The sequence below is a fragment of the Lycium barbarum genome, chromosome 11 (assembly GCF_019175385.1).
Source record: "Lycium barbarum isolate Lr01 chromosome 11, ASM1917538v2, whole genome shotgun sequence".
Lineage (NCBI taxonomy): Eukaryota > Viridiplantae > Streptophyta > Magnoliopsida > Solanales > Solanaceae > Lycium > Lycium barbarum.
In genome coordinates, this window is record NC_083347.1 from 79,560,467 (window position 1) to 79,632,555 (window position 72,089).

Consider the following 72,089-nt stretch of genomic DNA (forward strand, 5'->3'; position numbering starts at 1 on the left):
TGGATTATTGCAAGCTATAGAAATCCCAACTTGGAAGTGGGAAGTGATTAATATGGATTTCATTACAGGGTTACCCCGTTCTCGACGTAAGTATGATTCCATATGGGTGATTGTGGATAGACTCACAAAGTCAGCTCATTTCTTACCGGTCAGGACGACCTATGTGGCAGAAGATTATGCGAGGCTTTATCTTAAAGAGATAGTGAGACTCCATGGCGTTCCGGTATCTATTATCTCCGATAGAAGGACTCAGTTCACAGCTAAGTTTTGGGAGTCTTTCCAAGAGGGTTTAGGGACCCAAGTGCGCCTTAGCACGGCGTTTCACCCACAGACCGATGGGCAGGCCGAACGTACCATTCAGACTCTTGAAAATATGTTGCGAGCATGTATCATAGATTTTGGAGGAAATTGGGATGATCATTTGCCACTCATTGAATTTGCTTACAATAATAGTTATCATTCCAGCATTCAAATGGCACCGTATGAAGCTCTATATGGGCGAAAGTGTAGATCCCCAATTGGGTGGTTTAAAACCGGAGAAACTAAGTTGATAGGGCCAGACTTGGTCCAGCAAGCAATAGAGAAAGTTAAGCTCATACAAGATCGGTTGCTAGCGGCTCAAAGTCATCAGAAGTCCTATGCGGATAATCGTCGAAAAGACTTAGAGTTCGAAGTGAAAGATTGGGTATTCTTGAAAGTATCGCCGATGAAGGGCATGATGAGATTTGGCAAAAAGGGGAAGCTCAGTCCCCGGTATATTGGGCCATACGAAATTGTACGCAAGATAGGCAAAGTGGCCTATGAGTTAATTCTACCTCCAGACTTGGAGTCAGTTCATCCAGTATTTCATGTTTCGATGCTTTGGAAATGTGTTGGAGATCCTACTAGGATCGTCCCAGTGAAAGATGTGCAAGTAACAGAGAAATTGACTTATGAAGAGATGCCCATTGCCATACTAGATAGGCAAGTACGGAGACTTAGAAACAAGGAAGTGGCCTCAGTTAAGGTCTTATGGAGGAACAACAATCGAGAGGAAATGACGTGGGAAGCAGAAGAGAGTATGCAATCCAAATACCCACATCTATTTCAGCCCTTGGAAGAAGTACAAAATGAGACGTCGAGATCATAAGGTATGCATGTTTTCCTTTTATGCTTTTGGGTCGTGTGTGGCCAATTTTTATGTTGTTATGTAGTGGCCCTGTGTGGCATCGATATTATGGGCTGTTGTGGCAGGATGGCAGTGCCATAATGTAGGGGAAACTATGGCGAAATTTTTATAGAATCCCCGAAGACTTTAACATTCGAGGACGAATGTTCTTAAGTGGGGGAGAATGTTACACCTCGGAAAATTTTCCGTTGGTACGCAAGAGAATGAACTAGTGATGAATATGAGTGCATGATGTCCATGAGCAAGAAACGACGTTTGATGACCTTAGGCGAGATTTCGAAAGTATCCGATGTGAGACGAGGAAGTTGGCTAAGTTAAAGATGAGATACAAGGTGAGCAATGCATGTGCATGGACGTGGGTGATTCAAATGAGAAGTCTAAGAAATATGGGAAGTTGCAGAATTGCAATTTCCCAGTGGTCGTAAATTGCAAAATATGGACCGTAAAGTGCAATACGGTCCGTAAACTGGCAGTCGTAAACTGCCATGCAAGGCTTCAACTTTCTGCCAGCCGAGGAAATGGTTAAATACGACCTGGTGGACGGACCGTAAAGTGATTTACGGCCCGTAAACCATGGTCGTAAACCACCATGAAGGCAGCCCAGCTTCTGGTTTTGGAAATGGTAAAATACGCCCATGGAGGACGAGCCGTATAGTGGAATACGGGCCGTAAACCACGATGGACGACCACTGTTCATCTCAGCACAGATTTCACAAGTCATTAAATAAAGGGACCAACACTTGTTTTATTTCATTACAACATTACACCACTTCTCTCTAAAACTTCTCTCTACATTTATTATATGAGTTTTCTAGGATTATAAGCCATCAATAACATTAAGACAAGTGAATCAAGGATAAGGGAATCATCAAGGATCATCCAAGTCAAGAAATCCAAATGGAGAAAAACTAGGGTTTTTCTCAAAGAGGAGTATTATCAACCAAAGCTTGTTCCTATAACTTCTAAGGTAAGATTCATGATTTTTACATGATGTTTAAGGTATTGGAGAATTAAAATACATGGATTGTAGAAAATGTGGTCAACTAGGTCATGAATGGTGAATAGTGACATTTTGAGGAATAGTTTGAATTGAATTATGAATGTTTTTGTGTTACGATATGAATGTATTATAAATGGTACTAAGATCATGAACTCGACACTTTAGACGAATGGACGAAGTTAGAGGTCATGACCATAAATATGGGAGAATTAGAAGCAAATTGAGAAATCTAGATAATGTGGATGATGTGAATGACTAATGGTCATTGTTATGATATTAATGAAGGTATAGATGCTAGCATTGAAAGGGAACGTGCAAGTGTAGAATAGTCCGACGAAAAGGTATGTAAGGCTAACCCTTCTTTCATAAGGCATGGTTCTTGGCCAAATTTCTAATTCCTCTATATGAGTATGTTGTATTCAAGTGATTGACACTCCAAGCTCATAAGCTCACGATCCTTAACATGTACTACGATTGTACTACACCCCTCATGTGACGAGTAAGCCTAAGATATGGATGTAGCAATAATGACGAAGATAGTGATGACGATAATAATAATAATGATGCCAAAGGTGCCTACGGGCTATTATACGTATATGTGCCTATGAAGGGCTATAATGATACCCCGAGCTTATAACGCCGGGTAGGATATATGTATATGATTATGTATAAAGTATGTATACGATTACATAACGCGCGCACACCTCTGCAGATGGTACGGATAACCCTGAAGCCTTGGTAGGGCCAGGTAGAAATAACATTGAGCCTTGGTTGGCTAAGTACGTATGAAACACCGAACCTTATGGTCGGGCACGCTATGTATGTATATAAGTGTATGGCTATGTATATAATATGAATATGAATGTGAAAAGACTATGTATACGAATAAGGACATGTATGTGAATATGAGCCCAAGTAGGGTACGAGTACTATTATGAAATACGCATGAGAAATGGAAAGTTCCTATGAAAGGCTAGTAAGTGCCATGATGATGATATTATTGTCTTCCCTCCTGTGCCACTTCATATATTGTCTATGATGCTTCTATATTGATGTTAATCACGCTTTACATAATCAGTACATTCTTCGTACTGACGTCCTTTTGTTTGTGGACACTGCGTCATGCCCGCAGGTGCACAGGGAGACAGACTTGATCCATAGCTGCCTATTTGGAGATTACATAGAGAGCTCCATTTCCTTCGGAGCCATATCTTTTGGGTACTCATTCTTTTGTGTATATAATTATGGGCATAGCGGGGTCCTGTCCCGCTAATGTGATATGTTATACTCTTAGAGGCTCGTAGATATGTGTGTGTGTGGGTAGATGTGTTTGGACTTGTTGGCCTATGTTTTGTATATCATTTTGTCGGCCACATGGGCCCATGTACATTGATGTGGCATAAATGCCTACGATGATATAAAGGGGTTGTTGTCCAAATGGGACTAGTTGACGAATGAATGGAAATGCATATATAATTATGTGTCTCACCTAGATGTAAGTATAGGAGTAAGCTAAGAGGGTGCTCGGGTGGGTTAGCACCGGGTGCTCGTCGCGGCCCCGAGTCGGGTCGTGACATTCATCCACCGAGTCCCATAATGGGCCGGGTACGGTATAAGATAATGATATGCATGATTTTGTTTCATAACGCACAGGTACATCGAATTCTTTGTTATCATACTTGTCCCCTGGAATCTCTATTTTAGTTATGATTTTTTTTTTCTAATTGCATTTCATGCCTTACATGCTCAGTACATATTCCGTACTGACCCCCTTTTCTTTGGGGGCTGCGCTTCATGCCCGCAGGTACAGACGCTCACGTGGGTGACCCGCCAGCTTAGGACATCTATCCTGCTACTTTGGAGTGCTCCCTTGTTCCTGAGCCCGTACTTTTGGTACAGATCCTTCTATTGTACATACATATATATATATATGACTATTTCAGGGTACGGCGGGGCCCTGTCCCGTCATATGATGTTGTAGTTACTCTTAGAGGCCTGTAGACATATATGTGGGTCATGGGTCGTTATTGTCCGGTTATATTAATATGGTTTACGTTTGGCATTTCCTTACACTACGATAACCTAACCGGTTTGTGTGTGATACTATAAGTAACGATTTAAACGATATATCGCCTTGCACGTATGAAAGTCCTTAATGCGCTACACGCAAGTAGATTTGGTTAGTAAATATGTACGAGTGTCCATCTCGGGCACTAGTCACGGCCTACGGGGTTGGGTCGTGACAGTGACACTTTTGCAAATTTTACTCCAGCTAACCATCATGTAATGTTTGCTAATCATTATATGACGATTGGATCCATCATATTCTCCATTTAATATTTGCTTTAGATTCATAGTTTTTGCTTCAACTTTCATCTCCAATGTACCTACCAAGTAAAATATAATACTAAACACAACACGTTATAATTAATACTAAAAAGATGATTAAAAGTACTAAAACATGAGACAAATAATGCTAATTACATGTGTTTTTTTCCTAACATCAACTATATCATTTGCTGAAACTGAAGATTTCTTACATTGCTTAAATTTATGCCTGTTATCAGATCTAGGATTCACTAGTAGGATGTGCACCTGGTGGAATGGTAAATCATATGAAGCTTGCATTTTTTTAAAATTAGATAAATGCTTGAGTAAGAAGCTTTTATGAACATGTTCCCTGATCTGGAAGTTGAGCATTTGATTAAATAAGGATTTGACCAGGCCTCTCTACAAATAATTTATAAGGTGGATATCAGAATCATTAAGAAATCTTTCATATTTCTTTACTTTTGGGTGGAGCTGGATACATTCTTGGAGGTAGTCAGACAAAACTAGGTAGGAAACTTTGGTCCAAATCCTCTTTTCAGTGTTCACAACAAAATGAAAAAGGTCAGTATGACATTGTTCAAAATGGAGTAGAGATGCCTATGGTGACATATTCAAGAAGATTGCAACTTTGGTAAAGGTGGTTAATGTCCATGAGATGGAATTTGAACAGAATCCTACTAATGTAAATAGGGAGAGATTGGAGAAGGTACATACAGAACTTATCAAATTATATGCAGTGGAGGAGAAATTTTGGAAACAGAAAGCTAGGATACAGTAATGTAAAGATGGAGGAATACCAAATTCTTTCATGGCTCACTTAAATGTAAGAGAAAGAGTTGACAAATCAAGAAAATACAAGATACAAATGTGATTTGGATAGATAAGGAGGTGGATATTATTAGGTCATTAGGTTTTATACTGATCAGTTCTCTGAAGAACACTTTCGAACCAATTTTGAGACACTGAATGACATACCTCAGATGATAAATGAAGAGCAGCATGACCAACTAATTTTGTTAGGAAAGTAGGAAAGGTATTTATGAAAACCTTACATAGTACCAAAGAATGGGCAAGAGTTCTGGTGATCACCGAAAAAAAAGTGTTAGGCACTTCGGGAGATCCGTAAAATGCGGTTGACCACCTGATTCTATAGTTTTGTGGCTAAAAGAGTATAACTTGCTTGAAAATGAGTTAAAAGGATGCTCTAGATTTTAAAATCATTTTTAGCACATTAATTACGTCATTAACTTAATGAGTGAATTAACTCATAATTCGACTAATTGTGAAGGTATTAATCTGTCCAAATGTGCACGGCTTATTGAGTTTTTGAATTATATATATAATCCAACTTCTTAATATGTTAATGAATTCACTTGTTAATAACAAAAAAGAAATAGAAGATCTTAAAGTTAATTAGCAACAAGTCTTTTGACCTGTAAAATTTCATCAAGATCCTTTGGCATTGTTTGACTTTTACCATGAAATAAAAAATGAACCATTTTGTAAAGAGTATTTCCGTCAAGTTAGTTATCTCAACCATTTTCAAAATACTTGATTTGAAGATGAAAATCATTCAGGGCTCTTCTAAACGTTTGCCATGAAATAATTTGAGAAATGACTTAAAGTTGTAAAAGAATCATCGTTTTGGACCGAAGCCCACTTAGTTTGAAATTCTTTTTGAAAGCCCAACTGTTTTACCTTTAAAGAAGAGATACATGATCTTTTTGCAACTTGGGCAAGGGCTTGAGGAATTCGATAAATTACCCCTTTGCAAAATCTTTTTATTAACCTTTTTAGAGAAAGAGCCGATTCAACCAATTTTATAAAGAAAAATGTTTTAAAAACCAGTAAGTCAGTTTTGAGAACAAGGGTGATATTGATTTGAAACATACTATTCCAATGACTCTGTCATCGTTTGCCTACTCAGGATTCATCTAGTACAGAAAGGTTTTTTAAAAGTTGGTTTTTAAATAGCAAACAAATACATGATGCATAAAAATAAAATAATTTAAACATAGTCAAAGCATCGAATCTTTGGCCTGCTGCTGCGCTTCTGCTTCTTACTGACATTACTGAGCTAATGAGGTTGACTCGAGATAATGTTATGTTGGTCCTCGGGACCAACCAACACATAACGCAAAGGTCTTGGGTCCATTTGGACTCATTCATGCACATCAAAAGAAAGAGAAATGGATTACGAACCCGATTAATGCAGGGCAGGTACTAAACCAATACTTCAAATTAACACATACAGATATTACTTAATCCTTAGGCAAATAAGCTTAAATCATAGATTTACTTTTACCCCAAAGTTAAAACAATTTACTTAAATCACTTGAGGGAGAAGGTAATTAAGATTTCCTTACATTTTGCTTAGATAATGATTCATGAAATAAAAAGGAAAATTGTGATTCTTGCCTCTTATTCCATAATTGGACCCAAACAAACGTGACTTTTATTTTGGACTAATATAACAAAGAAAGCTAAAACCAAACTCACAAAATAAATTTATTCCTAAATTAGGCTCATGACATGTTGCTCATATTAAGGTCATACCTTAAAGAACGACAATACTAGAACGTAGAATATTACTGATTACTGAACATGAAAATTGTATACGGGCAAAACCAAGGATAGGGGTATCCCCGGTTTCCCGACATGGAAGTTAAGCTCATCATTGCTGGGTCAGACGAGCCCTAATTGGGGTCAAAGTCAAACGTTGAATCGCAGCTAGACCGAGTGCACTTGGTCCTGGGTCGTTGAAGTCCGGTTGGAACTAGATACCGAGATATGACGAGAAGGCGGTTAACCACGATACGGAAGGGTCCAAAATATCCGTCATCAGCCGGATATGGCGGCGTCGATCTCGCTCAGTAGTTATTGAATATTGAGTACCTTATTTAGACTTGTACTAGGGCTAGGACTCCTCTACTATATAAAGAGGAGTACCCCTTTTATTTTTGGCCAGTTCTGGACACGCATAACATACAGAGCAATACGATTTGATTCTAAGTGTTCATCCATTTTTCTAAAGTATTCTATCATTGTTTATTACTCAATCACTGTAGCACGAGCTCGGTTCTCCAGACCCGAGCCTTTGTATCGAACACTTCAAAGAACTATCGTTGTTTTGCTGTGGTTTACTTACTTTTTACTCACATTTGCTTTATTATTTATTGTTTAACAGTCATTCGTATTAAATCAAACCGCATATCCTTCGCACCGCGTACAAATTTAATTGTTATCCATTTTAAAGGTAAATAGTTTGGCGCCCACCATGGGGCCTAGGATAATAGTGGTAGTTTTATACGGATTTCGATGACACACGTTATTCTCTTTGAAGTTTGATTTCAGGACTGTTAAACATATCAGACTCTCACTCCGTTAACTTTCATGTTAAATCAAGCCACCACGAGGAAAATGACAACAGGGCATCTAACAACAACATACTCCCAGTCGATCTAACGAATCTGATCCTCACTCTCAAAACACTGTGAATTTCGACCGGACATTGGTAGGTGACGTGCATGCAGGTGGAGACAACGGAACCACATTGCAACAACTCAGGAATCAACTAGAGGTGGCTATGGCACAATCGCAGGCCAACAAGCGGTCGTAGCTCAATTACAAAACCGAAAACGAGCGCCCAATGCAGTTCAGCCCGAAAAGACCGTGCTGAGAACCCCAATGAAGTGAAATTGGACTCGAATTAGGAAGGACCGTATCGAGCCACCGGCATCACCGGGAAATGCTCCTATCGGCTCGAGGTTAAAAACGAAAAACTACTTCCGAACAACAGGAACGTGGCGCACCTAAAACGATACCTCTGCTAAGGTACGAACAATCTTTAACCTTCCATTATTTTAGGCCTAACCATGCAGGCATACGTCGAGGTAGACATCAGAAACAGCGCAATGGAAGTCGAGATATCATAGACTTGGGATTGAAAGCACGTACTGTGCTCTTTTTCCTTCAACCGGTTCTATCCAAAGTTGGGTTTTTCGGTAAGATCTTTAATGAGACAGTACCATACAGCGTGTGGCTAAGACTAAGAAGACCGGTCAATAACCAGGGACTGGGGACTGCCCACGACGGATCAATTAGTACTCAAGCCCTCATACTTCGGACTCCAGTACAAGGGGACTATCCTGCCCAGGGCAAAGCGACAACTATGCAAAGCCAAGGCTTACATGATAAGATTCCTTTTGTAAGGGCCAAACTATCGATTGAATCATGCCCGATTGATTCGTTCTCGCCGCGGCTATCATCATAATCTTGTTCACATTTCAATCAATAAACTTGGAAATTTCTCAAAGTACCATTTTATCCGTTACTACTCCCTTTACATTAATATTACATTTTATGTTATTTTTCGGACCCTCAAATATCAAAAATGTGCGAACAAAAGGCTAAAAGCTTAAATTGTTAAAAGACTACGGTTTGAAATATAAAGGACTACAATTTAAATTGTTAAAAGACAACGGTCTGAAATATGAAGGACTACGGTCTAAATTGTTAAAGATTGCGGTCTGAAAACCTAAAACTTCGACTGTTTAGCAGACTACGGTCATAACGAGGTCCTAAGTCATCTGAGCTTTGATCCGATTACATAATGGGACTCGGAAACGTCTGAGTTCGCAAACAGAAAATTAAGGCCTTTTCATTAACTCATTAACGGTTAACAACCAACCTTGGTGTCGTCTCTGAAATTCGGTACTAAGGCAATGTCATATGTCGGTGAAACTTGAAACCTAGTTACCGTCACTTTAAGTTTTGTTTTTCGCCAAAACAAAAATGCATGCTAAGGCAATAGCACGTACCGGACGAGTTCGAAACCAAGTCCACGATTATCCTAATCCTTAAGCACGAAAGATAAAAGACTATTATGCGATGAAAAACGGTGAATTAACTCGGATAAAAGCTTTCTTGTATACATATGGGTCAATATTTACAAAGGCTCCGGGAACGGCCTTGAGATTCAAAAACATAAAAAACTACATAGAAAATCGCAAAAAGTGAAAAGAAATCTAAGGCTCCTAAGCCTGATCTTTATATGAGCCTTCGGCATCATCCTCGTTTGACTCGAGCTCACTCTCCGACCCCTCAGGATCATACATGGCCTTCGCCTCTGCCTCGATCCTCTTGGCCTCTTCGATTTGGTCCGATATGTCCAGCCCGAGGCATAAATATCCTCTAAAGTCTTCCTTCGGGATAGGCACCGCATATACTCGGCCCGAGTGTCACTCTTTCTCTCAGCCGCAGTTACATCAGCTTTATACTGAGCCAACATCCCATTGTAACTCGAGATTTGACCTAGGGCTTCATTATATTTAGCCTGCAGATCAATGTTATCACGGACAAGATTGTCCGTTCCAACTCAGCCAAGGCAAGTTTCGATCGAAGCTCAGCAATTAGCTCCAACCTCTCATTTTCCTTCTCAATCGCCACACGGAGCTGATCCTTGGCCGATGCCAAGTCTTCCTTGAGAGCGTCCCCCTCGGAGACAACACCATCCATCTTACCCTTGAAGGCCTCGAGCTCGGGCTTAATCTCGTTAAGCTCCAACCGAAGCTGGTCAATCTGGGTCACATACTCCCGGGCCTGGGAAGGGATAGTGTTAGCATCAGCTATTAACCGCCTATTATAAACTTCAAAAGCCCTTACCTTCTCTTCTAGGAGGTCATGTTCTCGTCTGGCCTCGATGGCCTCATTCCGAGCCATCTCCAAATTGGACTGAAGAGTGGAGGGGTCGGGTAAGCTCGAGATAAACTCTTGACTTTGCTCGTAGAGGTTCTGGAGCGATTCCGTCTCCCGAGTTCGCTGCTCGAGCTGATCCTTAAGATGGTCTATTTCTATCTTCAGTCGGTGAAAGCTTTCATGGTGAAGCACCGAGGCCTGAAACAAAGGGGAAGCAATTGTTAGAATAAGAAAGGGAAATAAAGCTAGGTATAAAACAGAGGAAGGGGATGTACCCGGTTTAAGGCCTATTGAGCCTCATTAAAAAGGTAGGGGCTGTCAACCTCACTCATCTTCCTTCGATCCTCCGTGGTCACTAGAGGATACAGATAACTAGTCACCCCGACCGGCCCAAACAGCATGTTCATATCTGCCGGTGCCAAAAATGAGACCCGCCTTTTTCTGTTCGGATCTATACTCGGAGCGGGAAAAACGTTCTCCAATCGTGAATCAGAGTTAACCACAAATTAATCAGCTACAGGGACGGGTAGATGGTCGAACCTTGAATGGCTCTCGGCCCTGATAGTGTCTTTATCAGGCAGATGACTAACAACATCTTTCGACACTACAAGTTCCTCGGCCATTTTTCCTGTAGCTTTTGGGCTCTCGGGTCGGGCGAACGTTGATCGAGGCGGTGAGTCCTGTATGCAAATGATGGTCTCAGCCGAAGCCACAACCTATACGGGAAGGACGGAACCTATGCCATATAAAGGTGGAATATAAGGTACCTTCGAGCCCGAGGCGGCGAAAGTTTCCCTCGAACCAGTTGCTGTAGTCATCTCCTTGCCCATTCTTTTAGTGGAAAAAGCCATGGTAGTGGCATCCTCGGGGACTCCCGCCCCTGACCCGGTGGTCTCCAAACCCATCAGTGTCGGGACATTACATTTTTAGCTTGACAGCTCTTGGTTGGTGTTTTCCACCAACTGTGGAATGGTTTCTTCCGAGCTTTTCATCTCTTGGTTAGTGTTTTCCTTAGAGGGCTGGTGCTTTACTAACAGGAGGTCCTTGTCATCAGATTGATTCTTAAGTTGGTTGATGGCTCCAGGGTCCAGAACCCGGGCCCTGGTTTCTTCTTTAGAAACCTCCCTGATGGTAAGCCTCAGCCTCTTTCTACCCTCGGAAGGAGCACTGAAGAGTTCGGACGACCGTCTTTTCTTCTTCTCACCCTTCTCTTGATCGGTGGTCTCGACCTCGGATTGTGAGAGGATAGGAAGCTTAGAGGACTGTTCCTCACTGGTGGCCTCAACATCGGCTCTATCTTCTGAAGTTTCATCTTCATCTTGCCCTCGAATCTTGGTGGCCTTTGAAAGGCCTGCAAAGAAGAAAGAACAAAATAATTAAACGAATTATGGCATAGTATAGGAGGAGGTAGAACAACATTTCAATTGGAGACTCACCATGATTCTCGGCCTCCCATCTGCCCTTGGATAGTAAACGCCAATTACATTCGGCATATGTAAGCTGAGAGCAAATTTTCCCGATCCACTTCTCCAAATTGGCAACCGCGTTGAGGGTTCGGCGAATTGCTGCAAACATATAAACAAAGTTAAAAATTGTCACAAATAAAGCATCAGAGGTGCCACTTAGCTGTTTGAAAATATAATTCACTTACGGTTCGGGTTTCACTTCTCGGGGAACGGTATCTTATCGGCAGGAATTAAATGCTCGGTCCTCACCCGAACGAATCTTCCCTGCCAGCCTCGGTCCCTATCCTTATCAAGACTACAGAAGGGAGCTTTCCTTGCTTGTCGTGTGAGCTTAATCATGCCGCCCCGAAATACTCGGGCACTATACAATCGTAGGAGGTGGTTGATCGTAAAAGATTCATTCATGTTAGTCACAAAGTAACGGAGGAGTATTACGATCCTCCAAAACGAGGGGTGGATCTGACTGAGGCAGATCGCGTACCTCCTACAAAAATCCATGGCCACCGGGTCGAGTGCACCCAATGTGAAGGGGTATGTGTAAACACTCAGGTACCCCTCCACATGAGTCATGATGGCTTTGACATGCTCGGGAATAACAACCTCTTTATCTTCCCAGCCACAGTGCTTCTTGAGCTGCTCAAGTTTATTCGAGGGAATTGTGTATATGTAGTCTGATATTTCCGCACCTCGATCCCCTTGCTCAGAAGGCCTCTTGACCTTAAAACCCTTGGTCGTAACGTAATTAGATGGGACATAATCTGACATTGTCAGTTCCAATTTTGGAACCAAGGAAGACTTACCGGTTTTGGCTCTTAAACATTTAGTCATTGTTCTAAAAATAGCAAGATTTGGAGGTTTGATATGAAGGTTTGAAGTCTGGGAAGATTAGCTGAAAATACGAAGTTTGGAGGTATGAATGTATGAATTTATGAATGTATTAAGGTTTGCGTATTCAAAGGCGCGAAGGTAATTTTGGGAGAGCGAAAATTCTGAAGATGAAAAATGAAAGGGAAGGTCTCACTTTTATAGGGGGCCGGAAAGGTTGCCATTCCATAACTGTCGGCTAGCGTCAGAACGACGTGGCTGGTGGGACTTTTGAATCTATCAGCTTATATAAACCTTACAAGAGAAGGAACCGGAGCTACTTCCACTTCCCATCGTTTCGAACTATTCACTGAGTACGGGCGAAATTAAGGTCAAATTTGCCCTCAAGTCCGCGATATGTTACAATTTGGACCAATATAGGTGGTCGAGACCTCGACATTATTGAGGGCCAATATCAATATTGATTCAACCAAGTATCGGTCATGACCGAGCATAGCCTAAACTAACTTTGAATATCGAGATAGAACGAGAAGCAGATAAATATGGGGGTCGTTTAAAAGACGTTTTGACTTTTCCCACGTTGCTTCAAAACTTACAGGATAAGACAACCTTGAATTCAACATAGAGGAAAGCTTAAACGAAAGACAAAGGACGACTACACATAATAAAAATTGGTAAAGGGCCAGTCCACAAGTTGTACTAATTTTCTTCATATAACGGATTTCCAATTTCCTCGATTACATCAGATCCACAAAATCAAAGGGCCTAACTTATGGTCTTAAGCCAGAACAGAAGGGAATCCCAAGCCGGTATAATGAACCGAAGGTTGAGAACTTCGGCCTATACCCTATGGAACTAATACAATGTTAAGCATCAACTAAACGAGCCCGAGATTATCCTCAGGAGCAGCAGAACTAGGGTTGTTTGGGTCCAGTAAATCCTCCTCATCAAGAACAATTACCGAGGGCGGTCCATCATGAGGTATTTCTCGTCGAATCTCCATGATATGGCCCGTTCTGACACGAGATCCTATCCCCAAGGAAACGGTCGAGGCGCTTGTAGAGATTCGTCGACTGGACGTTCTCACCTATGCAGACGTAGTCTTTCTTCCCCCAACGGCATCCTCGGCACCCTCATCAATAATGTTTTTCCTTTTGAAGACTTTTTCGTTGGGAGCCCTGAAAGCCAAAGAGTCGAGGTTAGAATATAAAAAAAAAATTAAAGAGCTCCACAAATGGATAGGGAATTACCATAGTTCTTGCCTTTCCACCCTTCGGGTGCATTGCTCTTCCAAGAATGGCCCACGTCATGGGAGGCGCCTAAAAGTGCAACTACCCATCTAAAGATGGTGATTACAAGCTCAGGTTTGACCGGATTCGGGATGGGGTTCCACCTCTCCGGGAAGTCTGCAGATAAGGAATGATGGAGTTGGTCCGTACGGATCATTACGAACCGATGTAGCCATCCCCTGTCATAGTCATCTTCCGGATCTATAAGACCTCGAGTTTCACGAGAAAGGAGATGAACTATGCCCCCTCGGATTACCCGAGGTACATATATATGTATCAGATGGTCAAGGGTAAAAGGAACTCCAGCTATGTTGGCTAAAATTTCGAGGCAGTACACGAGCTTCTAAATCTGTGGAGTAATTTGGGCGATACAAACGTGATATCGACGACAGAAGTCCTCAATCACTTGAGGAATGGGAAGATAAAACCCGATGGCAAAGAGATATGTACAGATCATCGAGTAACCAATGACATGATAGTTGATCCTCGCTCCACTTTCAACAGGGCAGACGTCGATATCTGCACCGAGGCTGCAATTATTCTGAACTACAGGGATGGTAGCATCATCGATAAATGACTCGAATTTTTCCACAGGATCGAGATGAGAGGATATTTTGCAATCGTTAACATATTTGAAACCGGAAAGAAGAATGTCCGCAGCGAGGAATTCTAACTCCTCCTCAGGGTTGGACGCCCTCGTCGCTGACAAGGGCGGTGAATGTGGCGGTGACGAAGAATGGTCCACACTTTGGGTTAACAACGGTAGAGAAGTCATGACCAAGATTAATGCGTAGCGTCAAGCGGAGGAAGATAATGGTCTAAAAAAGGTTCAAAACTCATAAAAGAATATAGAACTAGGCAGTGGCAAGCAAAGGTTTGTTAAAAAGATAAGGGTTTAAGGTTTAGGTTCAAAGTGCATGGAAAGAAAGAAATGTATGGGCTTTATATAGTGGGGAGCACAAGAGGGTTTTTGAAGGATTTAAGAGTTCTGACAAGGGCGGATTCCCAAGATTGATTAGGCAGCTGAGGTAATTATGTACTGACATCGGGCAGAGTGCAGGGATTTGATGGGAACGTCTTTTCCTATGCGGCTAGGTACGGCCTGCTCGGCTTTATCCGAATCCATTTCCCGAAGTTAATACTTCCCTTCGGAAAATGGGGGGACTATCTGTATACGGGCAAAACCGAGGATAGGGGTATCCTTGGTTTCCTGACATGGAAGTTAAGCGCATCATTGCTGGGTCAGACGAGCCCCAATTGGGGTCAAAGTCAAATGTTGAATCGCAGCTAGACCGAGTGCACTTGATCTCGGGTCATTGAAGTCCGGTTGGAACTAGATACCGAGATATGACGAGAAGGCGGTTAACCACGGTAAGGAAGGGTCCAAAGTATCCGCCAGCAGCCGGATATGGCGGTGCTGATCTCGCTCAGCAGTTATTGAATATTTTGTACCTTATTTAGACTTGTACTAGGGTTAGGACTCTTCGACTATATAAAGAGGATGACATTTTTTATTTTTGGCCAGTTCTAGACACGCATAATATACAGAGCAATACGATCTGATTCTAAGTGTTCATCTATTTTTCTAAAGTATTCTATCATTGTTTATTACTCAATCACTGTAGCACGAGCTCGGTTCTCCGGACCCGTGCCTTTGGATCGAACGCTTCAAAGATCCATCGTTGTTTTGTTGTGGTTTGCTTACTTTTTACTCACATTTGCTTTATTATTTATTGTTTAACAGTCATTCGTATTAAATCAAACCGAATATCCTTCGCACCGCGTACAAATTTAATTGTTATCCATTTTAAGGGTAAACAAAAATAACTGGGAAAAGATCAACTAATCTCCTAAAGTAAACTATTTGAGTATTTTGTTCAGCTTTAACAAGTTTGGAAACAAATGGTTTTTGAAAAAAGACAAGAGATTTTAGTATCACATGATATAATAGCTCAGGATTAATCTACTAAAACTAATTTAAACAGATAAAGAGTGCTAAAAGCCGTAAATGATTCATGCTTTTCCATTCACACAAAACATAAATAATGCTAAAACAACTATGAAAGACAATTAACTTATGCTCATACTCAAATAAATTGGCAGAAAACAAAACTAACAAAATAATCAAACACCACAACATAACTAATTAAACAGAACTGTAAGAAATGAAGAGAAAAAAAAGGAAAAATTACGTTCGGTTGAGCAGCGAACTGAGGCTTGAACGAGTCGAGTATGCTTTGAGCGAGCTTTCACCAACGAGGATAGAATATGATCGAGGAAAAAATTGAACTATAAGATTATGAAGAATCAAAATTTCTGAATAACCAAGAATTTAATCAAGCTTCACAAAAAACTCCTTTTGAACTCATTTTTTCTCAGTATCCCAACTCTCAACCCATCAAAAAATTTCCTGAATCGAAAGATTGGAGTTCTATTTATAGAACCCCAAATATCTAGGGCTCGAAGGTCGAATCCGACTAGGGATAGATTTGAACTTCAAATTCGTTGAATATTGTTTGAAATGCGAATTTGAAATTTGAATATCTGAGAAAACATAAAGAGAAAAGTACCTTACCGTTCGAATTGGCTGGAAGGGAAGAAACCGACAAGCTTCATTAACTCCATCGCCCAGGTAAAGGCTGGGAGAAATGAAAGGTTACTGAGTTTTACCATAAATGGCCGGAGACAGCTCGGGTTTGCGTGGAGTGAAGGCGTTACTTATATAAGAAGTAGCTAGGGATTTGAGAGGAAATTTGAGGGGGGGACTTCGGTATTAAAATCTAGTGTGGGTCGGGTATTGGGCTGGATTGATGAGGTTATGGGCTTATTTTAATTAAAAGAAGCTATTTTTTGAAAGGTGTTATTCGCAGTATGCGCAGGAGAAGAGGGATCGGCCTGATGAGATCCCGATGGAATTTTGGAAGAGCGCAAGCAGGGCAGGTTTGGAGTGGTTGACTGGGTTGTTTAATATCATTTTTAAGACAGGCGAAAATGCCCGAAGAATGGAGGTGGAGTACAATGATTCCTTTCTACAACAATAAAGGTGACATTTAGAGTTGCAATATCTAAATGAGTATCAAGCTGCTAAGCCTGTTATATCCCGTATTTTGTGCATTCGGATAATTCGAGATAATTGCGAGAAGTTAAAGGCAAGACTATTTTCCAAATTATTTTAATGTACAAGTTATTCATTAGTATGGAAATATTGAGAAAGGCTAAGGGTAAAAAGGGAAATTCACAAAGTGGTTTATGGTAATATTGTGGAAGGCTAGGGGCAAAATGGGAATTTCACAAAATATCCAAGAAGGTTCTTGAAGGGGGCCATGTTGGTCGTGTGGTGTATGTCCATATTTTATTAAAGGGGGCTAATTATAAATATATATGGACCAACCTTATGTAACAAGCCAAGTGGTCATATTTGTTTATTTTTAAGAAACTTCAAGAAAAAGGGAGAAGGGGCATGTGTCCATATGCTATTTGATGAGGCTAAATATATATATGGACAATTACTCATAAAGCAAGACAATTATTCATGAAAAACTCCAAGAAGAAAACTTGGAGAAAGGAAACAAAGGCCATTCGGCCATGGCTAGAAGAAATGAGGTCCTAGAAATTGATCAAGAAAAATAATTTTCTTCTAGTATTTCCACCAAATGGAAGGTCCTCATTAACATGAAGGAGTTGTTGGAGCAAGCCAAGCACTCATTTGGGTGATTTATAAACCCTAGCCAAGTAAGAAGACAAGTGGAGGAAGGTAAGGTTCAACCTTCTTTTATATATGTTATGGATAGTTTATGCATGTTGTTGTATGTAGAAATAGATGGAATTCATGAAATATGTATGTGTATGGTTGTGGCCGTGTGAGTGGTTGTTGTGTAGAAATGATGAATTAATTTTATTTAGTATTTTGATTGTTGTAGTTGTGGATTCTATGATGAAAATGAAGGTTTGATGAATTGAAGTGAATTTGGAATCATTGTGGGGGTTGTTGAAGAAGTTAGTGTGACATTGGTATGGTTTCTTATAATTGAGGGAATGATATTGCTAATGTGTAGGTTGTAAATATAATTCATGAATTTGGAAGTGAAACATGTGTTTGGAAGATTGTAAGTTGGGTTGTTGTGATTGAATTTGAAAGAAGGAAATAGGTTATTATTGTTCTTGTTAAATTTGGAAGGTGTCGGGTGAAGTAGTATGTTGATTGAGTCGTTTTAAATGTTATGTGAATTGTATGACAAATGTTGTTAATGTTAGAATGCGTCTTGAATTGATTGTTGATGTTGTTGGTATGATTGTTGGTATTGTTGTGATAATTTGGCCGAGTTGAATTCTCGGATTGTTATTGATAAATTGGCCGAGTTAGATTCTCGGGGATGGTGTATTTACAGGGGAGATGCTGCCGAAATTTCGGCAGATTACAAATGAATTCATTTGAAGGATTAAGACAAGTATATGATGATGAGTCTAATGATTGTGTCAATCTTCTTGAATGTAGGCTAGCGATAACGAGCTTGGACAATTAAGTGTAGCTAATAGGACGTGGAGCAGGTATGTTAAGGCTCGTCCCTTTTCTTTCAAGGCATGATTCCGATGTTATGATTTCATAATTGCTTCCATATCTTCCTTGTTTTCAAAAGTTAGATGTTTATGATTTCAAGGCATGATTCTCTTCCCGATAACTCGTAAATATTTTTCCAAAGTGTCCGTATTCTACCAAAACAGAAGTTTATGATTTTGTAAGATCTTATGACAATAACGATGGATATGTTTTACAATGACACTGATGATGTCAAGGATGAGAATATTTCTATGATGACTATGATAAGAATGATTTCATGTTTAAAGGTACTTGGTATGATTATTGCTTTGATTTTCCAAAAATGGCTTCTGAAACGCTCGTAGAAGGTTCTGTACTTCAAACGCTCATAACTTTCTTATACTAAGTCGGATTGACCCGAAACTTGTTTCTGAGCCTTCAGGTGTCGATTTATGTACGTACCCATCGAGTCTTGGAAATTTTTTCTATGTGCATATATATACGAAGCGACGCCTTATGAGATTTATGATCTTATTTCATGTTCTCTTAACGCTGTTATTCGTTGCTAGTCTCATCTTATAATAATTGTTCCTTCAAGGTGAGACAGAGTCAGGATGATCATTCCATAATATATTCGGAGGTTACCGACCTTACGTCACTCCGATAGATACATGAATTTCTTTGGGCTCTCCTGCATGTTGTTATATGATATATGTATATGTATATGTATGTATATGGGGTAAGGGGAAAGGTGAGAGCGTTATATACGCGTAGCCACCTGATCAGTTGGTATAACATGATATCGTCCCGGACGCGGGATATATGGATATATGGATCGGGTTGCACGTTCCGCAGCAATATATATATGGATCGGGTTGCACGTTCCGCAACAATATATGTTTATGGATCGGGTAGCACGTTCCGCAGCAATATAAAATATAATGTGTATATATGGATCGGGCTGCACGTTCCACAGCACTAAGCATGCATGGTATCCGCCTAAAAGGCACTCAGATGTACAGGTTACTCTTTTACCCCATGATATACCCTATATTTCTATTCTGTTATTATTCATAATTACATCCTTTACCATGTTACTATTCATGCCTTACATACTCAGTACATTGCTCGTACTGACGTCCTTTCTTGTGGACGCTGCGTTTCATGCCACGCAGGTACACCCAAATGAGTAGAAGTCATTATAGAAGATGTTCCAGCGAAGTTGGCAAGCTCCATATGGCCCTGGAGTGTTGCCGGGTCAGAGTATTATGCTATGATGTCTTGGTTGAAGTTAGAGACTTTGCAGACAGAGTCGTGGGTATAGAATGTCAGTCTTGTGAGCGGCTCCGTCAGCCGATGTGTCCTTTTGCCTTATGTTATAAATTCCATATGATTACAGATGTTACTTGATTTGAGATTGACAGAAGAAAAAAAATGTTCTGAGGGCCCTTTGTATGTATTTCACTTTTGTGTAATTCAAGGAGTCCAAAAGATTATGTATGTAATAAGAGTCAGCGGGTTCGCTCGGCTCCGAATATGGGGTCGGGTGCCCATCACACCCTAGTAAGATCGGGGTGTGACAAAGCCACACTATGAAAGTTTGGGAGAGTGTGGTGAAGATGAGATTGAGGAGAGCCGTGTAACCCATTCTAATTCATGTCTGGGCGCTCGACTACAGAAGCCATTTATCTTGTCAGGGACTGGAGAAGCCATACAGGGAGATGAAGAGGGATCTACATATGGTATTCATCGACTTACAAAAAAGCATATGAAAAGTCCCAATGGAGGTTCTATGGAGATGCTTGGAGGCTAGAGGTGTAGTTGTGGCATACATTAGGGCGATCAAGGATATGTATGATGGAGTCAAGACTAGGATAAGGACAATGGAGGAGATTCGGAGCACTTCTGAGTGATGATGGGGTTGCACTTTGGTGATGGATTGACACAAAAAATCCAAGGTAAGGTACCATGGTGTATGTTATTCGCAGATGACATAGTTTAGATTGACGAGACTCGCAACGGAGTCACTACTAAGCTAGAGGTTTGGAGACAAACTTTGTAGTCTAAAGGGTTCAGGTTGAGTAGGACCAAGATATAATACTTGGAGTGCAAGTTCAGTGACATAGCGCATGTGGCTGGCGTGAAATGAGTGTTGGTACTTAGGTCATTCAAAAGAAAGGTAATCTCAAGTACCTTGGGTCTATTATCCAAGGAGATGGAGAGCTTGATGATGATGTCACCCATCGTGTTAGTGTAAGGTGGATAAAATGGAGGCTCGCATCCGGATTCTTGTGAGATAAGAGGTGCCGCCAAAATTTAAAAGCAATTTCTACCGAGTGGTGGTTAGACCAACTACGTTATATGGGGCAGAGTGTTAACCAGTCAATAACTCTTACGTCCAAAAGATAAAAGTTGCGGAAATGAGGATGCTATGATGGATGTGTGGGTATACTAGAGAGATATAATTAGAAATGAAGATATTTGGAATATGGTGGAAGTGCCCTCGGTAGCGGATAAGATGCGGGAAACGACATTGAGATTATTCGAGCATGTGCTGAGAAGATGCACGGACGCTCCAGTTCGGAGGTGTGAGAAGTTGGCTGTGGAAAATTTGATGAGAGATAGAGGTAGGCCGAACAAGTATTCGGGAGAGGTGATTAACAGAACATGGTGCGGGTCCAGCTTACCGAGGATGTGACCTTAGATAGTATGTTATAGAGGACACAGATTAGGGTAGAAGGTTAGTAGGTAGTTGAGCGTTGTCCTACTTACCCTTTCACATTAGTAGTCATAGTATTACTCTTGTAGTTTCTTGTTCTTCGATTTCTGCTACTATATGTTGTTTATTGTACTTCGATTCTCGTATTAATTTGTGGTAATGGCTATTTTTTTTTTCCAAACAGTTTTATCATGCTTTTTTTTTTTTGGCTGTGATTTTATATACTGTTTTGAATTACTTGTCCTTGTGCCGAGGGTCTACCGGAAATAATCTCTATATATCCCGGGTAGAGTTAAGGTCTGCATATACTCTACCCTCCCCAGACCCCATTTTGTGAGATTTCACTGAATATGTTGTTGTGTTTGGTTTTTTTTTTTTTTTTTTTTTTTTTTTTTTTTTAAGTAAAACATGGTAAAAAATTGACTTTAAGTACCAGCCACTTCCTCCTTAAAGTGTAGCCAAAAATATTTCAATCACAACCTTTCTTTAAACGAATAGCCATAATTGATTGAATTTTTTAAAATCACACTACTCTTTTCATTAATAAAGCTTTTTGATATTAACAAATTAAAAGATTTATTGACGAAAATGAACTAATGACCTTAATCTGATTACTTAATATACGTACTTAACTAAAACACTTATTTTAGCCATAATTAATATTTAAAATTATATATATAATATAGTAGGATTTTTTACCTAATGAAATGGCAAAAGTACCAAAATGGTTTAGAAAATACTTTTAACACACTGTTTGAAATTTAAAAAACTTGATGCATTAATTAAAATATGGATGGCCAAAATTGAGTATCAACAATGATTAATTGTTTGGAAAACATTGGTGTTAATTTTGTATGGTGAAAAAAATGGGAAAGAAAAGTAGAGAGAGAGAGGGTGGGAGAAGAAGACACTTGGCGCAAAAGTAAGTCCCTTATCCACCTACATGTTGAACTTAGAGAAAGAAAAAAGAAAGTGGGGCGGGGAACAGTGTCTGGTGCTGCTACACTGCCATTTTGCCAAAAAAAGTTAGCATCATATTTTTAATATTATGTGGCCAAGGAGTGAACCTCCAAGAAAGGATATTGAAGATTGGAGGAGCTTCAAGGATGTTGGATTCCTAGACGACGCTGCAATGGAAGCACGTCACCACCAAGCCCTGCTCCAAAACATTGCCAACCTTGAAAAACAGGTACTAAAATTTAATTTTACAAGATACTTTGGAGTGTCAATACGTATTTTTCCTTATTTCTTAACTCTACTGGTGGATTGTGATTTAATAACAACAAAATACCTCGTGTAATGAGTGGCAGAACTAGAATTTATACTAAGGGCTGTAAAAATATAAAAAAGTAAATATATGACGAAATTAAGGGGTTCAAACACATAGTATATATATATATATATATATATATATATATATATATATATATATATATATATATATATAAATTCTTTTTACGTATATACATATTGTAATTTTTCGGCCAAGGGGCGTCCGACACCCCTTGGATGCATGTGGCCCGTCACTGAGTGTAATCTCACAAGTGGGCCTGGGGAGGATGGAGTGTACGCACCTCTACCTAGGCTGTTTCTGATACACCCCCGATATCTGTGTCCCTTTCTTCATCCAAGAGCTTATGGAACATCTGCCATCTCCATCTAATGTGTACCACTTCTATCAACACTTCTCCATTCTCGTCCTTGATGCACTTCACTTGGTCCAGGTTGCCAGACTTCCTCTCTCTCGTCTCAGCGAGCCTATACAAATTCCTATCCCCACCTTTGCACTCGAGCTCTTCATACAAGTGCTCTGCTGTGGATTCTATTTTAATAATTACTATATATTCCTGTTGTTCATGGACAGCTTAATAATTAATTGTTGTTTTACGGGCAGCTTTTTGATTATCAGTATAATATCGGGCTTGTATTGATTGAGAAAAATGAATGGACATCCAAGTATGATGAACTTAGACAAGAACTTGCACAACTACATGAATCTCTCAACCGTCAGCAGTCTGCTCATTTGATTTCCATCGCCCAAGTTGAAAAGAGAGCAAAATTTGAGAAATGCTTTGGCTTCTAAAAAGCAATGTGTGCTTCATGTAAGATCTTCTACTATTCTTCTGTGCAGTATTTATATTCTCAAATATTTTTAACTGCCGAATATTATTTGACTGTAACTCTAAATTATGCGATGTTCCTTTCTGTTAAGTCCTGTTTGTTTGATAGAGTGTATGAATGCTGCGTTTGAGTTTGTGTATGCTCTTAGGAACCAAGACACTTGCTTTCGGTGAAACTGGTGTTACTTTGTCTGCCATTTGTGATATAGAAATAGGGAAACAGTGGCTGCAATCAAATTTCCCTATTTATGAAACTTAATTCATATGTAGTTGGAGCTGGCAGAAGTTTCCTCAGCATAGCAGCTAGTTTTTGTCCAAAATGTTATCTTTGTACTTTTGTCTATAAAATCATACTATTCTCAAAATGTTTTCCCCCCAAATTGATCTTTTGCAGTCATAACTTGCAGCAATTATTAATTTGCATGGATGTGCAGTAGAATTCAAATGTTATTTTAATGGTACGTTAGCATGTTACAATCATGACCTAACAATGTTGCTAGCCTCTCATATCTTCCTTTGGCTACATATAATTCTTTTTTCTAGTTCCATGAACTAAGAGTTTCTTTTTTTTTTTTTAAAAAAAAAAAAAGGGTAACAAGTTTGTATTGATTCGCAAAAAGAGCTGTTAAACCATAGATACAGAGGGAAAGAAGCATGAAGACTAGTAAGCTAGAAAAAACTGTCTACTACTCTATAGAGACTCTGTGTCTTCTATGTACTCTTGTTTACACCAAAAATGAAAAAGCACAGTGCAACTGAGTTTCACCTTTTGGATTGGATTGCTTTTGTTTTCAAAACTAAGTAGCATTTGGCCATAGAAATCAAAAACTTTTTCACTTTTTTTGGAATTTTGGAGTTGGAGTTGTGTTTGGCCATAGTTTTTGCAAATAGTATTTTTTTGTTAAAATGTACTTGTTTTGGTTGTGAAAAAGGTGAAAAACTTGAAAAACAAGATTTTCTTGTTTTTCAAATTCCAAATGCAACTTCAAGTTGTATTTGGAATTTTCATAGCCAAACACTAATTTTTGAAAAAAGTGAAAAACAATTCCGGAAAAAAGTGAATAATTCTTATGGCCAAACGGGTCCTTAGAGTTTCTTTTAAATATTACCAGTTAAAAAAAAAAAAAAAAAAAACTAGTTCTTTTAGGGATACCATAGATATCATTTTTTTGAGAAAAATCATGAAAACTTTATTACCATTAACACACGAGGAAAGTAAAATAGTTTGTGTTAAGCTAGCCAACAGGATTCACTAAAATGGGTTAGTACCAGGTTTGCTAGCCAAAAATTAACAAAACAATTACAAATGTTTTTGGTTTGAATGAATTTTTTTTTTTGAAACTGGTAACTGGATTGTATTCGATATGAACAAAACAGTACATAGGTTGTACTGAATTTGGTTTGAATGAATTTGCTTCTTCTATTTTACATCTACCAACAATCTACCTTGGCTATCATTCAAAATTTGTGCTACAGATCAATTCTGCATCCGTAACTCAAAACATCCTTGCTTCAACACATTTGAGAAGCAATTTTAGTAGCCTTCTGAAGGGAACATATCATTCCTTGCATTATCCTGCTCTTACTTTTTTTCTTTGTGGATAAGTCTTCATTATTTACTCGAGACATCTCCAACCAAATTATATAGAAGGGTACCAGGAGTAACAAAGGAAAGCCATAAGTAGATCCTTAGTCCATGGGATGATGAAGACTTGGTAGGACTTGCCATTGCGTTATCATTGACAACTTTTGTACTTCCGGCATATAGACAATTGTCATAACTTGAGTAATTGTTTGTTCTAATGCCTACTCCAAATATTCAAGAAATGTCAGTGGCTCCATTTTGCTAGTAGTAGTTGTTGAATGTATAAGATGCAAGGTTACCGAGCTCAAAACAGGGTTGGCTAGGATGTATAGCAGAATAAAGAAGCGTTCCTCTCATTTTCTCTTCCGATTCACAAGGATAGTATGGAATAAATATAGGGGTGGCCTTTCTCTTTGAAGTCTGGATGGATATATAGCTTTGTTCCAAAATAGATAACAAGAACAGTATAACAATAAAATTTGATATGGAGAAACAAACACCTTATAAGGTAGACTGTGTTCATGGCTAGTAGCCAAAGAGGCTTGCTTGATCCAACAGTCTACAAAAGAGGTAGTAAAAAGTACTCATTCATAAATTGCAAAATCATAAGCCGGATTAGTACATGCCTTTTAATTTTCTTGAAGTTAACTGGTGTTACTAGAACCTACCTGCTGCATTATTAGAATATAAGAGGACTACAGAAAGATGACTAGAAGTTGTGGAACACTATACTAATGACTGTATGGTTGGTTGTGTGGAAGGAAAAAAAATCAAAGATACTTTAAATGCAAAAAGAAAATTATTTGTAACTTAAAGCACACATGTTCAGCTCTCTGATCCTTTTTCTGTAAAAAGACTAAAAATGAAATTTTACAGGAAATTGATAAAACGGTTAATTTTCTGAGTTCCTTTCACACGGAACTAGAACGCTAACATGCATATTGCAGATTGTTGTACTACTCAACGATTGCGTCTCTTGGTGCTTTCCTTTAGTAAATATTCATTAGATTTTTTTTCGAAAAGATCTCTTATTTCCGCCTGAAGTACCTTGGAGTTTTCCCGCTTTAGAGAAGTTTTCTCTCCTCATAGAACATCTAAACTTAGTCCAAGATATTTTTCCTGTTGATTTTTGTGATACAAGTTTCCTCAAAATGATTGCTGTGCTGACTAGGTGGTCAATACACTACCCTTGGGGCTGGGACCATAGATGAAGCTTTTATTTACTATTTATTTATTTCTCTAATCAACACATTTAATGTCCAGAAATGGAAAAAGAAGAAACTGATACAATTATGACGAGTGGACTGTTTTAAGATTACGTAGATGTGTTCATTTTGTATGCGTGTAACTATTTGCATTTATGCATTTACTAAGTGCTTGGTACATGCTATCTTGAGGTTTTTGTTTGTCTCCATTTTACTTTCCCTTGTTGATTCACTCATTGCTGATGCAGCTTGAGAAGGCTCTGCGTCAAACACATGCAGAACATGAACAGATTAAGCTTGCTTCTGAAACTGAGTTGGCTGATGCTAGAACTGTGGCTGTTAGTTATCAGGACAAGTCTTTGGAACAGCAAGGAAAGTCTCATGCTGCAAATGCCAAGCTTGCTGAGGCAAACAAAATGAATTTTGAGTTTGAGAGGAAATTGCGTGAACTTGAAATTCGGGAAAGCGTGCTTAGAAGGGAGCGTGCCTCCTTGACTGCAGAGTATTAGATATACAAGGACTATAGTTGCCTTTTTCTCCATTTTTTGGAGATATCTTGATTGATTTTACTTGACTCCCTTTCTACTGTTTCATCAGGAAAGAAGTGCATGAAGCGAGATTTTCCAAGCACAAGGAGGATTTTAGGGAGTGGGAAAGGAAGCTGCAAGAAAAGGAAGAGAAACTATGTCAAGGACGGAGGAGCCTCAATGAAAGAGAAGAAAAGGTGAATGATTTGGATGTGGCTCACAAGCATAAGGAAAAGAGGCTTGAAGAAGAACAGAAAAGGATTTATCCATCTAATATAGCTCTGAAGAAAAGAGATGATGATATAAGCAAGAAGGTTGCAGATGTGACTAAAAAGGAACAAGTGCGTGTCAGAATAATTCGACGCTTTCTTTTCTTTTTCTGTTGTCCTGTTCAAATGTGTTACTTGATACAGTTAGTTATTTTTAGTACGGTTGCAGGAGTTAGAGTGTTACAGAGCTGAATTGGAGATGAAGGAGAAGGAATTGAATTTTCTCGCTGAGAAGCTGAACACTAGAGAAAGGGTGAGTTGGACTCCTTATATTATCCTGCTGGCAATGTTACTAATTGCATAATTGCATCTCTGTTCCCACTACCCCTCCCTAAGTACTAAAGTTGCTTGTCGAATATAATATTTCTCTATGCTTGTTGTGACTTCTAAGCTTAGAGAGTTATGGATGCCAAAGTACATGCTTAAATGCAATCTACATTATAGCAGCCAAAACTTAGAGAGGAATTTTGAGTATTTTGTTTGGTTTGGAACTTGTAAGCCATTTCTAGGAAGCTCTTAGCTTGAAGATTGGGGGGTGGGGGTTGGGGGGGGGGGGGGGGGGGGGGAGGTAACAGGGCAAGGTTAAATTGAAAATAGTTTCTTTTTGTAAGGACTGAATTTTTCTAGGACAACCTCTAACTATAGGTGAGTGAATAGTCCAGTCCAATCTGATAGCATCACAATCTGTAAGAAGTACTTCAAAAAACTTGTACACAATGTAGGTTTACATATTGGAAGCTTGTTGCTTTTGAGAAACCAAGGAACAATGCATGAGAAAGATGTGGAGATGTAAACGTCATATAGTATACAGTTCCAGCTCGTAGGTGGAGATATGTCGAGATGTAATCTGTTAAGGAATTACTTTGCTGCTGTTCATAAAATAATCTACGGAAGGATGTAAACGTCATATAGTATACAGTTCCAGCTCGTATTTTGTTGGTTTTCTGGGAGGAAAGAAAGTGAAGATATTTTGAAGGGATAGCTCAACTTATACATACTTTAAAGTATAAAGCTCACAGCAGTTACCTCTTTGGTAAACCGAAGAATGTATTGGTAGATATTCTTATAATTCTAAGGTCTCCAAGCTTAGCGTGCTATTGTACATAACTTTTGTATACCTCACTCTCTGGGTACTCTTCATTGTAGTAATAAAAAGTATTCACTTAGGTGTCACGACCCAAACTAGGGGGTCGCGACCGGCATCTGGTAGAGCTTCCCTGCTCAACGAATCCCTAGCCTGTATTTGTCACATCTGATGTGTCCTTCATGGACCATCACATTAACAGCATTCCCATATTCTAACAATAATATAAATTTGATGAGGAAATAAGTAAATAAACTATCCCCATCGATTTGCTATTTTTCTTCATCAAAAAAGTAAGTAAACTATCCCAAACTGCTAACATTGTACTGTCAGACCTCTCTATAACAGCATCCGCGTATAACACCACCTCTCTATAACAGCTAAGTTTTTCCAGAACCGTATTTCTTATGTTATATTTTACTTTGCTTTTTACCTATAAAAGCAACAACCATCTGCATAACAGTACGCTCTTTGTAAAATTATCCCCCCTCCCCCCATAACAGCTATCTTTTTTTTTTTTTTTTTTGGTAATATAATAAATAACCATATTTATAAAAATAGAATATCTATGATTACCAACAAGAAGTGTAAAGATTTTGACCAAATATTTTTGTACTTTGATACACTATTTATGATAAAGAATATTAGTATATGAATATATATTTTCATCATTAAAAGATTTTCCTTTGTTACACAAAGTGTGATTAAGCTTAGGATTTGGCAATGAAAAATGAAAAATTAGATTTTATGGATCTTTTTTACCTATAATAGCGATACAACAACAACAACAACAACCCAATGAAATCCCACAACGTGGGGTCTGGGGAGGGTAGAGTGTACGCAAACCTTACTCCTACCAAGGTAGGACGACTGTTTCCGAAAGACCCTCGGCTCAATAAAAAGCATAAAAGAGGTCAGATAAGGCTAAGAAATTCAAAGCGATATGGAAATGCAAATAACGAAAGCGACACAGATAAAATAGGATAATCAAAGTACAGGAAATAACAGCTAATAGCAGAAATCAGAGCATAAGAAATTATACTGCGATAATGCGCCTACTAATAAGGAAGGATAACGAGATTATCTACTAGCCTATTACCCTAATCTGGATCGTCCAAATCCTCCTATTTAAGGTCATGTCCTCGGTAAGCTGTAACTGCGCCATGTCCTGTCTAATCACCTCTCCCCAATACTTCTTCGGCCTACCTCTACCTCTTCTGAAACCATCCATGGCCAACCTCTCACACCTCCGCACTGGGACATCTGTCTCTCCTCTTCACATGCCCAAACCATCTCAGTCTCGCTTCCCGCATCTTATCTTCCACCGAGGTCACTCCCACCTTGTCCCGAATAGCCTCATTTCTAATCATGTCACTCATGGTGTGCCCACACATCCATCTCAACATTCTCATCTCGGCAACTTTCATCTTTTGAACGTGAGAGATCTTAACTGGCCAACACTCCGCCCTATACAACATAGTCGGTCTAACCACCACTTTGTAGAACTTGCCCTTAAGTTGTGGTGGCACCTTCTTGTCATATAGCACTCCGGAAGCGAGCCTTCATTTCATCCACCCTGCCCCAATACGATGTGTGAAATCATCGTCAATCTCCCCGCTGCCTTGCATGATAGACCCAAGATACTTGAAACTACTTTTCTTTTGGATGGCCTGGGTACCAAGCCTCACTTCCACGCCAACCTCCTGAGGTGTTTCACTGAACTTACACTCCAAGTACTCTGTCTTGGTCCTACTCAGCTTAAACCCTTTAGATTCCAAGGTATGTCTCCAACCCTCCAGCTTAGCGTTAACTCCACTACGAGTCTCGTCGATCAGGACTATGTCATCCGCGAAAAGCATACACCATGGCACCTCACCTTAAATTTGCCACGTCAATCCATCCATCACCAAGACAAATAAAAACGGACTAAGAGCTGATCCTTGATGCAACCCCATCACAACTGGGAAGTGCTCTGAGTCTCCTCTTACTGTCCTTACCCTGGTTTTGGATCCCTCATAGATATCCTTGATCAACCTAATGTACGCCACAGGTACACCTTTAGCCTCCAAGCATCTCCATAGGATATCTTTTGGAACTTTGTCGTAAGCCTTTTCTAGGTCGATGAATACCATGTGTAAGTCTCTCTTCCTCTCCCTATACTGCTCCACCAGTCTCCTCACGAGATGGATGGCTTTTATAGTTGAGCGTCCCGGCATGAATCCGAACTGGTTCTCTGAAATAGACACGCCTCTCCTCACCCTCATCTCCACCACCCTTTCCCACACTTTCATAGTATGGCTTAGCAGCTTGATACCTCCATAGTTGTTGTAACTCTGGATATCCCCCTTCTTCTTGTATAGAGGGATCATTACACTCGACCTCCATTCTTCGGGCATCCTTGCCGTCTTAAAGATGACATTAAACAACCTAGTCAGCCACTCCAAACCTACCGAGCCCGCGCTCTTCCAAAATTCCCCAGGAATCTCATCAGGTCCGGTCGCTCTTCCCCTGCGCATCCTACGAACAGCACCCTTAACCTTCTCAACCTTAATACTCCTGCAATACCCAAAATCGTGACGCCTCCCTTTATGCTCCAAATCTCCCAACACAATGTCTCTGTCCCCTTCTTCATTCAAGAGTTTGTGGAAGTATGACTGCCATCTCCGTCTTATGAGAGTCTCCTCTACTAATACTTTGTCATGCTCGTCCTTGATGCACTTCACTTGATCCACATCACATGCCCTTCTCTCCCTCGCCTTGGCTAGCCTGAACAATTTCTGATCCCCGCCTTTACCTATAATAGCGATATATTATTTAAATGCCAATGCCGTTATAGGTGTATAACATCCATTCGCTATAGCAACCAAAACATTTCGGACCCAACGATGCTGTTATATAGAGGTTTGACTCTATTACATATGATTTTGAATAAATGAACATATATCTAGACAGGTTTGGAGCCTCTAAAATATTCAAGTACATAATGAAATATTCAGGTCGTGAACCGGATAAGAAATGGGTAAATGAAAGGAAACAACATAAATGCCTCCACGGAAATGCAAGTGGCGCTCACTACTGGAATCTGGTAGAGATACTCAATTTACGTCGATTTGGGGACCCTTGTATACATGAGGTGATGGTGGGAGGACATGTATACATGAGGGGTAATTGTGTGTGTGTGGTTGGGGGGGGGGGGTTGTTACATAGGTACTCAATAAGACTCATCAGCCTCCCTTTAAAAGGTGGGACAAGTATTTTAGAAGACATGCATCATAGTTTAAACACAATCTCTTCTAATTACTTCATAATTGAATGAAAAGATTGCTCCCTATGTGGCCATTAAAATCACCTCCCTCAAATATCGTTTCGGTGTGCGGGATACCTCTCACAACATCGTCCAGCTCCTCCCAGAAGCGCTTCTTGACCTCCTCGTCCAAACTCACTTGTGGTGCGTAAGCACTAACTATGTGAAAAGTCATCCCTCCTATCATCATCCTATCATTCACCCTCTTAACCTCCACAACATGCTCCCTGAGTTCCGTATCCACTAAAATGCCTACTCCATTCCTATCTCTCGAGCCTCCTGCGTACCACAACTTAAACCTGTCTACATCCTTCACCTTGGCTCCTACCCATCTGGTTTCCTGAACACATGCTACGTTGATATTCCTATTCTTAATAATCTTCACCAACTCTATCGACTTTCCCGTCAATGTCCCTATGTTCCAAGACCCAACTCTCAACCTAGAAGCTCTGTTGGTACCTATTAGCAGAAAAAGAATCTGAGTTGAGAAACATATATTAATGAGACTGTAGTTTTATGCAAGAGATACAATTATAAAATTCACCTTAGCGTCCATTATGCGTTTTGGATGCTAATAAAACCTTATAGTTAGTTTCTCCTTAGATTTACTACACATCCACTGTGGTTTTTTTTTTTTTTTTTTTGGGTGACTACACCTCCGCTGTTTAGCCTATTAATTTAATTTCTTTTATTAATTTGTTTGATAAAATTCTTTTGATATTCATTTTCTGAATTTAAAATGAACACTTAGTATTTGTTCAAACAATGTAGGATGCTGTGGTTTCTGGTGGCTAACCTATTTTGCTTGCTGGCTAACCTGCTAAGCTTTTCTGTAATTGTTTGCTATGTTTGTCTATTAATGTGACTTGCCAATTTTCCTATTTGTTGTTATTCCGAGGCTGTATACGTTATTCTTTTGCTGAAGCTTCATAGTGATGCCGAAATATGGAGGATGAAACAGTTGATACATTTACCTTGCTGTTAAAAGATTTACACATGTCAATCTAAAATATCATTGTTAGTTCACTGGTCCAGGAGTTTAATGTGCAATTTTTTAGTTCTAGGACTTGAGCTGATGCTAAATATTGTTTTCAGGAAGAGATTCAGAAGCTTCTTGATGAACTTAGAGGTGATTTTGATGCTGAACAACAGGAACATAAGTTGGATTTGAATAAAAGGAGAAATTTGTTTGACAAAGAGCTGAGAGAGAAGTTTGATGGTTTGACACAAAGGGAAATGGATCTCAACCATTCAGAGGGAAAACTCATAGAAAGGGAGCAACCACTGGAAACTGAGTTAGAAAGGTTTAAAGAGAGAGAAAAGGACATTGAGAGGAAGTTGAAAGCAGTAGAAGAGAGAGAAAAGTTTCTCAAAGCCTAGGAGAAAACGCTGGAGTTGGTGAGAAAGGGAACAGTTTCTGATAAACAAAGTGAGCTAAATCTCAAAGATGAGCTGCATAAGATAAGAGCTGAATTTAGTCAGAAGGAACTCGATGTTTCTGAAGCAACTGAAAAACTTAAAGTTAGTGAAGTAGAAAGGGCTGAGCTTCTCCGGTTGCAAATAGAGTTGAAAAGGGAGATTCATAGGTACAAACATCAGCAAGAGTTGATTTTGAAGGAGGGTGAAGATCTGAAAGAAGACAAAATGGTGTTCGAAAAACAGTGGGAAGCACTGGATGAGAAGAGAACTGTTGTAACTAAAGAGTTGCAACAACTCCAAGAAGAGAAAAAGAGGCTTGATGACTTGCGACATACTGAAGACGGACAATTGAGGAAAAATAAGCTTTCCACTGAGGATTGTCAGGCGAGATTGTGAAGCTCTTAAGTTGGAGAAAGAATCATTTGCTGCAACAATGAAGTACGAACAGTTATTGTTAACTAAGAAAGCTGAAAATGAACATAACATATTGCTTTGTGATTTTGAGGCTCGGAGAAGAGATCTTGAGACTGATCTGCAGAATAAACAGGAAGAAATGCACAAAAGTTTTGAATGGAAGGAAAAATCACTTCATGACCAGAGAGAGAAAGCACTTGATGAAATTAGTTCTTTGAAACAAGTTACTCAGAAGGAAATGGACGACATAAGAGCTGAAAGGTTTAGGTTAGAGAAAGAAAAACAAGACATGGAATTGAATAAGAAGCAGTTGGAAAATCACCAATATGAACTGCACAAGGACATGGATGCTCTAGGTGTTCTTAACAAGAAGCTCAAGGAGCAGCGCCTACAGTTTGTGAAGGAGAGACGCCATTTTCTTGCATCTGTTGAAAAGATTAAGGACTGTGAAGATTGTGGGGGAATTGCTAGAGAGTATGCCTCTTCTAACTTTCCATTGGGCGAAACAGGTGATAATGAAGAATCTCTTCTTTCTCTGCCGGGAGACGAACTTATGGAAAAAGTTGCTTCTTTCGGAGAAAATTTTGAGAGATCTCCTGCTGAGATTGAACGAAAATATTCTGATTCTGGGATTTCTTGGTTCCGCAAATGCACTGCAAAGATTCTTAGCTTGTCCCCAAATAGAAAAGCTCTGGTCATGGATTCATCTTGGCAACCTTCCGAGCCGTGTAAGATATTTGGTATAGAAATAAGAGACCAAAATATAGCTGAAGGTCCAAGTGTGAAGCATCTACCACCTGACAACAGTATCGGAGGTACGAGGCGTACAACTGTTGATTATCAAAGTGACATGGATAGTAGAATACAAGAGGTTCCAGAGGAATCCGAGCAATCTGAGTCTAGAAAAAGATCTGGAAAGGGAATTCGTCGAACACGCACTGTGAAGGCAGTGATTGAAGAAGCTGCGGTTTTCCTTGGAAAGCATGCTGAACTATTGCCAAATGACGGACGTCCTAAAGATATTAGTCAGAGCAGGGGTGATTTTAGAGTTGCTGGAACAGCAGCCATTACCATCCCAAAGAAGCGGACTCGCGGACAAATTTCTCAAACAACAGTGACTGATATTGATGCTAATGATAGTGAGGGTCATTCTGAAAGTGTCACGACGGTTGAACGGAGGAAGAGGTGTGAACCATCCACTTCAACTGTGCAAAATCCTGGGGAGAGGCATTATAATCTCAGAAGACACAAGATGGAAGTTGCAGTTTTTGAATGTGCATAAAGTAATTAAGGTGGGAGTTGCTCCCACTGCTGTATATATAAGAAATCTGGAGGAATTTGGCTGTGCATGCTTAATTGAGAAGCTTGTGTTTAGTCTAAAGCCTAATTATGTTTATTCCCCCTTTGATTTGCTTATCTGCCATGAGCCCATGCGTAATTGTTAGGTTACATTAGTTGTTTGACTTGTCACATTATTTGCTTGAGCCAGAAAGTTTGGCATATTAAACCCATGAAAACCTTTGAATGAGAAGCAACAACCTTTCTGCATTAAAAGCAAAACTACCTTTTAAACCAACGAGAGCATTTTATGCAACAACCATTGTTTGGAAACTATACTTACTGTTGATTTCGTTAGAACTGCAGTTTGTTAAAATACCTCGTTAACATTAAGTCAAGACACTTTACATTATAGGACTTAACCAAATAATAATAGTAATAGTCTGTACAACCTTTCAGAGCGTGTAAAATCATCAAACATTTTACATAGACACTATTGTCCCTTATCAATAAATGTATCATACTTATATAGTGGGGTGCAGGCAGGGATCCCGAAAGAAAATAGAAATAGAGGAAGAATAAAGAGAGAAAGAAAGGATCTAGCTGTCTAGGAACCACATTAATATGTAGGCCACAATTAGTATATATTATTTTTCCTCTTAATTACGTTTGGTATTATTTGTGATTAAGAAAAAACGAGCTAATTTGAAATTTTAACAACTTATAGATTATTTTTTTAGCTCAACTTGGACATGATGTTAAAATTATTATGTTTAATGATCAGCGTAGAGACGAAGATAGCCGATCAATCTGCAGGTGGTGAGAAGAGTAAAGATGCGGAAATATGTTATGAGGATCGTCCTTTTCAAGCAGCAGGGAAAGATGAAGTTGCTTCCTTTCAAGCAGTGGAAATAGGGAATGAGAATGGCAGCCAAACTTCCTTGGTGCATGTTACATCGTATAGGGGCACTAAAAATCAAAATTTACCTGTAGATAGGGTTGTCAGGGTAAAGTATTTGCTCTAAGGCGTCATGCTGTTTGTTATTTATTTGTTTTTTCCAGGATGCCCCAATGTTTTTCTCTTTCTTGCTATTGATGCTGTTTAAGACACTGCAGGATGGCATAGATGTAAATGGTGATTCAGCAAAGTTTGTGGAGAAGAGGGATCTAAGAAAAAAGTTAAACTATACTCTTGAGTACTGCGGTGAAGATGAACTTAAAGAGCACACTCTCGGGGATGATGAGAATAATAGCGACAAGGATGAGGATGACATGAGTAAACTCGAATCTGAGGACCGAGGTAGAGGGTCCATTGGTAGAAAGGTGTGGCAGTTTTTTACATCATGATGGTTGTCTTGAGGTTGTTCACATCTCACTCTTTCAATTTCTGATGTAATGTACAAGAATTTCAAAATTAGTGAACTTGATAAGTTAGTAGTGTTAGGTAGCCCATAAGTATGTAGATGGATTGGCTGTTATTGCTAACCTATTAGATTGTGCTTGATGCTTCTAAAAAAACTGTTGTGAATTAAAGGGTTTATTTGTAATTCCTTTTTCCCCTTGAAAGAGCCTTAGGACACGATCTCTGGAATTGTGCTCCCCTTTAGACAAATTTTCTCCCTAAGTTTGTCCAGTCAAAAGTAAATAAAATGACTAAATGTATTCATCCCAGTTTCAATTTGTTGTGATTTGTTGGAATCATGTCGAGCGATGAATAAATTACCTTTGAGTTTAGACAATTAACGGAGTTCTCAATCCTTTTGATTATGTCCTTTTCCCTGATGTATCTAAGAGGTGAATAGAGACCTATCTTCTTATGTTTAAAGAGATAAAATTAAGACTATGCTAAAGAGAAGGGGGATCTGATTTTGCTATAATCTGCATGAAGAAGCTGATCTTGAATTATTGTGTACCTCGTTGGTTGTCATCAGCCATCTAAATACGTAAAAAGGTCTATAATATCCATTCTATGTTGATTACATTAGTAAGTGATTACCTCATTGGATGAATAGCATGAAAGGAATCTAGGAATGGTTGTGGTATACTATAGGTTGAGTCAAAGAGTTGCAAAATGAGAAGTATAGGTGCACTGGTAGAAATTGCTTTCAATAGAAAGTATGCTTATGGAAAATAATCTACGTTTCATTTGGCCTTGGTATTATATATACAGTTAAAGTTTGGTTTATCCTCACTAATCTTTCATTTTCCTCGTTTTTTTTTTGCATGTACACCGGAGTCGAAGAGTCTCATTTGAGACTCAACGACGCCGCTATCACCCGGAGCCGTGCACCCTCGAATCATCTCAAGTCTTACATCGCTCAAAAAGAAATTACGAAATAATCCAATCTTTGTGTCGGGAGTTTATTTTGGCTAACGTATTTGTTGATGATGCTTGTTTATATGTTTGGCGTGCCTAACCTTTTATTTGTATTTGTATGACTAATTACTAAGATTTAAGTCACTATAATTTAAGGCTAAGTTTCCTTCAAGGTTTCGCTTTAGATGTTAATAGAATACTTCCTCTGACATAAAACGCGACATTTAGACATATGGAATCGGATAAGTTATCAGTTTACCACATCGTAAATTTGTCCTTCCAAATTCATACTTGCCTGGATAAGTGTCTTACTAAAGACCATCCATTTACTTTAAACTTAATATCATTTTATAAAACTTTATTTTAGTTTCATGGTAATTCTATTTAAAGTCAATGAATGACCATCTCTAATAATAATGAATCCTTTTCCAAGAGTAATACATACTTTATTTTTCTACACATCCTATTTTAAACAACATTCTTATATATCTATCTGTAACTTTAGCTATATTTACAAAGCTATTTTCTTTCCTATAATACTATATTTACACTTAGCCTAACTAATCATAAGTCCGGTCGGTTAACCATTGTTAGTGGGTCTTAAAGGGTGCCTAATACCTTCCCTTTAGACTAATTGAACCCTTACCTAGAATCTTAAGTTCGCAGACCTTAAACAGAGTTAACTTTAAACATAACTTTAATAAATTTAGGTGTCCTAATTCAGCATAAATAATTAGGTGGCGACTCCTTAAAATAAACAAAAACATGAATCACCAATATGTTGTACTCTACTTTATCCCGGTTAAAAAGGGGTATGACACTCGACACATCTAAGTACTCTTAGTATTTGTGAAAACTGTAATCATATGATCACTGCAATAGCAATAACACCAATATTGATTTGAACCCTTGGTTCCTTAAGCCCAGAAAGCCTGAGGACAAGTCATCTATGTTAAAGATTTTCCAAAAACACTCGTAGTGACCTTAATAGGTCTAGAAAAACTGCTTCGGTATATCGAGTCAGAATTTTATTACCTTCATAGGGTAAAACATCATATACATCTCAAAGAATCTTTTTGAACTTGCAAATCGTGAAACTGTGTCAAGAGTAAAACTCCACTCTAGCATCCAAGGCACCATTATACAAGCTAAACATACACTTCTCAACCTTTACTAAACTTTTGATAAAAGGGATAACCTTGCCTGAATGCAATTGTGTATTCACTTCCATATAAGACTAAGCTCCAATCTGATGAAAACAATCGATCCGTGCTCAACTTGACCTTTTGATCACCTCAACCAATCCTGTTAGGTTCGCTGGTCTTTCTTCGGCTAGAATTGTAACAACAATCTTTCATTGGCTCGGTATATCACAAGACACTCCCCCACTTGTGCTTAACCTATAACAACCCGTCATACGACTCAATTTCCTTTTTCTTCCTTGGATATAATACAAATTATCAACATTCTGACTATCTTTCTTGAACTCTTGCTATGCGAAGCTAAAGCATAACATATATTAGTTAATGGAAAAGAATTCATGCTCAACATCGGTCACTTCACGACCTCTAAATGCAGTGAATATCCTCTATAACTTGACATTTCATATTGTTGATGCGGGAAAAACATCCCATACCCCACGTCTTACTCAAACTGAAGCGCAGCCAACCTAGTACACTAAGTCATGCTCAACATCTTACTTTATAACTGAAGGTGCTTTCAGCTAAAAAAAACAGTCCTGCACTCTACTCCCTACTGGTCATAAGAAATAACTAACTATGGGACTATACTGAGCCTGGCGCCCAACACAAATCTAACTGCGGTGGCAAAAGTGCCCTGCTATGCTGAGCCTGGTACTCAACGCAAATCTAATTGTGATGGAAAAAGGGCCCTGCTATGCTGAGGTTGTCGCTCAATACACCGGTGACTATGTGGGAAAGTATGCCCACTCTAAGAAGATAAATACTAATCGTAAGAAGATGAATAAAAATCAATTTAATGAGGTGTGATATCACTTAACTATGGTGTATTCAGCACAGAAACTTAACAAGATTAAACTCATCTTTAACACACCCTTTTGAAGTGCAAAATCCTTGAAGGTTTATAATCACTACTGCTAAGTAGTCCGGAACTCTCCAAAACCTAAACTGAAATATGTTGTAGTAGTAGGCTTATCTGATTCAGCCAACCATGAAGATTGAAATGTCAATGTCGATTCTCCATATATAACATACTCGATAGCCTTACATAGCCAACTGAATACGCTGAACAGAACTAATTTTCCTCGTTGAGTTGTAGTAGTCAACTTTCATGAATGTGACATAAAACCGTCGTCTTAATTTGTAACTGTGCTAAAATTCCATTTCCTATTATTGTTTACACTTAAGATAATTCACTTAATTATGCCCACATTCTCTCCAGTATAACATGTATGAACCGTAGTTCTTGTTTTGCTCGTAGCCTTGCTATATGTGCCATTGATTGTGGTAGGTACAATTGTTGCTCCATTGCTCCCACTTCAAGAAACATAAAGAGATCTATCTTTAAAACCCAACTCAAAATTTTAGAGTCTTCTAAATCTGTATAGTAACTCGTGAATACTTCTGCTAACCTTGTAAGCTAGTACTCAACTCCAGTCGTCTTCAATGTTTTAGCCTATCTTTTAGGCTTACCTCTAACCTTTTCGAACTTCTTTGTAACTCCCGGAGAAAACATTCTTACTCGCTAGCACCTGAATTAGGTGAATGTGTTCCCACCACACGTAGGGGAGAACACGAAATATATCATTGTCCATACTTCAAGCTTTATAGTACGAGGGCGAAATCCGCAAGGCTCTACTAGATACCAAGTTTGTCATGACCCAAATCTAACACTCAGGCCGTGACCGGGCACCCGTCGAGCTTCTACCCATAAGGCGAACCCTCTAAGCTAATCATGCGAAAATTAACGAATAAATGAATAATACACAAAGTCTCATAATATAAGGAAAAGTGCGGAAGCGAAATACAATTACTGAGTCTTGCCCATAAACCCCATAAAAATGTCTAAGTCATGGAACTACTAGTCTGAATATAAAAGTACGAGGCGTAAATCGGAATACTACCAAGTCAACTAAAGAAGAAGAGGCCGCCATGATCGAATGGTGGCTCAACTCGACTGAACTGGACTGAACAAAGCTGGAATGAATCAAGTATTGGCTACCCGGTCACCGTTAACCATACCTGCACACATACAACATCAACAAGCGTGAGTCTAAAAGACCCAGCAAGATCATCGACACTCTCAGCTTACCCCTGGGGCAAGTCTTTGAAATCCCTGATAATGCATAAAAGCAATTACACAGTACAAGTATATCAAATATATACAAACACTGAAGCTAAAGCTGAAATCATGAAGCATAAACAAGCAAAACATGAAATACTCTAAATCTGAATCTATGCTCACGGAACATAGTACATATTTACCTATGTCTTACCCCGTGTTCCGGAGAGGGAATTATTTTCCCCCATCTTACCCGGGTCACTTAAGATTCTAGCATCTATCTCTCACTCAACATCAATGGGACCTATGGAAGTGTGCCCCTCCGAAGATACGATAAATGGAACATACATCCAATCAATACCACTTCTAAACTTTACATTTATATAAATAGTATCTATTTAAGCGAATTTACGCTAAAGGACTCATACGGTCATTACTTTAAAAACTTGGAAATTATCCAACTTAGATCATGCTTGCCCACTCACACGAACTAAACGGTTTAAATGCCTACATACAACACAAACCATATGATTTTTATGAAAAGCAAGCAAACTAAGAGTTTAAGCCTCACTTGCCTTTTAACCGGAACGTAAACCTCTCTTGAAATGCCAAAATCTCTTCAAACGATCTCCAATAGCCTCAATCTATTTAATAACATAAATAATGGGTCCAAATTAGTCCGAAAAAACTAAACCCATTATTATAGATAACCTCAGATTCAAAGTCTGTTAATTGTCCTGCTAGTAGTCAACTAACCCCTTATTTACTGACACAAAAAGAAAACCTCAAAAACGATGATAGAGATTCTGCTAAATCCCATCATGTATTAACACACGAAATTATAAAGTCCAAGTCTATAATACCACTCAACGATAGTTCCTACTGCCAAATGAATTCACTGTGCAAAGTAGAAATATAATCTAGGAAGGTACTGGCCGCTATTAAAAAATATTCCTATTCCCAAAGCCTAATAAGTACAGTCATGTCTCCCATAATCATATTGTCCCCCAAAGAAGAATTCTTGGCATTATTCTATAAATAATTAATTGTACTACTCATCCTAGTTCATTCATGAAACATAGCCTTCCTATATATAAATAAATATATTTGACAACAACTATTCAATAAGGCCTGCCTTAGGCGAATCCCACATCAGTTTAGGCGAATCCCACATCGGTTGGGGAGGAGAATGAAGAGTGTTTTATAAGTGCTTGGATACCTCTCTCTTATAGACACATTTTAAAATCGTGAGGGGTGAAGGATCCAAAGCGGACAATTTTTACAAGCGGTGGCCTGGGCTGTTACAGTTGGTATCAGAGCCGGTGTTGGGCCGGTGATGGGGCAAACCTCAGCGAGGACGCTAAGTCCCAGGGGGGGTGAGTGTAAGGCTTGCCTTAGGAGAATCCCACATCGGTTTAGGAGAATCCCACATCGGTTGGGGAGGAGAACGAAGAGTGCTTTATAAGTGCTTGGATACCTCTCCCTTGTAGACGCGTTTTAAAATCGTGAGGGGCGAAGGCCCCAAAGTGGACAATTTCTACAAGCGGTGGCCTAGGCTGTTACAACTACAGTATCCCCAGTTCCTCCACATGATGCATCAGGCCAGGAGATGCGAGACATTATTCGGTTATTGACTCAGTTAGTGGCCGCTCAGGCACAGCGTCATGGTACGGGTACTGGTTATGGTGATAGGGCTGTTAGTGCTAGGGTTCGAGACTTTATCAATTTGGACCCTCCAGAATCTTTAGATCGAAACCAGATGACGACTGGTAGAATTTTATAGATCAGATGCTGAGGACATTGTGGGTAATGCATGCTCAGACACTGAGCCAGTAGAATTTGCTTCTTACCGATTGCGAGATGTTGCTGTTCAGCGGTATGAGACTTAGGTGTCGTCTAGAGGGGATAATGCACCCTACAACAGTATGGCAAGAGTTCACAGAGACTTTCTTTCAACACTATTTGCCAGCAGAGGCCCGATGGGCTCGAGTTGATCGATTTCTGAATTTACGCCAAGGGAATATGAGTGTTCGGGAGTACATTCTTCTTTTTAATTCACTATCCAGGTATTCTCCCACGATTGTAGCTGAGATGGAGGATCGGGTACACCGATTTGTGAGTGGACTTGGGCCACATTTGATTAATGATTGTATGACGGCCGCACTTCAGAGAGGTTTAGATGTTTCTCGTATTCATTTGTTATAGGATTGGCGCTCCAATTGTGATAAGCTCATTGTTGGATTACTTGGATGACTTGAGGTATGTTAAGGCTGCTTTCTTCCTTTTTTGTTGGCATGTTCCTTATAAACGGAACGTAAATGTAACGCTACTCCATAATGAATTCAATTCTTAGTAGCTAGGGATGTTCCATGCTGATTCATGTTCTAGAATGTTATTCTCAGTAAGTTCTTCAGATTCAGTATGATTCGTAGAGTTACTTATTGATGAAAATGCTATCTCATAATGATGTTCGGAGGTGTAACGACTTTCCGTCACTCCGACAGATTCAGGATGTACTCTTATCACATTTTTGCACTGCATTTCATTACATATATATATATATATATATATATATATATATATATGTACAGACCTATGACACCTCAGGCGTTATATACGCATATATTATGTATTATATATGTATGGGGTATGGGGTAGGTGACGGCATTATATACACACTACCATCCGACCAGTTGTCATATGATGATGATGATGGTGCCCACAGAGGCCAATATGATACGATGGGGTTCCCACAGAGGCTCGACAGGCGTTACACATATATATGTATGACCCTTATGCCAGCATGCACAGTATTTATGTGTATCATTAGCCCAATGAAACAGTTCAGACATACAGGTTATATTCATTTCATCTTTTGTTTTCTTATGTCTCTTTCATATTACTTTCATGCCTTACATACTCATTACTTTGTCCGTGCTGACGTCTTTTTCCTAGGGGGGCTGCGTTTTATGCCCGCAGGTTCAGCTAGTCAGATTGACGATCCGCCACTGTAGGCTGCTGCTCAGCTAATATTGGAGCACTTCTCTTGTTCCGGAGTTGCTGTTGTGTTTTTGGTACATTATACTTTTGTGTACACATGGGTACTTATTATGTTAGATACTCCAGTAGAGGCTTGTAGACAGTCATGGTATAGTTAGACTTGTATGGCCCCTTCAGCCTATATTTTTGTTGTATAGTACTTCATGATGGCCTTCTCGGCTTGCACAGTTTTTGACTAGCATAGTTGTATAGTATGTCTTCTTGGGCTCATCCCTTTTTTCGGCATATTTCTCATATGATTTAGCAGATTTTCATCTGGTGACCCCAAGGTCTACTCTTGTTTATGATCATAATAGGAAAGCATATTTAGCGGTGCTCGGCAGGTGGGGCCCGGGTGCCCATCATGGCCATACAGTCTGGGTCGTGACAATCTGGTTCCGTCAGGACCAGTTGATTCGCAATGCCTTAATGGCATCGCTTGATCCGACGATCACCTCTGCAATTAGAAAAAATTCCACCTCCAAGCAAGCGTGGGACACATTGCATAATCTGTATGCGAACAAATCACATACAAGGGTCTTCAGTCTCCGAAACTCTTTGGCTACAATCACAAAAACTTCTCGCAATATGACAGAGTACTTGCGCGAGATCAAGAATGTTGCTGATGAACTGGCAACGGGTGGAGCTTCTATACCCTATGATGAACTTGCAACCAAAATACTCAGCAGTCTAGGACCTGAGTATGATTCAATTTCAACAGTTATCCAAGCGCGAGATACACCCATCTTGTATGAAGAACTGTACAATATGCTTCTGAACAGAGAGTTTCTCCTCAAGCATAAAAAGTCTAATCAAGCCTCGATTACAACTGTAGTGGCACAAAAACATTCATCCAACAATTTTGCACCTCACAATAATAAGCGAGGACAACCATGGCGTTCGCAACATCCCAAGCAGTAAAATGCACCGGCGTCATCACCAAATTGTCGTCCAATGGTCTATCAACAAAATCGTCCAGTTTGTCAGCTATGTGGTCGAATTGGGCATACTGCCAATATATGTCTAACATGCTCCCACAATCACTTGGAAGCCAGAGAAAATTTTATTCCCATGCCTTGGATTGTTGATTCAGGAGCTTCGCATCATGTTACCGCTGATGCTCAGAATCTTTAACGTCCAGATGACTACACTGGTACTAACGATATTTCCATGGGTAAAGGTAACAAAATCCCTATAACTCACACTGGTCATGTTCAATTAAATGCTTCAAACAAAAAGTTTCTGTTTTCTAATACTTTCTGTGCACCCAAAATTAAACGTAACCTTATATTTGTGTCTCAATTTTGCAAAGATAATCTGACATCCATGGAATTATCTCCCTGTGATTTTCTTATGAAGGATTTGAGCATGCGGGCAATGTTTGCATGAGGCCGAAATAAACAAGGACTTTACGAGTGGCCTGCTGGAGGATTCCAACGCAATTTGAGCTACCAAACTTATATGGCAGAATCTCAACAATCTTGGCATAGAAAATTAGGACATCCAAATAAAAGAGTGCTTAAAACACTCTCACAAAAGTTTTATGTTCCAGTTTCAAATTCTGAATATTTTGATTATTGTAATTCCTGCTCTTCTAATAAAAGCCATCGGCAACCTTTTTCTCAGAACACTCTAGTGAGCAGAAAGTCTTTACAAATTCTTTTTAGTGATCTTGGGGGGTCGTCACATGTTTTGTCAATTGACAAAAAATTATATTATGTAATTTTTGTTGATCAATTTACAAAATACATTTGGCCATACACGCTTAAAAGTAAAAATGAGGTTCAAGCAATTTTTTCTAAATTTAAACCCCTTGTTGAAAATTATTTTCATACAAAAATAATATCTGAATCAGTCAAATATGTTGTCTGTCCGGGTTCTCAATTCTTGACAGTGAAGAAAATTAGTACTCTCCCTGTCCCAATTTACGTAGTCACACTTTCCTTTTCCGTCTGTCCCAAAAAAGAATGATATATTTCTATATTTAAAAATAATTTAGCTTAAAACTTCCCCTTTTAAGCTTAATGAAATGATTTATAGCCACACAAATATATATGGCTTGTTTTAGACCACAAGTTTCAAAAGTCTTTCTTTCTTTCTTAAACTCCGTGCCTAACCAAACTATATCACATAGATTTGAAACGGAGGGAGTAATAGTTTTTGTCATTGAATCGCTGATGTGCTAATCAATATGTAATTAATCAAAATGATTTTATTTGAGCTTAATCCCTGTTGCGATACCCTAAATATCAATCCCTATTTTCACCCTTGGAGGACGACTTGTGGAGGTTTCAGTGATGTTAGGCAAATCGGTATATTCACCAAGACCATGAGCAAACCCAGAAGGGTACACTAGATCTTCTGACGTGGAGAGTGAGGCCTGAATATATGCATGTTTCATAGGAGTGATGTCAAAAAAACCAGGGACTTCCTGGGGCGGTTGCCTACCATTCAAACATTCTTGTAACATCCCCACCATACGTTGCCTCAACAACCTATTTTCCTCAACAACGGTTAATTCCTGTTGACCCTCATGTCCTTGTCTTTCCTCAGTACTGACTATTGGGAGTTCAATTCCGCTCGACATTGGCACACTTCCTTTTGATCTAGTGAAGTAGATGTGTGTTGCCAGTGTACCACAAAACCAACCACTTTCTAAAATCGAACATCATGAAAAACAAATGTGGGTTAGGGAACTGCGTGCAATGCACATATCCACAACTATCAATTCTAGAATGATTCTAAAGGTAACAATGTCATTTTTTTGGTATCATCCCCATTTTCGCTCGATTTGTCTTTCCGCTCTTGCATGTTTTTCATTCCACACCTCTCGGTTCACACATTTTCCTTCCACACTTTTCCTTATGATTATCTCTCTTTTTCTCTCCACTCATTTACCTTTCTTTAACTACTCTTTTTTGGATTTTTTTTTTTTTGAAAATAATTCGATCGAACCCGACTTGGGTTGCCTACACATCATATTAAACATGAATCAGATCTTTGCGTAGTTCGGAAAATTTTGGCGTAAAGTAATCAACAGACTTTTTTTTTTTTTGAAGTAAAGAACTATAAAGTCTAAAAAAAAACTATTTTGATTTTGAATTATCAAAAGAATGAATCCTAAAAGATACGTAAAAGGAAAACATATTTTTTTTTATCTTTTTCTCTCTTTTTTTTTTTTCTAATAGGGCATTAAAAGAACTCTTTTTTCGGGGTTTATTTAAATAAAGATAAAAACTATCCCTTTTTTGAATTTTTGAGTACATAATAAAAACTCTTTTTTTTTTAAATTTTTGAATAAACATCACCGAACCCCAACAAGGGCTGCCTACGTATCTCATCGAGGCGAGAATCAGGTGTGCGTAGTTCGTTCAGATTAGACAGTTAAATTGACTTGAAACACCTCTATTTTTTCACTTTCTTTTCTTCTTCTTTTTTTTTTTTTTTTTTTAAGAAAACTGATATGGAATGGAAAATCTTTTTTTGGTTTTTCTACCCTTGAATTATGCTAAGCAAACTAAAATCTTTCTAGAATTTTCATTTTCCAAAAAAAAAGCAACTCATAAGAACAAGAAATATCATTTAAGTTTTTTTTCCCTTCCTTTTTTTCTCCTCTCCTCTCTTTTTTGACACTCCTCTATTCCCTCAAGCATTTCCCTTATTTCTCTCTTCTTGTTTCTAATCATCATAAAAATCGGTCAACATGCAAAGGTCTTCCAAATAATGTTACAAATAGCACGTAATATGAACATATTGTTCTGAAACAAGGGTACCTGTCCTAGAGGAACCCGGCCCCTGTGTCGAGTCCTCTAAGTCAAATGCACGTGATGCAAACAATGCGAGCCTACTAGGGATATCCATTGCATGTGGCTTGTTCTACTAGGCTTCAAATCCTAATGGATAAGGTATCTAGACTGGCTTACCCGAGCGGACAACTCGAGCAAGGGAGGGCCAGGTTACCGGTAGTAGAACTTTTCGGCTTCGCTGGTGTTTCTCCCCGCCTAAAGCATGTGTGACTACAATCCTTCACCAAGAGCTGGTTAGCACAATGGCTTTATCTCAAGACAGAAAGTTTTGTGGAGCTAGTTAACACACACAACATACTACCTATTAAAAGACTCATATGGGGTGCGAGAGAGAAGACAGTTTATATATACAATCACGAAAAAATCAAAGCGGTAAATAAGCGGCAAAGAGCACATTAGGCCAGCAACCACAATATATCCAAGAAATAATATACCAAATAAAAGTCAATATACAAAGCTCGAATTCTGGTTGTCCCCAGCGGAGTCGCCAGAGATGTCACACCCCTTTTTTCGCCCTGCACGATACACACACACACACGAGTTTTTATTGTTTAAAGGGTTTTTCCATTTGAAGTGACTATTTTGAATAAGGATTATTTATTTACAGAGTCGCCACTTTGAATTGAGTTTTGGTGTTCCAAGTCACCTTATGAATCCTTAATCAAAAGGAAATGACTCTTTATTTTTGGTCTGCGAAAACAAAAGACAGGATAAGGAATTCTGTTGATCGGGGAGAAGGTGTTAGGCATTCCCCGAGTCCCGTGGTTTTAGCACGGACGCTTTTATCAGCTTATACTTGGTTATAATTAATTCTCGAATAAAACGCGTTTTAATTGTTTAAACTTAGGAGTGTGTATGCACACAAGGTCTTTCATTAATTATATATTATTAGAATGTCAAGGAGCGGGATGACCCACATGACTTTTCTTTAATTATATGCGTTTAACTAAGGAACGGGTCTGTCCACATGGTCAGCACAATTATTATTAGAGTGTCAAGGAACGGGGTGGCCCATGTGACTTTTCTTTAATTATATGCGTTTAACCAAGGAACGGGTCTGTCCACATGGTCAACACAATTATTATTAGAGTGTCAAGGAACGGGATGGCCCATGTGAATTTTCTTTAATTACATGCATGTAACCAAAGAACGGGTCTGTCCACATGGTCAACACAATTATTATTAGAGTGTCAATGAACAGGATGACCCACATGACTTTTCTTTAATTATATGCATTTAACCAAGAAGCGGGTCTATCCACATGGTCAACGCAATTTAAGACATGCCTAAAGAGTCTACCATTAGAAGCAATTATTTGTCTCTAAAATCCGAGACTTATTTCTTTATTAATATTTTGTCACGACCCAACCCCGTAGGCCATGACTAGTGCCCGTATTGGACACCCAAACGTGCCCAATAGCCCTAGCTAGCATATTAGCAGAGTATATCAATATAAACTTCAATTGGCGTTACTAAATATCGCATAGGCACAAGTATAACACGTAGAAGCCGATAAGGCCATCACAGATCATAACAACCCAAAAGCATATACAGAACCCACATGTGTGTCTACAGACCTCTACAGAACATAACAGAATCATAAGGCGGGACAAGGCCCCGTCGTACCCCTGAATGGCGTATATATACACAATAACAGAAGGCTATACCAAGATGTAGGCTCCGGATAAAAGAGCGCTCCAAAATAGCGGAATAAAGTCCTAAGCGAGCGGATCAGCAAACCTGTCGTCTGTACCTGCGCGGCATGAAAACGCAGCCCCCGAAGAAAGGGGGTCAGTACGGAATATGTACCGAGTATGTAAAGCAGGGAGTGTAGTAAACAAGCCAGAACAGAAATCGAAAATGTGAGTATGAACATAATAGGTATAGAACGTACCCGGCCCAATAGGGGTCTCGGTGGTATAAGTACATCATAATCATATGCATGAACATATATAATTATATGCCAATATCACAAACCGTACCCGGCCCATTACGGGACTCAGTAATATAAGCAAATCACACCATATGCATGCACACATATATATTTATATATAAATACCGTACCCGGCCCTCTAGTGAGGGACTAGGTGAATGGAATCATCAAATGCCCTCCTGGCCGCCGTAGCCCGTCATCACATCAACACATCACCACATCCTCATCAGATATACATATACATACCGTACCCGGCCCTCTAGTGAGGGACTCGGTGAATAATGCAGTAGAAAGTGCACGATAACATACCCGGCCCGGGACTCAGTGAAAGAGATCATAGCACATGCACGAGCAGAGTAGTGAGAAACTGATGCACATAATCAAGACTCAATGAAATGATCGAACGTATTATCAGAGTATTCATAGCGGATCTCTCACATCACATATTTTTGTCAGAATACTTATACCGGAATACTTGTATCAAATACTCGTATCAGATGATTCATATCAAAATATTCATACCAGAATACTTATGTGCGAATGCTTATGTCGGAACATTTACATCAAACTACTTATGTCAGAAAACTTATATCAAAATGCTTATATCGGAATTTTCGTAGCGGAGATCTTATGTCAAAGAGGGCGTACAATTCATAACAAACTTGGAGTGGTTAGAATACCACCATTTAGTAGTCGGAACGGTAACCAACAGTTTCCTTTAATTATCATATAGAAGTAAGTCAAGTAGAACAATAGGAAAGGATTCGGGAATGGTGGACCCACCTCGGGTCAAATGAGGCGGCGTACATAATTTTACGTATTTTACACTTCCTAATATCCCTTATGAAAGTTTTAAAGTAATCGAGTCCTATTTGCTCAAGTTCTAAGTGTTTAGACAACTTTTCTAATCATTAGCAACATAATCGATTCAATTCCACTGAATGAAAAAGGGAGAAATTTAATCGTGGATTCCGAAGAGTAGAGTCATCCCCGGGGTCCAAATTCAAACCTAACACGTCTATGACATTCCAAGAGAAGAAAATGTGGAGCTTTACATACCTTTCTTGCCTTTTACGATCGCCAAAGCTCAAATCCCGTTTCGTCAAAAACCTACAAATGGTCACATTTACCAATTACTTTTCATAAGGCTTAAAGTTCCAATTTTGATTTAGTATTTGTCTACCGAAATTTCGACCGAAATTTCGGCAGCACCTCCCCTATAAATACAACATCCCCGAGAATTCAACTCGGTCAAATTCATCAACACAACACCCAAAGCAACACCAACAACATCAAGAATCACAACAAAAATACATTCTAACATAAATGTTCCTCTTTTCTACATTGTGCAATAACTCCCATTCCAACTTCACACCTCCAACCCAATCTCAATATTTTCATGTTCATTATTAATCAAGATCATCACAATGTAATTTAGAAGCATTTCATATCATATTTACAAAATATTCACAAGATATACAAAATATACAAACTTTCCACCAAAGTCATAATTCATCCGAAACCTCTAATCTTCGACATAAATATTCATAACACATTTTCATCCTCCAATTTCATTAACAATAATCATAATTCACACTTTAACAATTTCATTTTCATCATTACTTAAATCTACCATAAAATCACAAAACTTCTCATAACAACTTAACAACCAATCTTTCATGCCAATATGGATTAGTATCCTTCCAAATCCATCAACTAACATAATAATCCACATTTAGAACTTCACTCCCATAATTACACAAAACTATATTAAAATCACATAATTTCCCATAACCATTTTTCTATAAATTTTTATACCAACTTGAACCATTATTTTTCCATTTCCATCACAAGGCCACAACAACACAATTAACATAACAAATAAAATTTTTACCATCCTTCTTCATCCACACAATTTTCGACCATACACACATATGCCTATAACACACAATTTTTCATACTCTACATTCCTTTCCTCATTCTACAACATATATATATATATATATTTCTTTCAAGACAAAAGGAGTAAAATCTTACCTTTCTCAAGAAATTTCCACTTGCCAATACAAGCACTTTCTTTCTTTAAAAATTATACCACGTTGAAGAGGGCCCTTAAATTAGTGAGAATACTAGAAAATTATAATTTTTGAGTCAAGAATTGGTGGCCTAAAATTTTTTCCTTTCTCTCCTTGCTTGGCCGAAATTCTCCTTCTTTTTTGCTCTTGTTTCTTGTTTTCTCTCCTTTTAGTTTTGTCTTGAAACTTCTAATGTTTCATGACAATTAAATGGTCCTTCTATTTAATTACCACATGGATAATTTCCATGGGCTTGGGCTTGGCCATGTTGGCCGGCCACCCCTTGCAAATTTGGGCCTAATTTCTTTTTTCTCATTTTTTTTTTTGGGCCAACCCGGTTGGTCCCGAATTGGGCCTAGCCCACAGACCTTTCGACCTTAAAACGTCCATATCTCCTTGTACCGACGTCACCTGGGAACCCACGACCTATGGATGAAAAGCTAATTCAATTATCGACAACTTCTATTTCCTGGTATTTTTCCAAATTCCAAACTTATAATACAGTTTTTTCCCCCCAAAGTCAGGTCACCCGAAAACGTTTTCATAAAAATATTCGTTTGGAGGACTTCCACTTTGATTTGGCCCAAGGGCCCTTCTTGAGTTGTGTTTAACTTCACATATGTGATTCATATAACTTGTCACATGTCCCAAAAAAAATCTTGACGTGTGGGCCCCCACCTCAGCTTACAATTAATCCGACGTTCAAAAATACGGGATATAACATATTTTTTACTCTTTTGCCAACGAGTTTTGAAACATGTTCGCAACCCATTTCGCTCCCTTATAATTGATTTTTCCGCTCTCTTCTTTTATACTTGACAACGGGGTTTGAAATTAATCCGCACCCCATCTCGCTTACCTCACACTAAAAAGTTAATTAATCAGGCTTTAAAAGTTAATCTAGGCCCCAAAATTATTCTTTTATTACGCGAACATATATACAAACATGGTGAAAGGAACTACTTAACAAGAAAGAGACACAAAACTTTAGCCAAAGCTAATTGACATCCATACTTATCCAATTTTTAACTTAACAGATAGTACTAAAGAAACATGATAAAATTTATACATCACCAAACAACCAATTTCATTTGTGATACTGAAGCATTTATCCCAAAGAAATTAAAAATGATTAAAGCATGATGAAGACCATTCCAAATCTGTCGGTTCAAATCTAATAGCACAAAACCAATACTTACTTCTCCACACATTTTTAATCATTTTTGCTAACTGCTTCTCCTGCTCTTAAGTTGCTACCATTCTAAAGTTTCTCTTTCTTTAGTGAAGAAGATGATAGCTAGGTCTAGATGTCAACGGTTTGGTGTTGTCACTGGTTTACATGGCTGTTTTCGATGGGTCGTACATGAGGCAAAAAAAAAGGGTTTGGTGAGTTTCTTTTTTTTTTTTTGGAAAAGTTGCGGCTGCGCTTGTAGGATTTTTAACGTGAAGAAATTGATTATGATTCTTAGGTCATTGCGGCGGTGATGTATGTCCATCTAGGTTTTAGTATAACTTTCCATTTATAGCAAATACATTTGTGGTCAAATTTCCAAAATACCCCATGCAAGAATGAATATTCTTTCCCTCAAAATGGAATATATCATGGATATGGATAGAGATTAATTTTTGACATGTGGTAACACACCATTGGTTCTCTAATTATTTTTTTATTTTACTTTTCATTAAAGGAATAAATAAAAATACTATGATAAATATATTAATCAACTAAATTTAAACCAAAAATAAGAAAATCTAAATAATTATAGAGAAAAACTCAAAACTGATTAAGTAAAAATACTACAATAATAGGAACATATTTTTTTGTAATTTTTCTTTCTTTAAAAAACAACTTATACTCTAAAAATAGTAAATGTTTTTTGACCCCTTTTTCTTGATTTTCATTTCCGTAAATAAACCTACTAAATAAAAATACAATAATCGACACATCAAAATTAAAATTAAAAGAAATATTTAGACGCTAGAAGGTGAAACACCCAGGGAGGGTCAAAAATCACGTGTCTACAACTAAATCATAATATATTAATATATATTCTTAAATAATGTCGTTTCGTTTAACTAAGTTTGACTAATTTTTTCTGCTTTTTAAGGCTCTTGTATTTGTTATCTATCTATTCAAAGAAGAGTATTGATATGCTTTGGATCAGTCCATTGCACTTCCTAGTTGCTTTACTTAAGCTCATTAAGATTTACATTTCTGAATAAAGCAAAATGAATATAGAGGACTCATACAAAATGCATAGTTATTTAATTTTATGTTATTTCAACAGAATTTGATGTTTCTGCCATAAATACACAAGCATAAATATGAAATTTATTCCCCTTCTAATTTTACAATCCCTCTATTCATAATTCTAAATCAAGACATTAGACACCTTAAATGCTTTGGAAGTAAATAATCCCCCAATCAAAACTTAAATGGCAGCGTCCTCTCTAACACCCTAATTCTTACCTCAACTCAAAATTTCAATAAATCACTCAATGCTTCTGAAAATCGCAATTTAATCACTTCACATGCATATCAAGGAAATTCAATATTTGTCCAAACTGATGCTCACATGTAACCAATTCAAGCATGTCAAAGATAGAATAAATCAATAAATTAGATATTTAATCATTGAAATATCTCAAGATCCAACTATAAATTGTAATAGATTTGTAATTGTACAAATTCACAATCATACATATTGATAAAATGTCATTGTTGAGCTAAACGAGGAAGACGATACACATACAAATGGGATTCGGATAAAACAATGTAGAAGCTGTGTCTTGTCCTCTCATTCAAGTTTGGGCCAAAGGACATTTGGGCTCTTTTATTTCAAAGGCCCACTTAGTCTACAGAACTGTTCTCAGCAGCCCAAGATGCAAATATACACCATAGTACACATATACTCTACCACACCCTATAAATGACACTTGTATTGGACAAAAGTTTGTTACACATTATATTTACATTCCCTGTAATATTGATAATTTACAGCATTAGTCCTTAGTTTAGCAATTATAAATAACGTAGCTTGTACACAGTTTTAAGACAGAGAAATATACTACAAGAAAAATTCCCAATTGTTTTTTTTCTGCTCTTAATTTCTCTCAATTCCTTCATGGTATCAGAGCAGGTCTGATCCAGATCTGTTTTTCTTCATCTCCTATTTTATCTTTTCTTTCCCAAAAAATCAGTAGTATGTCGGGAAACACTGGAACCACTGAACAGTCCAGTGTAGCCATTGAGAAGACGCCTTCTGATGTTGTTCCAATCAATCATCCTTATTATTTGAGTGCATCAGATTCACCTAGAATGAATCTTTTGAATGTTAGTTTTGATGGCACTAGTTATGGAAATAAGAAGAAAGGAATACTCATCTCACTCTCTGCCAAAAACAAAATGTGCTTTATATATGATGAATTAGAAATTCCGAAACAGGATTCACCTCTGTATGATCAGTGAAGAAGATGCAATGACATGGTCATTGCATGGTTGCTAAATTCCCTTAGCAAGGATATTGCTGAAAGCTTGATCTACTCCTTAACAGCCTCAGATCTGTGGAATGAGTTAAAGGAAAGGTATGGTCAGCCAGATGGATGCAAACTATTCCAACTTCAAAGGGATTTAAACAATATCACACAAGGCACAAGTGACATTGCGAGTTATTTAATAAACTGAAAACATTATGGGACCAATTAAGAGTTCTTAATATTTTTATGGTGTGTAGTTGTGATTGTAAGTGTGGTGCAAAAGAGCATAATCACAAAATGAATGAGGATATTAAGCTTATTCAATTCTTAATCGGTTTAAATGAGGCATATTCAGGTGTGATAGCAAATATTTTGATGATGAAACCACTCCCATCCACTGGTCAGGCCTATTCAATTTTACTAAACCAAGAATCACAGAGAGAGGTACATTCGGGGAATCTAATGGGAACAGATTCCACTGCTTTTAGTGTGAACAAGTGGAATGATAGGAGAAGCTTCAACACAAAGAAAGAAACTACACAAAGCTCCTACCCAGATTCTTCCCATCCTAGGAATTCCCAGAACACTAACCAAGGAAACAACTTATTTTGCACCTACTGCAAGAAAACAAACCACACCATCAGTAATTGCTACAGGTTAATAGGTTATCCAGAAGGGTACAAGTTTACAAACAAGCCAAAGAAACTGTTATATCCCGCATTTTTGTGCATTCGGATAATTTAAGATAATTGCGGAAGATTAAGAACAAGACTATAATTTTGATCTTGTTTGGTGTACAAGTTGTTTATGAAAATTTTGAAGTGGGAATATTAAGAAAGGTCAAGGGCATGAAGGGAAATTCGCAATACGACTCGTGGAAATATGAAGGAAGACGAAGGGCAAATTTGGAATTTGGAAAATAATTTTTCATAAATTGTAGGACAAAAAAAAGGTGGACTTGCAATTAAAGAGGCCATTTGGGCCATTCAAAGGGGGTGGGCTTAGGCCCAATTAGAAGCTTAATGAATAAGCTTAAAAGATGACTAAGTCATCTTTATTTCATAACATTTCCTAGAAATTTCTAGAATTTTAAAGAACAAAGAAGAAAGAAAGGGGAAGGACCATTTCGGCCAAGACCCCAAAAATTCATGCCATGGAAATTGATCACAAAAAAATATTTTCTCCTAGCAATCCCACCAATTGGAAGGCCCTCTACAACATGGAAGATTTGTTGGAACAAGAAAATCATCCATTTGTACAAATTCATAATCTTAACCAAGAGGAAAGTTGAAGGAAAAAAAGGTAAGAACAAATCTTCTTTATATGTTATGGATGCTTGTGTATATTGTAGGATGTGTAAATGAATGAGAAACATGAAAACATGAATGTTGAAGTGTGGCCGTGTGAGTATGGTGTTGGCCGAATTTAGTTGCATTTGTGGAGAAATGATGAATTAATTTTACTTAGTATCATGATTGTTGTGGTATGTTGAAGTGAATGAAACTCATGAAAATATGTAGTGTGCATGTGTGGCCGTGTGGTGCTAGAAGAGTGAGCAAATTTTATCTTGTATGTTGGTTGTTGTTGTAGTGAAACCTATGATGGAAAATGGAAGCTTAATAATTTTAGTTTAGGTGGTAATTGTTGGAAACTTGTTCTAGAAGTTTATGAAGATTGAATATGATGTTCTTGCATGTATGGCATATAAGGTTGTTAGTATGGTGTTGTTGGAATATAAATTATAAGGTTGTTATTGTTTTTGTTGGAGTTGGAAGGTCTTGAAGGAAGTAGTATGTTAATTGAAATTGTTATTATGATTGTTGGCATTGTTGTTGATAATTTGGCCGGGTTGAATTCCCGGATTGTTGTTGATTAAATTAGCTAAGTTGAAGTTTTGGAGATGGTGTATTTATAGGGGAAGTGCTGCCGAAATTTCGGTAGACAAATGTTACCTTAAGATTCAACTTCTAGATGCGCTAATTAAGGTTTGGTAAATATGACCAATTTGTAGATTTTGGCGGATTTGCAACTTGAATTTGGAGTAGCATAAGGAGCGGAAAAAGATATGTAAGGTTTTATCCTTTCTTGCTTGGCATGTCTTAGGCATACTAGGTTGGATACGAGCCTCGGGGACAACCCTATTCTCCGGAATCCGCACCTAAAGTTTCTCCTTTTTCATTCAATGGAATTGAATTAGAAAGTGTGCGAAATGTTGGAAAAACCTCCGAAGCATCTAGAACTTGCATAAATATGACCTGACTACCTTAAAACCCCCACGAGTGACGTCATGAAATGTAATGTACGTAAATTTGGTACGCCGCCTCATTTGACCCGAGGTGGGCCCATTCTTCCCGGATTTTCCTTATTGTTCCGTTTATCAAGTGACAAGTACTGTAACTATTCCAATGAGAATATTTCTATGATAATAATGATAATGATGATGTAAGGAAGAGAATATGTCCATGATAAGTATGACAAGAACGATTCCATGACCAAGTGTCTTAAGTCAAGAATTCAATGTGAGTATGAAAGTGCCCAACTAGTTCATGATCTTTAATTCTATTCCTTGGTCATGACGTTATTCTCTAAAGATTTCAAAGCACATGAATTGATGTCTATGATGCCCATGATTTCATACTATGTTTTCTTCTAATGCCATTCTCCGTTGATAGTCTCGCCTTAAAATACTCGTTCCTTCCAGGTGAGACAAAGCGATCACGGTTATTCCATAATGTAATCGGAGGTCACCGACCTTACGTCACTCCGATGGATACATGATTTTCTTTGGGCTCTCCTGCATGCTTATATGACATATGTATATGAGATATGAATATGTACATGGGGTGGGGGGGAAAGGATACATGGGGATTGGAAGGGAAACACGTTTCATTGCCACCTGGTCAGCTGGCTTACCATCCCGGACGCGGGATATATGGGCGAGCCGATGTATTTCGGTGCTATGTGGGCGAGCCGACATTGTTCGGTGCTATGCTATGACCCGACATGATATGACACGATATGATATGACATGATATGATGTGACATGCTATGCTATGACATGATATGATATAATATGACATGACATGATATGATATGATACGACATGATATGACATGACCAGATAAAGCATGCATGGCATCCGCCCCCAGGGCACTCATATGTTCAGGTTACTCTTTTGTTCCATGATATGCTCAGACAGAAGTACCCCGTACTTATATGGTTGGGAAGTTTACATGTAAATGTGTATGTGTCGTTGCAAAAAGGGAAAGTTAGCTTACTTGATATCTGCCCTAAGAGGCAAGCAGAGGTACAAGTTATGTTCTTACTATATACTATTCTCTATGTCTTCTACCATGATCTTATGTTATTACTCTTGCCTTACATACTCAGTACATTGTTCGTACTGACCCCTCTTCTTCGGGGGCTGCGTTCATGCCGCGCAGGTACACCCAGACGAGTGAAGCTAGCATAGAAGACGTTCCAGCGGGGTCGGTAGACTCCACTTGTTCTGGAGTGCTGTCGAGTCAGAGTATATGAGCCATGATGTTTTGCTCGATGTTAGAGACTTTGCAGACAGAGTCGTGGGTATAGAGTGTCAGCTTTGTAGACGGCTTCGCCAGTCAATATGTTATTATGTTCATGTCACGGGTCCTATATGATGATAGACTTTACTTATGAAAAAAAAATTGGAGAGCTTACTATATATTTTATTTTTAAGTGATTCAAGAGTTTATGTATGTAATAAGAGTCAGTGGGTTCGCTCGGCTCCAGATATGGGGTCGGGTGCCCATCACACCCTGTCGGGATTGGGGTGTGACAAAGTGGTATCAGAGCAGGTCGGTCTAAGGATTGTCTGCAAAGTCGTGTCCAGTAGAGTCCTGTTTATGGGTGTGAAGCCGGCCACATTTATAAACAGGAGGCTGCGGGGCATCTAGGAATTGTTGACCTTCTTTCTATCTTAGATCGTGCGATAAAGCCAAGTCATAGGAAATGAGATTCCTTATACTAACCGTCGATTTTCGCAGCCGCCTAGTGGTTACGAAAGAAGACAAGTGACGAGATGGCAAGTTACAAAGGTAAGCCTGGATAATTGTTCTATTTCTTGGAACTGGAAGTTCTGATGGCTGGAATATGTCATATAGCCATATGTTTTGCGAAGTATTGTCGATATTTGCTATGTACTGATTTTAAATAGCAGGAGTGGTAGACGAAGTTCTACCAGAATGGATACGTTTAATAGAAAGAGACGCGGAAAAAGGGAATGCCATAAACAGACGATATACGGGATGTGTTGTTCTAGAGGACCTATGGGTCTGGCGTGGCAACGAAGGTGAGATCGCTACAATTGAGAATCTGGAAGTCCAGAACAGGAGGTAGCCATACACGCAGGCGGAAGATGAACACCGGAAACCAAAAGGGTAAAACCGTAATTGTAAAAGAAAGGACGAGTTACGCAAATGTTTCGGGACCTGTAAGACGTCGACTTGCTCCAGAACATGTAATAAAGGTCATGTGAGGAAGCGGAAGCGAAAATATCAGCATTAAGACACCGAATTCCAGTGAAGTTTTTGGATTAAGCGTGCTCAGGTGGGAGCAATTTCATGATGGGTGACCCCCTGGGAAGTTTACAAGAATTTCTGCATATTCGGACATAAGGGACAAATGGGAGATTAGCGTAGCCTAAGGAAAACTAGAGTATATGGGATGGCTGGAAACCTTAAGAGGACGCGTAAGACAAGGTGGATTAGCTCGGTAAAGAGACAGGGAGTGCATCACAGCCCTAGAATTAGGATAGGCTTGAACAGCATTTGGACGTACTTTGCGGGCTAGCTGATAGTAATTATATATGTACATGTGAAGATGTAGAATATTCCAAGATGATTGTATAGGTGAATCTCAGAGTTCCAGTAACCGGCACTATGACAAGGAAGGCATTAATTAAACAAAGGAATAGTTCACGAGCTTTAGAATTCATATGAAGAAATAGCAAGAAGAGGAAGGTACTCGAAGACGGTTAGTATATAAGGAGCCCCCTAAAGGGGGGAGATCATACTATATTAGACCTAAAAAGGAATTGGAGGTCACCGACCTTACGTTGATAGTCTCGCCTTAAAATACTCGTTCCTTCCAGGTGAGACAAAGTGATCACGGTTATTCCATAATGTAATCGGAGGTCACCGACCTTACGTCACTCCGATGGATACATGATTTTCTTTGGGCTCTCCTGCATGCTTATATGACATATGTATATGAGATATGAATATGTACATGGGGTGGGGGGAAAGGATACATGGGGATTGGAAGGGAAACACGTTTCATTGCCACCTGGTCAGCTGGCTTACCATCCCGGACGCGGGATATATGGGCGAGCCGATGTATTTCGGTGCTATGTGGGCGAGCCGACATTGTTCGGTGCTATGCTATGACCCGACATGATATGACACGATATGATATGACATGATATGATGTGACACGCTATGCTATGACATGATATGATATAATATGACATGACATGATATGATATGATACGACATGATATGACATGACCAGATAAAGCATGCATGACATCCGCCCCCAGGGCACTCATATGTTCAGGTTACTCTTTTGTTCCATGATATGCTCAGACCGAAGTACCCCGTACCTATATGGTTGGGCAGTTTACATGTAAATGTGTATATGTCGTTGCAAAAAGGGAAAGTTAGCTTACTTGATATCTGCCCTAAGAGGCAAGCAGAGGTACAAGTTATGTTCTTACTATATACTATTCTCTATGTCTTCTACCATGATCTTATGTTATTACCCTTGCCTTACATACTCAGTACATTGTTCGTACTGACCCCTCTTCTTCGGGGGTTGCGTTCATGCCGCGCAGGTACACCCAGACGAGTGAAGCTAGCATAGAAGACGTTCCAGCGGGGTCGGTAGACTCCACTTGTTCTGGAGTGCTGTCGAGTCAGAGTATATGAGCCATGATGTTTTATTCGATGTTAGAGACTTTGCAGACAGAGTCGTGGGTATAGAGTGTCAGCTTTGTAGACGGCTTCGCCAGTCAATATGTTATTATGTTCATGTCACGGGTCCTATATGATGATAGACTTTACTTATGAAAAAAAAATGGAGAGCTTACTATGTATTTTATTCTTAAGTGATTCAAGAGTTTATGTATGTAATAAGAGTCAGTGGGTCCGCTCGGCTCCAGATATGGGGTCGGGTGCCCATCACACCCTGTCAGGATTGGGGTGTGACAGAAACCTATGGGCAATGTTAGGGTCAATGCAGTGAATGCAGTAAAGGAAATCAGTAGAGGTAATGTTGTCAGTTTCCAGAGAAGTAACGCTGAAATTCCTGAAGGACAAGCCTCTAAGGTGAAAGGAATGAACAAACATTCTGCATTCAACATCAACAACTTCTCAAAAGACCAGTGTCACCAACTAATTGACATATTCACTTCAGTGCAAAATAGAACTGGTTTCCAGGAACAACACACTGCAAACATGGCTGGTATATCTAAATTTTTTTGCAGCCTACACTTCTTCTATCAAAAGGTTTCAGGCAAGCCCCTAGATAATTGATACTAGGGCTTCACACCACATGACTTTTGATAAATCCCTATTTCATTCTTTTAAATTACTCCCTCACCCAGTTTCTGTAACTTTACCTAACTCTTATAAGGTAAATGTTCATTATACAGGAGATATTGTTTTGTTAGAACACATTATTCTAACTAATGTGTTCTATGTCCCTTCTTTTAAACACAATTTATTTTCTGTCGGTCAATTTGTTGAAGAAACTGAGCTTGAAATTATTTTTTCTAAAAAGGGGTGTTTCATACAGGGCCATACAGTTCAGAGGAAGCAGATTTTTGGTGAAGCCGTTGGAGGTCTGTTCCTGCTAAAAGCTCACACATCTGCAACCAATTCTACATCTAGCCTTCTTCATCCTTCAGAGAATAAAGTTATTAAGTCTAGTTCTTTTAGTTCTGTTTCTCCTGTAGGTTCTAAGGTTCAATCAGTTTCTTCCATACCCAGTACTTGTTCAAATGTTTGTAATCCTTCTTTCATGAATGAAATGAATTGCAATTCAGAGAATTTTGTTTCTAGCAAACTTTAGCACTTTCGACTTGGACATCTGCCTTACATTTCTATGAAAAAGATATTTGGTGATTCTGTCCAACAACCTAAAGTACTTGATTTTCCTTGTGACATTTGCCCCATGGCAAGGCAAACCAAGTTGCCTTTCCCAAACAGTAGAATTTCATCACAAGCATGTTTTGACATAATACACATAGACACATGGGGACCCTATAAGACTCAAACCTATAAAGGAGAAAAGTACTTCCTAACCATTGTTGATGATTTTTCTAGAACAACTTGGACTTATCTACTGTCTAGCAAGTCCAATGCCTTTCCAGTTCTTAAATCCTTCTTGGCATATGTAGAAAGGCAATTTGGGAAGAAGGTTAAGGTGGTGGGATCTGATAATGCATATGAACTGGGTTCTGGACATTTGCCTGGTGATTTTTTCTCTGCACAGAGTATTATCCATCAAACCACATGTGTGGCCACCCCTCAACAGAATGGGGTGGCTGAAAGAAAGCACAGGCACCTTCTTGAAGTATGTAGAGCACTTATGTATCAATCTCATTTGAAACCAAGGTATTGGGGGGAGGCTTTACTCACAACTACTCACATCATAAACTTACTTCCTACCAAAGTGCTACAGAACATGATACCCTATGAAAACCTTTTTCAGAAAGCACCTTCCTCTTCCCATTTAAAAACATTTGGTTGTCTTTGTTTTGTATCAACTCTATCTGCGAATAGAGACAAGATGAGTCCTAGGGCCATTCCAAGAGTGTTTTTAGGTTATCCATTTGGAAAAAAGGGGTACAAAATCCTTAATCTCATTAACAAACAGGTCATAGTGAGTAGAGATGTAAGATTTTATGAGTCAATTTTCCCATTTGCACACAATGTTCCTATGTCTCAGCTTTTTCCAGGATCTTTCAAAATGGATGTAGATACTGGACCTAAAACTATAGATGAGTCTGATTTTTCTCCTATTCCTCCACATGCTCCAATTCTTTCACCTATAACACACTCTGATCATACATCTTCTCTTTTATCTCAAACACCTCATAGTATTTCCCCTCAACCAAATGTATCACCACAGTCTTTACCTAGCCCATGTAATTCTCCTCCTAATTTCATTCCTACACCTATCCCTATTGTGAATGTGTTGCCAGCAGAATCAGGCTAGCGCAGAACAACCAGAAGGTTTGTTTTTCCCTCTCACTTATCTGATTTTATATGTGATAATGCCTTTTCAGTTATTTCCCCTACTTTTTCTATTCCTCTTATACATTCTTTTTCTTTTACTTGTTTAAGCACACAAAATCAACAACTTTTACATTCAATTGAGAAAATCAGAGAACCAAGCACTTACCAAGAGGCTGCCTGTGATCCTGGTTGGTCTTTGAAATCTCAATTAGGATGATCAAATGTTGTTTCTTACTTATCGAAACATCGTATACCTCGTGCCCTTCGTTAGTCTATTCACTGTACGTTAACGGGAAATTTTTCCGAGGTGTAACATCAACTCTCATAGTAAATCTATCACATCACATTACTCCAACCACATAAACAAGTACGCCATATGTCACAATGCGTAAAATAACGACGACAAACCCACATAATCATAAGTCATACCAACCTAAATGTATATCCATCCCAACATTATGTTCGAAGACCTAATCATGCTTTCTCCCGTCAATTCTACACATACGTACATTTCACTAATAAAAGTCTAACTAAAGTAAGCCGTAACCTACCTCAATGCCGAGCTGGTGCCACGAAAAATTAAATATGAGCCTTATCGTTCCGAAGAGCTTCTGACTAATCAAAGTCTAGTCAACATCATAATCTAAGTTAGAAAAGGAGACTAACAATACTCATATTGTCATAGATTTATTCGAATCGAAAATCAAACTTTAAAAGAGGAAATTGGACCCACAAGGGCAAAATAGGAATTTCGAGATTAAAATCGGCAACTCAACGTTCTAGAAGTTCGATACTACTCCTCAATCGCTAAATAAACTCCATTAACCATCAATTTTACCATTTGAAAGAAAACCCCTAATTTGGCAATAAACCCTAAATTTCCATGACTTTGATTCTTACAGTAGAAGTAAGATTCAAGCTTAGAACTAGTTTCCCAATGATTAAATGGCATGAATCAACAAGGATTACCATTAATACCCAACAAGTTTAGAAGAGAAACAATGATCAACACTTTAGGTTTATGAACCCCTCTTCTCCAATTTCACCTTAGAACTACCATGAATTCCATCATTAGTTAAGACATAAACATAAAAAGGGGTAAAGGAACGTACCCTTGTGAAGATTCAATCCCAATTGCCTCTCAAATCGCCCTTAGAACTTCTTAGGTCAATAATTTAGTGAATGGACATAATGGCTTCGGAGTTGGAATAAAAAGAGAATTCTGATTCAGCGCTATTCGCTTTAGCGGTAAAAGGTCCGCTTACGCGATCTCGCCTCGGCGGTTAACCGTCCGCTGAGGCGGACCTCATTAAAAGACTCAGAACTGGCGTATGCGGGCCAAGTCTAGCTGAGGCGGACCCGCAGAGGCGCAATAACGTTCGTTGAGGCTAGACACCATAAACCAACAAAATCTGATTTTCACCAAGTTCAATCCAAAATCCCGACATCCATCCGAGACCTCCCGGATACAAACCAAACATGCAGACACAAGTAAAAACAGGCTACGAGCCCATCTGTGATCTCAGAATTCCCAACGGAGGTCACCTTGACTCGGTCAACCCACAAACGGCTAAAGTCAAGTTTCCAATCAAGTGCCCAAATCGCCCTCGGAAGCCTTGAAAACTGAACCAGCCTCCCCACCAAGTCATAAATGACCCTCCGGATCTCATGAAATCGACATAATTCCGAAAAAGGTTCGTTTACCCAAAATTCAACTATAGGTCAAACGTTTTTCACATATTCAACTTAGAACTTCTAACTTTCTCAAAATCAATCAAGGCTCGGCCGATCTCTCCGGGAACTGTGCTACCCATCCCCACAAGTCAAACACGCTCTAACGATGCTAGGGGAAAAGTCAACAAGGGTAAAATGGTCAAAAATGCAATAACTACCAATCGGATCGTTACAAAACTACTCACGCTTAGAAAGCAAGAAGTGTTTTTACTAACTTAGTCTTAATCAAATGTATTGAAAAAGAAGTAGCTTTTTAATAATTTCTTAGTTATGTAAAATTCCATTTATTTGAATAAGGATAATATTCGAAAAAAAATAATGCCTTCTTAATTTTGTGAAACACCATTATTTTGAAATAAAATAAAAAGATAAAAGTACAGCTTACTTTGAAACGGAAGGAGTAGAACATTTAAAAACAATGCACACTGTCTCATCAAGTTAAATACCCTTGCATATAATGAATATACCCAAACAATGGATAAAATCATATGCAAATGATACAAGTCAGTGACTCAATACATATAATGTTGACTCCTTACTAAACTGTCTCATAAGTGAAGCTCTGTGCACATACTTAATCAGAGACGGACCCAGAATTTAAGGATTGTGGGTGCTTCATGTTCTTTAACATAAGTTGCTATCGATAACATATACTTACGGACAAGGAAAAGATGGGACCAAAAACTGTACTTTGACCATCATTAAAATTAAAAAATATGAAATGTTGGTTGGGAGGTTGGAACACAAGTCCCCCAAGTGCCCAAACACTCAAAGTTCCAACTGGAAACCAAAGCACCCAGCTGTCTTTTTGGTTTCCAGGGTGTTTTCTTAACTTTTATATTTAATTTCCAAATATTTCTTATATAACTATACATAATCTGCGTTGGGTTTAGCGGGTGCTGGAGCAGCACTAAATTGCACATAGGTCCGCCCCGGACTACAGTTAGGGATGGCTCAGTCAGTGACTCATGAAGACAACTGTGTTGTCCACACGCATGCATAGAACAAGATCCTATCGCCGTGCCAATAATAATGTCCTGAAATAAAATCTCATCGGGCTATAGTCATACCATTCTACCTGGAAAATCATTATGTCGGCTATTATCATACCGATCTGCCCGGGACCAAGTCTCATTGGTCCATAATCACCTCAGTCATATCAGAGTATCCAGAATATATGTCATGAAATAAATATAAATAACATATGCAGTCATGTAGCATATAAATAGTGCATGAATAAATATATGCAGGCTATGTATCATTAAGTGCATAAGATATCTGAAATGGTATCCTGTCATGTGACCCAATGCTACGTATATCACTTCAATCATTAAAGCATGCGCAATTAATCATTTAACAGTCAAGTAACACGAAAAAATAAACTTACTAGCTAACAGACCCCAACATGGTACCGAATACTCATTTAATTAGCGCTCATCACCTTCATCTAATATGTTACCCTCACGCCCTTAATTCATTTCATTAATTATTTAATTGAAAAAATTCTCTTATCAAAGTCAAAGTCTTAACTTACCTCAAAACGAAGCCTTTTAAGAACCACAAAAGGATTTTCCTTTTCTTAGAGCCTTTGAATGCTCACAATCTATTCAAAAGTGTACTCTACGGGGTTAAACAATTCCAGTGATATCCATATTGCAATATAAAATAACTAGACCAAAAAGTCACATTCGAGCCCCGGGTCAAAATCGTAACTTTGATACAATTTCACATTACCTTGAATCTACAATCAATTTTGGAATCCAATGCCAATCGACCTTGTTGAGTAGCTTCTGGCTCGATGATAGATTATGAACTTAAAATGAAATTTTAACGATTTGAAAAACAATGTACCCTATGACAATTAAGGGAGACATAAGGAAGGATTTAATGAAGAACCAGATATCCAAACAGATCTTCAAAGGATTCTGTGATGCAGTCATATCAATTCAGGAATTGCTCCAAGGAACTGGTCCTTACTATCACGCAACCGGAGACTGAAAAAGCTATCATGCCTGTTGACACCTAATTTTCACCTCATAAGACGCATATTTTAGTTTTCAAGTTTCTCGAATCAAAGACGGAGTAAGGATACACCCTTTAAAGGTTAAAATTTCAAAATCCCGAGAAAATGGCAAAACGACGGATAATTATTATTTCCTGAAAAAAAAACTGACAACTACGAGAAATACGAGTTATTTACCTTCATCCTGCTCCGTCTAATTCGGGAAAATTGTCAATTAAAACGACGTATAAATTACAGCTCATTTTTTACCGCATTTTTTCATATTTTAAATATTGCTCAGAACTATGTCAATATTGGGCTCATTTTAAAGATCGCATTTTAACTTTACGACTTTTAATTTTTATTTAGCCTAAATAATTTTTATCTTTAGCAATATATAAATTTATAATATATGATTTATATTTTAATTAAATCGGGAGGGGTTCTTTTTGACATTTTAATAAAATAGAGGGGGATTTCTTTTAAAAAAAAAAAGGGAGTGGAAGTTTCTTAACAAACTTCCACAACCCCCCCCCCCCCCCCCCCCCCGCCCCCAACTTTATTTTCGACTTTCGTCCACCCAACCTTCCTTTTACCTCTCAACATAGGCGATATGGCGACTAGGGTTTTGGCCGCCTCAGGTGGTGTTTCACGGCGAATTTCTGGTCATTTTGACCCTAATTGAGAGGGATTTTATGTCCTTTCATGTGTTCTTATGATTACCAGGTTTAATTTCGTTTATTTTTTAGCTATTTACATCATTTGAGCCATGTCCTCGTGGATGTTACTCGGGTTTTTTCACACGTGATGGTTGCCATGGGCAGGACCTCGAGTCCTTAGCCATCTTGTGCACCACACGCACTTGTGTGGAGGCCTAGCATAATTTCCACGAAGCTTGATCGGTTGGGTGAGAATTTTGGGGATTTTATCCCATTGGTACAATTGCATCGTTGGAATTGTACCATAAGGTGATTTTTGCTGGAAAGTGTACTATTCTGTGTATCTATCTAATTTTTGTGGATTTTATTGATTTTAGGGTGCAAGTTTGTTAGATTTTTGTTTGTCTTATTTGTTTCATTTTCGAAATGCTAATAAGGTACAATTTGGGGAATTTTTTTGGGGGAAATGGGAGGATAGGTGTCTTTTTATTTTCATCCTAGGGATTCCTATATGATGAAGGTTATAAATAGTGAGTTGAAAAAGAAGAAAAGGGTCCAGAATTTACTCCCTAAGAAAACTTATGTTTCATATATACTAGCTATACAATTGATAAGGATAGACAAAAAATACAATATATAGAGAGAAAAATACAAAAATATAAGAAAAAAAAGGAAAAAAGGTGATTTGAAGATTTGAGAAAGGTTTTGTTGCTTGGAGTGTTGAATCAATCCCCTTTTGATCTTTAGGTTGCCCTAACAAAAGGTAAATCTTCATTTCAATCCTTGTTTTTATTTCAAGTTATGATTATCTATTGTTTGTGATGTTTGTTTGTTAGAAAAAATGATTACACATTAGTTTGATTCTGTTGTAGTGGCTAAATGGGTTTTTGTTTCCTTGTTGTTATTTGAAATTGAAAAAATGAATTAGGAAGACTAAAGTTAGACAATATTAAGTAGTTTTGAGTTGGTTAAGTTAATTAAAATGAAGAAAGGATAATTTAAGTTAGGATTCTTAACACTAAGGTAGTAAAGTTGATGTTTTTGATCTAAGTTAGCTACTTTTGATAGTTCTTGTTAAGTAACATTAGTTTGTTGGAAATTTTCCCTAGTTTTTAACCTTATACCTTCTTGAATTGTTTCATATTTTAAGATTATAATCTAGATTGGAAAACTATTTGGATGGTTTGAAAGGAAAATATGATTAAGTGCAAACACCCTTAAGTTCAAAAATGTTCCTTTTGAACCTATTTTAGCGTCAAAGTATTAAAAGGGACTTCTTTCCTTCATTGTTGAGTGAATGTTTACTTGTTTCAATAGCTTGAATCATTTAGAACTACATGACTGTTTCTAAGAATGTTAAAGCTTGTTTTAAATAAGTAAGTTTTTTTTTTCTTCTGAAAAATAGATCCTGGAGTCTTGTTTGAAGTTTAATTGCAATTTGTGAAACTTTGGATGTCTTGTATGAGTATGAGTGTGAAAAATAGGATTTGCAAGTTAATCTTGACTTTAAAATAGCTAAATTTGATAATCTAGTAAATTTGAAGGTCTTATAATTTGATTTGTAGTCTGTTTGCCTCTTGTTTTGCCTAAAAAATGATTTTTAAAGAAGTAAGAGTTATTTCGGAAATGTAGTTTAGAGGTTTGAAGTTTAAAACTGGCTAGGTATATTGAATTATAGTTTAAAATGAAACTTGGATGTCTTATTAGCTCTTAATTTTGACTAAATAAATTAAAAGGGGTGTAAGTTAGTCTTGTGTGTGGATTATGAGTTGTTGAGATTCTAGACTTGACTAGGTGATGCTAAGCTTAAGTTTTGAAACCTGTTTTTGCTATGCTATGGTCTTATAATCCTGTGCAGTTTTCTAGTTGTTCTTGTCTTGAAACTTTGGAAGTTTTTAAAATGAAGTAAGCCAGAAATACACTTGTTTTAATATTTGTCCTATTTTGAGGTCATTTATGTTATAAGAAGTTCGAAATTGAATGGTGTCTTTCAAGAAATAAGTGTAAGAGGTTCAAACCAGTTCTAAAGTTGAATGTAGTTCCTGAATCTATAGAAGTTGTTTTCCTCTCTTTGTAAGTCACAATTTGTGCAAAACTGTTTGTTTTATGACTTGAGTTCTCAGAAAATCAATTTGGCTTGAACACAGATTTTTAAAATCACTCAGTTTTAGGAAATTTTAAACAACTAAAGGCTTGGGAATTGAGTAAAAATGACTTAAAACCATGTGACACTCTTACTAGTTCAGTCTGTCCTCTTTTGTTCCAAAATAAGTCTCAAAGTGTGTATTGTCCATCTTGTTCTGTGTTGTCTTGACTGTGTTAATCACTATCTACCTTGGTGATTCTAGTATAGGTACCATATACCCTCTATGAGTTCCTTCTAGTCCCTTTTGAACTGTTGAATTTCTTGTTGTGTGACCGCTTTTGTTGTGTGACTTGTAATGTGAGAAATTTGACTTGAAATATTTCCTAGACTAGACTGTGGCCCTTATTAGCCTTACTTAGACACTGTCAGATCTCTTGAAACCAACCTAGCTTGGGATACCTCTTTGTGTGATATCATTTGTAACAAATACACTGTTTAGAGTAATTTTACCTATTTTGGAAGGAAATAGACCTTTTTAATAACTGAAATCTTTAAAACTGAAGTCGAAAAGGTGAAAACTTGTTTTGGCTTGAAACCAGTAAACCATGATTGACAATTGTGCTATAAGCTTGCATTTAGCTCATTCTTTCAAAATTTGGATAGGTAAAGTTGATTAAAACTGTTCCCTATATAAAACTGCTTTTGTGATTCCTGTTAAGCGATTAAGGTACACATTGAACCTAGTGTTAGCTACTTGTACCCAAAACTTATGAGTCTCACTTTTGCTTATCTTTGTTTACAAACTTCTGTTGAACTAATAGTTTAAAAGCTGTAAAATTGGAGATGTGAACCTATTATCTATAGACTGTGTGTTCCATGATACATTGGAGTGGTTATTTTGACTTTACACTTAAATAACCCCCTCTAATAGTGTAAAACTTAGTCTATAAAGCTGGTCTTGATAAGTAAAGCTTTTTGACATAATATTTGGTGTTAAGGGAAGTCTGCGGTGAAAATAGGACTTGGAAAAGATTCAACTCCTTCTGTTTACTTGAATCCCCTTTACCTGAAGCCATATGGCATTTCTGTTAGCTTAAGTGTGCATTACAATTTGATTTTGAGACCAAAATTTGATTTATGGGAAAGAAAAATCTTGTATTAGTGCTTCATGTGAACTGTACTCTCTTTTTCCAAAGCTGAACTGGATTACTTGTGTTGTTTGCCCATCTTGTTTATTCCTTCTTGATTACATTGCAACAGTTGGAATTTTTAAACTTGCTTGAAATATGATTGGAAAGGTGTTAAGTACAAGGACTGTGAATTTTTTCTGAAATGTGATTGTGTTAACTATAGAAGTTTAAAAGAAGGCCATGAATATCTTTGAAAAGCTAAACTACATTTGCTTGTTTTTTTTTTTTTTTACTTGGTTGTTTTCTCCTTTTCTTGATTGATGTATGATCCCATATTGAACTTCAATAATATTGTTGAAAGTCCTTCCTTTGAGCTTTGTCTGAATTAGCACTCTTAACTGGTTAGGGAATGGATATGAAGTTGTTATGATTCTGCCCCTTTTGTCTTTCTTTTCTTTATGGATGTTGCTGTGTCTATGAGTATAACCTCTTCATGATCATCTAGGTCTAGGCTTACATGTGAAACCACTGCCCATGTTTACTTGGTTCATATTTGAAACTATTTGAAATCTGTATAGATGTCTTTGTCTGAAAATTGACCCCTAAGACTACGTGTGTGACTGTCATTTGATCCCACTAGTTTAATAAGACAATTTGAAAACAAGTTGAGATTTGAAGCATTCCTTAATAGTCTTTGAACACCCCACAGAACTTGGTATTGTTGGATTGCTTGTGATTTGTCTTAACCTATGTGTGAAGATCCTATCTGAGTATTACTTTAAACCTGTTAACCTCTCTGTAATTTTGAAAAAATGCAAGTTGGAACCTTTGTTTTGAGACTTGGTTTAAAGACTTGTTGACTGTCAAAATGAGTTTTCAAAAACCTATTGAAGTGTGATTTGGAAAACCTGAAAACTGAGAAGTATATTGAGACTAAATTGCTATTGTTTCACTCTTGCTTGAATCTGTAATATGTTGGTTTTAGTTTTAGGTGATAATTCATCTTTATACCACTTTCTTTTCAAAAGTTTTGAACTTGGCTCATGAATAACTTGCTTGCTTGAAACTGCTTGGGTTTTTCCTCCCGTGCTAGTGAAATTATTCTGTGACAATCTTGTTTTTGAATTTGTTGATAGTTGGCCTTAAAACTGTGTATAATAAAGAGTTTTTGATTATTTGTTTAGTCCTAATTGGTAACTAAATACTTTTAAGTTTGGAATTGTGGCATTTGCTAGGTAGATTTGAAGTTTTCTATGTGAGCTAAATGTGGTGTTTGAGAGTTGATATCAGCCGAGTATATAGTGTATATTGAGGTGTATAGAGGGTATGCCTTTCATGGGTTTTGCTCTCTATTTTAGTAGGTATATCAGTGGTATATCGTGTATATCGCAGTCTAACACTTGGAAATATTTTAGAAGAGGATAATTTTGGGCTGCAATTCTGGCCTGCCCTTAGTATTGGTGATTTGATAATTGTTATATTTAGCAACTGATGGGCTTTTGCATAAATTGTCCGTTATTTTATGACTATAATAATTGTGGGCTTAGTCCAAAAGCATTGTAATTCATTTTTGGCTTTGTAATTTAATTATCACCCTCGGTTACTTTACTAGTATTATGTATACCTATTTGTTGTGATTACCCCTATACGTTGGTGGGTCCATTGAGGACCATTAACGTTTCTAGATCGAGTCTACCCCTAGCATGGATGGCATAAGCATTGGAACGCATATTGGAGCAGAAAGTATTAATTTGTGCATTTGTCTATTGAGCTTGGTCAGCCCAATGCCTTACTCTATTCAGTTTTGTATTTGAATTCATTTTGCGTATGATTTATTGGAACCTTTAAGATTATCACATATTTAGAGTCGCAAAAACTATTTTTGAAAACATAAAAAGCTGATTTTGGAAAATTCTTGTGAAAAACGGCCTTTTTGGACTAATTATACTTGTATAAAATTGAGACATCTTTAAATTTGAGAATAATGATTCTTGGAACAAAAAATTGACAAACTTAACCAATTTTTAAAACAAAAATGACCTTGGACCCGTGGA

General features: G+C 38.2%; 1 protein-coding gene, 1 long non-coding RNA gene and 1 pseudogene across 3 annotated transcripts in view; 2 read left to right on the top strand and 1 right to left on the bottom strand.

Annotated features, from left to right (window-relative positions):
- Positions 1-21,882: 21,882 nt before the first annotated feature.
- Positions 21,883-36,715, top strand: LOC132619941 (nuclear matrix constituent protein 1-like; annotated as a pseudogene).
- Positions 36,716-48,156: 11,441 nt separating this feature from the next.
- On the bottom strand, positions 48,157-52,174 carry LOC132618629 (uncharacterized). The gene is made up of 3 exons (XR_009574233.1): positions 51,868-52,174; positions 49,653-49,703; positions 48,157-48,413 (listed from the first exon to the last, which is right to left on the bottom strand). It is a non-coding gene; the product is annotated as an uncharacterized LOC132618629 (long non-coding RNA).
- Positions 52,175-66,735: 14,561 nt separating this feature from the next.
- LOC132618149 (histone deacetylase 14, chloroplastic) overlaps positions 66,736-72,089 on the top strand; it is a 13,912-nt gene continuing 8,558 nt past the window's right edge. Inside the window, exon 1 of one of the 2 annotated variants that reach the window (XM_060333213.1) lies at positions 66,736-72,089. This exon is cut by the window's right edge and continues 1,326 nt beyond it. The gene's annotated coding sequence lies outside the window, so the exon portion shown is untranslated. The other variant, XM_060333212.1, reaches the window with a different exon arrangement.